The sequence below is a fragment of the Ptychodera flava genome, chromosome 14 (genome assembly GCF_041260155.1).
Source record: "Ptychodera flava strain L36383 chromosome 14, AS_Pfla_20210202, whole genome shotgun sequence".
NCBI classification, from domain to species: domain Eukaryota; kingdom Metazoa; phylum Hemichordata; class Enteropneusta; family Ptychoderidae; genus Ptychodera; species Ptychodera flava.
Window position 1 is genome coordinate 29,119,245 of NC_091941.1, and position 72,089 is coordinate 29,191,333.

Consider the following 72,089-nt stretch of genomic DNA (forward strand, 5'->3'; position numbering starts at 1 on the left):
CCAAGTGGACTATTATGGAAAAAAGGTAATTTCGAGCCTTGGGCAATATTAAACATGAAACATTTAACTTGCAATATTTCCCCTTGTCTTGGCCTGCTGTGTTTAAAAATGTTTAAAGGTATACAGGGACCATGTTCAAATTTAGCCATTGCTACCATGGAAAGGGGAGATCTAGCTAATCATCAGAATCATAGAGTTTATGGGGTCACGCCAGGTCACACAAAAAATAATGCACCACTACATGGCCATAACTTTACTTTAGTTAAACAATCAGAAATAATTTGTCTTCATTATTCTTCCTAGAATTAAGCAAAGAAATAAAAATAAATGTTTATAAAATGAACATTATTATACGTCGTTAATTATAAATCCATAAAATAAATAAGTACCAGTGAATTATGTTTTAAATAAAACAAAAAAGTGTGCGCTACTGTTACTGCTTGTGAAAAATATAATGGTACATTAGGTGATAAGGAGGATTGGGTTCGGATACTAGTAGAATTAATTTCAGCACATAAAATTAATTTGAAGGCATAAACTTAATTCAATAAATGCATAATAAGTTAGTAATATAATATATAACACTTATTTTGGATGACTGAATGAAACACAATTAAAATTGTTTGAAAAACTATTTCTGGTCTATGTAAAATTAACTCTAACACACTAAAATTAACGGAAACCATAATTTTAACCAAAATGGCCCCAATATACATTATCTTTATTATTCTTTCAAGAATGAAGGCAAAGAAATTACAATTATTATTATCATTATTATTATTATTATAGAACAAATGTTAAAAGTTGTTTCTTAGAAATCCATAAAATAAATAAAAAACAGTGAATTATGTTTTAACATAGACCCTCTCGAGGGTCTATGGTTTGAAATAAAAAACTGTGGTTACCGAAATGGTTACTATAGCAACATAAAACAAAAATGAACATGGAGTTCATGCTGTTATAAATACACTTAGGAGAGCATTTGCATAGTAACTGGGATTACTTTCAATGAACTTAGGAAAAACCTTGAAATTTTAAAACGCAAATAGGTTACTATGGAAACACAGGGCAGTAAAAATGGATGTCATATTTTGTCTTTCTAACCCTATGGTATAATATTTCTGTTGATTACTGGATTTTTACACTTGATATTTGGTCTTTCTAACCCAAAATATTCCTTTGATATGACACATTCTGTTGATTCCTGGATTTCAGATGGACTCTTTGAAAAACTGGTAATTTTTGCCCCTGAATGGTTGCCATGGAAACATCTTGTTAGTGTGCTGACAAGAAAAACCCCTTCTTATCAATTTTTACATCAATCAATAGGAATTAGGGGAAAAGTAACATTTTCAATCCGAGAATAGTTACCATGGCAACTCAAAACATTAAAATAAGTCTGGTTTTTGTGTTCTCTGACCCGAACCGCCCCCCCCCCCCCCCGCTAGATAATTTTGATATCAATCAAAGTAACTTTTTATTGGATATTGGAAAAACTGAAATTTTCAACCCCTAAAATGGTTACCATGGAAACATGAGGCAGTGAAATCGATATCATATTTGGTCTTTTCGACCCAAAATACGCTTATGGTGAAATTTTCATGGAAATTGAACCTATTATTATTCGCGTTATTATTTCTATATAACAGTTATATTAATTATTATTAAGACACATTCAGCTGCAACTTCTCCAAATCTGCTGATTTGCTGCCCCTGATTACTTTAATCCTAAATTTGAAATCTTTGACAAAGCGGTCCACTATTCAACGAGAGTACCAGTTAAATGAAGTGATCTCATCAGGTAAACGAACAACAAAGGTGATGTGTTGTAAAATAATAGTGTTATTCGATGACAAGTGTATCAAAATTAATAACAGATACCGTGTCTTCATACTTCGAGACATTTTCATTGTTGTTCCATTATATTGCCGACTTTCAGCCGTTTGATTGCTGGTTGCACACCGTAAACGTGTACCCAAAGGTAATTTGCCGTCCACAAATGAATCAATCAATTTGTCAGTGACCTTTTAAGTTTTAAGTGGCAATCTATCACCGATTTTGTAAATATATTCTGTTGCTGGATATGTTAAATAAACATAAAAACTGCATAAACAATTTATGGGGAAGAAGTTCGCGACTGATCTTTCTACTATTTGAAAAAAGTGTCCTCCCGCTCGCCAGTCTTTTCCCATTCCAAACCCCATGAACTGGTCGTAGTAGAAGCTTATAGCCCTATTTTCCCATCATGTGATTTCGCCCTTCTAGTCTGAAACCTACCGCAAACAACCAAATCAATAATTTATTTGGACACTCTGCTTTTTTCGAAAGTTTTCTGCAAAGTAAAGTAGTCGACTTTGTCCGTGTCCTTGATGGTTAAATGATGTCCACCCGCCTTACCTCTCGCTGAAACAAAAAATGCCTGCCCTTCGACAAAAAATCTGTTCGTCAAACCATTTTTTTCACGAACAGCCACATTGGCTTTCTATGGGTTTGTTTGTTTTGTTTTATTTTTACTTATCAACTCAAGGTTTTGAGTCGTTAAAGCATGATTGAAAGTCCGTTATACCCCGCCCCGATACAATCTTGCATCGAACCGCTGTCCTTAAATCAGACACCATACATTTTACACTCAATAGGTGTAATTGCGAACCACAGGTCAAAGTTAGATATGGCTGCCACGACAAGCTAATAACCTAGACAGGTGACGTCATTCGCTTTCCAAGAATACGCTGATAAGGTAAGGTGAACTCTGCTGCGTGATTAAATTCTGCAACGATGACTTGCCTTTCCAAGTCGCAGTATCCTTTAATGCTTGTAGCTCATGATGTGCGATCAAGTGACACAAAAAGTCTTTCTAAAACTACTTACTTACACTTTGCCATTTCTAATGAAGAAAATCTCTCCCGAAACCATCGAATTCAACTATCGACCTTGCGGTGGTTTGGCGATTTTGAGTCAGTATCAATACCTCAGGGTACACGTTAATTTCATATTTATGATACAGCCGTCTGCAGAATGACCCTTCTCTCTCCTGATGCATTGTGTTACTGTGCTTGAGAACTTGAACGTGATAAGTTGGACACATCATTAATGAAAATGGCATGCCATGACTACTTCTTCATGTAGGAATAAAATATCACGCCTGACATTAAGTATGATTTTTCCGCTAAACTGAAATCCGTGCTGAAGTATCTCATGTAATACCTCAACATTGTTTTCTTTTAGTGCATGCTTCTTTGATTTCCCAAGACATATTTCACAGTTAGTCAGCCTTTGTAAAATCTGTTTGCTTGTGATTACAAGATAAGACGTTCCACGATATAATACACGACGCCTACTTGACATATCAACTTAAGCAACGTTTCTGTCAGTGTAGCCATTTTAAGTCTAGTTCTTTCTTAATAATTACGGTTCTTGCAACTCTATGTTCATCAGTAATCCTAAAGCACTACTCTCTGTTCTAGTTTGTACTATTTGAAGTTACCATGACTCGCCAGATGAGCGACCGACATGACGAAAGTTGAGTCATGATCCTGCTTAAGAGGTCATAAAATACTGATTTTTGACCTGGGATCATGCGCGTTAAAATCGCCATTCGTCCCCTAGCCGTTCCATCTCCTCTCATGTCAACTTTAAAATAAGGTTTTTCTAGATAAAAGAAAAATAAATCAAGAGAGTCTGCTAGGAGTACCTCGACCTGGTGTAGCTATAGGGTCGAAAATCTTTTATCCAATTTTAGTGGAACATGCGCCAATGTGACATGACATAACAGTGTGCACACACGGATTGACAGTTACGTCTCAATGTCTACAGTCAGATTGAAAATCCAGTATAGTCGGTTTATACGCTTACGCTAGAAAGGTGCAAGGCTTTAATTTCGAGCAGACCAATTTCATAAATTGCAAATTTTGTTCAGGCTTACAGAGCCATAGAGAAAGGGCAAAGGTTCTCAGTTTATCGTGTCGGGTACATCAAGATGTCTGACGGGTAAGCGACGCCACTAGGTGTAGTGGACTGGATAGTGTTCGTCTTAGTGCTGGATGTATCGGCTTTCACTGGTGTGTATTTTTGTTTAGCCAAAGGAGGTCAGAAGACAACCTCAAAGTGAGTGTTTTCAAAGCATGATTTTTCAATTGAAGCGTTTTTACCTTAGTTTCAAATATTATACAACTCACGTTATGGCATTTAGAAAGAAACAATAATTTTTCCTCCAGTGCACCCTAAAAATAGTATCTTTGAAATGTGTAAGCAAATTAGTACCTATCTGCAAGATGAAATGACATACACATGTATTGTAATACACAATCGTTAATTTGCGCTCCTTATCTCACGCATGTTGACATGTCTCAAATATCAATTCCGCTCAATCATGTACTATATCTACTATGTACTATGTACTGCGGTGCAAGCTTGTCCGCAATGCTAAAGCATCCTGCGGATGTCTGGAAGTAGTTTGCCTTCTAACAATCATCATATGTAGTCATAACAACAAAATAGGATCTTTCGTATCACTTTTTCTCTGCGGCTTTTCAAAAATTTCGAAAAAAATTGTGGCAATTGCAAGAATGATTTCAAGAAAGTTTTTGATATTGTCTGATCTAAGACCAGATGTAGTCTACAAGATTACACCTCTGTCTAAAGCGCATTTAATGTATTAATGTATCTTGGGAAATTTTCAAGTTTATCGATCATATAATTCGTCTATGCTGTCTGATTTGCACATAATGCCACAGTGATCTTGGGTGAACATTGATGAATATAATCATTGCCTCTGATATTTTACATCTATCCAGATATCTTTTGGCCAATTGTGAGCTCGGATGTGTAGTGCTGGCGACGTCATATTTTGTGACCTTCACATCTAGCATGTCAATCCTCGGGATGCCTGCTGAAGTGTACGTCAACGGTATAGCATTTGTGTTTGTTGTGATTGGAGTGACCATTTCTGGTTTATTGATCGTGTTCACCTTTGTACCTGTTATCCGAGGGCTGGACATAATAAGTGTTTACGAGGTATGTTGGCTGTGATCGACTGTCTGGATCACGTGCATCGCGAGTTGTTGTCTTTTTTTTAATTTTTTAGAAGTTCTCCCAGGGTTCATTGGGCCAATTCAAACATAACTAAACATTAGTTGCTTTGCGAGAGTATTGGAATAAATCTGTGGTTTGGACAAATGTGGTTCAAGTTGGAACAGTCGGTCATGAAAGAAGTGCGAAGCTTTGGATTGTTCGGCCTACACGAGGTCTCCGAGGGCTGAAAGTAGCCCGATCGATAGTGATTCATACAATGCTGGCGAGACTGCAGTGACTGTAATCTTGTCAATGACGTAATCGGCCGCTGATTTGCAAATGGTGGGAAAATATTATTGTATAGCGTCGTCAATTTCGAAAATGACCCACTTTGATTGTTTAAACTGAAGATGGAAAAGCGGGCTGGCAACGTTTTGTCATCGGCAGGTGGGAAAATCTCACTCTTATGCTCAGCTGGCGCTCAGGGAGTGGGACTCGGAGATGTGGTTAGGGGGAGCCAATGGGGAGAGCAAATCACTTGAAGCTGAGAGGGCAGATGGAAGTTTTTGTTGTTGCAGTAGCAGTGAAGAACTTTTCAAATAGGGAGAGGGGGATATTATTTGGCGGCAGGAATATTTTGTCAAATATTAGCAAGAGGACTGTAGCGAGAAGCTTTCATTTCCCTCTCGAGATATATTATTCTGGGGTAATAAGAACAGAATTAATGCTTACTGGGGAAGTGTAAGCTGTTCGAAATACCACCTTCAGTCTAAGTACTCTACGGATCATTTATTAATGAATAATAACATATTCAACAGCAAATACCCAAAATCTGCTGATTTCACTATTTAACGAGAATACCAGTTGAACGAAACGTTCGCTCCAGCAAAAGTTGATGTGTGGTAAAATAAAAGTGCAACTCGATGACAAGTGTATCAAAATTTACTGGGAGACATTTTCATTGTTGTGCCATTATATTGCCCACTTTCAGCCGTTTGCTTGCGTTTTGCACACGGTAAAATTGTTCCCAAAGGTAATTTGTCGTCCATAAATGAATCAGTCAATTTGTCAGTGACCTTTTAACTTTAAGGAGCAATCTATCAACCGATTTTGTTGAAATTGTCGCAAGAAATGTTTTTCATGTAAATATATTCTGTTGCTGGATATGTTAAACAAACTTATAAATCGCATACACAATTTACGGGGAAAGCAGTTCGCGACTGATCTTTCTACTATTTGAAAAAGTTGTCCCCCCAAACGCAAATCTTTCCAAACAGTAACTAAACATTTGTTGCTTGGCGAGAGTATTTGAATAATCCTGTGGTTTGGACAAATATGGTTCAAGTTGGAACAGTTGGCAACAGATACCAGCCATCAGTACCATCTTTCTTGAATAAATGTTGCGTTTCCCCAGCAGAGTTTTCGAAATCAGATAAATTTATCAACATGGATAGGTACATTATATAACAACATGGATAGGTACATTATGCAGAGTGTAAATAAAAAGATTGTGAACGCATTGTCGGGTGATCGTAAAAAACAAATATAGGACTTTCTGAGAAAAATCGATTAAAAAATCTGAAAATGGTCAAAGCATAGCTCTGCAAAATCTACGACTTCAGGTGTAATGTACTGTGTGCAGTTAGAGTGGCTTCGACTTTTATCTCATCACATTTTACAAACAACGTTATGGAACTTGTTTTTAATTGCCAATGACTGTTATGGAACTTATCTTTATTTGGTCCAAAGCGAATAAAATAATCATCTTGAATTGCACCAACATCCTTGTTAACGACTCCGTCAGCCGTATTAATACTCATTTTCTTTAAATTTACAGTCCATGACATTGAGGTTCCACCCTACCGTACAAATCACTTGCGCTGGTTGCTTTGCTTTTCTTGTGTTGCTTTACATGGGAAGTACGATGATTGGACCAGGGATCGCTTTTGAAGCACGTAAGAACGAAAAGAAATTTCAAACGAGGGTAGCATAAAAGCAATAAGCCCCCCCCCCTCTCACCGCAAGCGACGATTGCGTAACGAGATTTTGACCGGTTCACGACGTATGAGGGAACGTTAAGTTATTACCGCCGGGATGGGCCGGCAAAATCCAGGGGGTCACCTTAAATTTGAAAACTGCAAAAGGGGGGGGGTCATGTATTTTTCAAATAGCTAAGATGGGCGGAGGTCACTTAATTTTCATAAGTATCCCGTATGAAAAAGTAGTTTCAGTGTTTCCGTATTCAGAAATATTCTGGGAGAAAAAACTGAATCGCTGCATGATTTTATTCTCTGAAGTCATTTAACTTTACATCTGAACAAAAGTATAATTATCTGTCATATGAACATCTTGCTTTGGTTGTGTTGAGTTGTGGGACAGTAATTTTGACTCATATTACTGATTACAAAAAGGTCATTTAATTTGAGAACCAGTCGTTGATTGACACTGCTAAGCACTTCATTAAGATGTCTGTCAGGTCAATGTCTGTGGCGGTTTCCATCGAGTTTTGTAATGTTTGGTCTCAGTCAGGAAAACGTAACAACTTCATGCTGGTGGACAGAATTGTCCCCGAGGTTATCGTTCGCCCAATTAAAGCGATGAAATTCGTTTCTTTGCTTCGATAAAGTGTGTATGTGGGATGTATGATAGTGAGCATGCGTGCGTGAGTACTTCACGAACTCTACAAGGTGTGGAGCGGTCTCAGTCAGAAAAATGTAACAACTTAGCCGGCTATTGAACCACTCTTTCTTTTGGAGTGGAGATTTAGCCGAGCGGTTCCTTCTGTGGCCTCTCCGCTAGGCGACTGATGCCGTATGTTGTGGGTTCGAACCCGATCGAAAACTAGCCGTATTTGACTCAAAGTAGTTTTACAAAATTCATGACATGTGCAAATGAGACATTTCCGAACGTGCCCAATGCTTCATAATACAATCAGACATCTACCAGATCAATATCTGTAGAACCTTTTATCAAACTTGGTGTTGTAATGCCGTATAGGTATAGGACATGCAAAGGAACCATAAAATTAAGTTGACAGTGATCAATGCTTAACAGAAGAGTCAATATCTGTAGTAGGTTTCATCAAATTTAGTGCTGAAATTTCGGAGGTATATGATATATCGCAAAGAGCCATTAATGAATTTGACACTGCAAATTGCTTTACAGAAGAATCAGATATGTCTCAGATCGATATCTGTAGCACTTTTTATCAAATTTTGCACGGTACTTTCGGAGTTAGATTACTAATCACAAAAATTCTTTTAATATGCAAATAAGCTGTTTACAGACTTGACACTGCTCAATACTTCATTGGACAATTAGATATCTATCAGATCAACGACTGTAGCATGTTTTAATCACTTATTACCCAATTTATTAAATACGCAAATGAACCCTTATTGAACTTGATAGTGCACAGTGGTTCACGTGACGATTAGATATTTATCTGATCAATATCTGTACCTGGTTTCACAAAATTTGGTACCATAATTTCAGAGTTGTATCATTAATTCCAAAGTACATTAAACATGCAAATGAACCCTCGACTAACTTCACACTACTTATTGCTTCACAACACAGTCAGACATCTTCGGATCAGTATCTGCAGATCTGCAGATTTCATCAAATTTGGTGCTGCTATTTCGGAGTTATATAACTAATTACAAAACTTCATAAAATATGCAAATGAGCTGTTTATTAACTTTACACTGCTCAAAGCTTCTTATTACAATAAGGTATCTATCAAATCAATATTTGCAGCAGGTATCACCAATTTTTTTGGGAATTTCGGAGTTTTATCACTAAATACAAAAGTTCATTGGATATGGAAAAAGCAAATAGTTGCCATGACACTCACAGTATCATCACAATGTTCTGAGATTTTCATCAGTAAAAAGCTTCATGAAATTTTGTGCAGTATTTCTTAATATGTGTCAACACTGTTATAACTGTCTCTATGGGAAACAATTTTATGAAAAAATGATGTTTCATAACTTGCCAGTAGCATATGGTACCTGTCTACTAAATCTTACTTTTAATCCCTTCAGGTGTTCTTGGGTTTAATATAAACAGGCAGACACATATACTCACACAAACACACAAAGAGACAGACATCGGTACGAGATAAGGTCTCGTGTGTGAACACGTGAGCTAAACAAGTACATGTGCTGTTTGTATTATTTATTTTACAGACTTAACCGTTGACTGAGAACTACTGTACGAAGAGTTGGATTCAGTTAACTACGCACCTCGGTTTAAAAGACCGGATCAGATAGAATACATACATGAATACATAAATAAATACAAAGATACATACATGAATACAAAGATATATACATGAATACATACATGAATACATACATACACGAATACATACATGAATACATGAATACATACATACATACATGAATACATACATACATACATACATACATACATACATACATACATATACATACATATATACATACATACGAAAACGAATATATATATATATGTATATATACATATATATACATATATACATACATATATATATATATATATATATATATATATATATATATATATATATATAATAAAAGTACAGCCATAACACCAACGGACTTCTATAGCATCCACGGTTAATGTCTTGTTTTAAACTTACGTCCTTCCCCAGATATTTGTTTATTTCGTGAGTGGCACGCTTGGTCATATCCCGGGAATACAGGGACTCTTCATTTCATCTTTATTCGCTTGATCACTAAGGTATGGGATTTTTCCTACCAACACATGATAGCTGCGACTCACAGCGCAGACTAAGACCGTTTTCAAAACAACGTACACATACAGGTACATAGCACCAGTTCATCTGGTCCATGAAATGTCTCTTTACGTTTTGCTCTTTTAATTTCCGTGAATAAGAAAGATGTGTTTGAGTTTATAATTTGATATATATATATATATATATATATATATATATATATATATATATATATATATATATATATATATATATATATATATATATATATATATATATATATATATATATATATATATATATATACGGCTAGTTTTCAATCAGGTTCGAACTGACAAAATACTGCATCAGTCGCCTAGCGGAGGGGTCACAGAGATAACCGCTTAGTTAAATCTCCACTCCCAAAAACGGGTGGTTCAATAGCCGGCTTAGTTGTTACATTTTTCTGACTGAGACCGCTCCACACGTTGTAGAGTCCGTGAAGCACTGACGCACGCATGCCCACTATCACACATCGCACATACAAACTTTATCGAAGCGAAGCAACGAATACATCGCTTTAATTTGGCGAATGAGAGAGAGAGATAAATAGATAGATTGATAGATAGATATGAAATAAACTGGAACAAAGTTCATCTAAGCTCAGAAGAATCGTGTTTCGCCGACTAGTCGTGGTATTTTGGTTTTATCCCTTAATATTACTGTCCGTGGAACTTTAGAACAGTTAGAATAACCCCATCCTCTTAGCCATGCAAAAATATTTCAGAGAAATAAAACTTTGTGCAAAAAGAGTTTTATTGACCTGAATGAGATATAGTCCATAGAAACGTTGTTAACATTTTGCCTGGAAAATAATCATTTGACCTTCAAGTTGAAATGTTGTGAGCCCGAACATGGCAGCACATAATGTTTGTTCATGGTCGATATGTAATGTGCAAAAATCATTTTGCAATTGATCATTCTACTATGATTTGCCTGAGAAGCTAAATTTAAACGTATCTGTGTTTTCACCCTATATTTTCAGTTCAATTTCATCTGGTCTGAATGCAATGGTAGCTGTGGCTCACAGGGATATTGTTAAACCCTGGCGGCGATGGCGATCAAGGCGCTCAAAATGTCCGCTCCAAGAATGTGACGCAAGGGATATTGTGTTGTCCAAAATAATATTATATAGGGCTCAGCCCTTGGTGTCGCGCCAGGGGCTATTAAAGATTGGCAATGTTATTTGTATTGATTCATGATAAACTGTAATTGTTACTTCATAAACGTTTATATGACAACTATGCCCAGTTTCCCTCTGATGAAAGCAGTTCACGTACGTACACGACGTCAAACCCTGCAGCAGGGCAGGTATAGATTCTCTGTAGCGTGTAAAAAATTTGGACAAAAATTGGCAATTTTTACAATGATAACAGCCTATTGCGATAAACAAGGGACGTATTATGCAATCTTTATCATTGCAATGGTAACCGCACTGCCCACCTTCCACTTGCAAGCTGAAAACTATAGCGTTCCGTCTAAAAACTGGCAATTTTTGAATCTAATTATTGACACAGGGGGCGCTCTTCTATAATTCAATCCCAGCATTCTTTGCGTATGCCCCCGTTCATATGCACGACAGTTTTCTCCTTTTATCTATATTAACGATATTTTGTATCAGCGACAAGGTGCATAATAACATTTACTGGCTAATAAAAGAGGTATATTTTATAAAAGGCATGTTATATAATGGTAATTTGTTTCGTTTTTGTTTATTTACGAGTACTCAAAAAAAACATGGCGGCGCCCATGAAAGAAGGGTACACTTCCGGTTACTCGCATAGTATATTATGAATAAGCGCATGCGTAGTCAGTAAGCCGCTGGCGCGACTATTAAGTAAGTAGACCGTAATAACCGAAGAAAGATTATATCACTGATAAATCATTCTCAGTCTTTTCGATATCACAATATTTGAAGTAAACATTTATAATGACTGTGTGGAACAATATCGAAGAACTTTCGATACAAACAAATCTAAATGCAGATCATGTGAGGTTGCTTTCCTCCAAATTTCAAATTTGGTATAATTTATTTATGTTGTCTGCAGATCCATGAAATCACCACCTATCCTAATAATGTAACATCCAAAGGTACATTGTAAACGGGATAACCGACTATCTATTATTCTCTGCAGCTCTGGTCTTCGGTTTAATCAGCACGGCTCTGGCGCTCGGCTTACCTTACCTTGGCAGTTTGATGAGTATCGCCATGATAACATTTGGCGCCATTGGATGACCCATCTCAGGTGCCTTCACATTAGGTGTGGCCTATCCAAGAGCGAACTCATGGTAAGACATTGAAAAGTTGATATTCAAACTATATCCTTGTTGTTGTACATCTCAGTGGCATATGCATGAACTTCTGCTTCCTATTATTATTATTATTATTATTATTATTATTATTATTATTATTGTTGTTGTTGTTGTTTGTTGTTTGTTTGTTTGTTTGTTTGTTTATGTAAAGTTGTCCGGATTAGAAATATGCATTGCAATACAAATAGAGGCCTCAGAAGACTAATATGGAACAACAAAACGTACAATCACTACAGGAAAAAATATTTCATGCGCGACACTTAATATAATAAGGTATATGTAGCGAAAACTCGTAATCGAGGGAAGACCCGCATTCTTTAATTGGGTATGGAGAAAAGCATACAACTTAATTATAAATCTTTGCAAGGTAACAATGATACTTTTAAAGAGGGAAATTAATTTGTAACTTTGAAGGGCTGCACCGTTGCCGATTAAAGTTCTGTCCAGTAGTCTTAAATAGGAACATACTCACAGAAGCACCTGTATAGGTATTGACAGAAGTAATTTCAATTTCTGGGTGTCTTACTGCTAAGGATTTCAAACGTCCGTACAGCGGTAAAACAATTAATCTAAAAGCCGATTGGCGATCAGTGAAGCAGTAAGAATGTGTATCGAAAGGAAATATGTCATCTGCTCAGACCACCAATCTTTCATAATTTTTGAAACCTTGTAAATTAGCTGTAGTTGTATTATCACTTAAAGTATAGCAATAACCAAACTGGAAAAGGTTTCCAGTTCGGCCTTTGGTAATTTCGTGTTTCTCATGGGCCGTTAAATTATCATTGAGTTACCACAGCAATGCCTGTATGGTTAATAATGTTTAGTCTCCTTTGGACAAGGAATCCCTCAGAACGGGACAAGGTCTCCAACATGCGTTCATATCTACATCTATATTGCAATCATAGTTCAAAGGTGCGGTCAACAAAAAAGTACATGAACCAAAGTAGCTGTCTCGTCCCAAATCGCCTGGTACACCCCGAGGGTACACTTCACAAAATACGGCAGCAACTTGGGAGCTTTCAGAAAATTGGTTGACTGAAGCTCGTTGTTTCTGTTGAATTATTTCCAATTAGGCTAATTAGGTAGAAAATGGCCGCGGTTACATACTTCTTAAGATGCTAACAAAGAAAATCTAGTAATTGGACAGATTGGATCTAACCTTTCATTCCACAACCTATTTAGACATTAATTTTTGACTGTTGTTTCTGCACACTTGTACAGTATCCCGGCGATGCGTTCGCAATTGAAAGCTCATTCGACATGAGATACTCAGAAACTGTAAGAGAGCCTTTGGTACTTGCCTTCACAAACACATAATATACACAGGAATAGAAATACCAATAATTTACTAAGGTTATATATTCTCTACAACATGTGTACTTTAGCGAGTTGTACGATCACCAATTATGTTTGTTTGTTTGTTTGTTTGTTTGTTTGTTTGTTTGTTTGTTTGTTCGCCCTATGTACCTGAGCAATTCTCCTGCTAGCAATACGAATGTAAATACATAAGTAATTTGTGGGGGAAAACATGGAAAACCAGTATTAAAAGCTGGTACTGTTTATCTTCTATACCAATGCAACCATAGTAAAGTTCGCTAAGTTTATGCCTCAGGGACGGATCTAAGAAAGAGTCTCTTATCAGCCATGACTACAGTGCTTCCCTGCTTCAGTAAAATTCAAATAAATTTACACCATTCACTTCTGTACAGTTTTAACACAGTGATTTTTCTACTCTCAGGGGCACGCTTGATGGTCTTGGTATCGGAATATTGCAGGGTATGTGGATCGGTATAGGGACGATACTCGCACGGATGGGCACAGCAACGATGTTACCAGTTTACAAAGTAAGTTCGAAAAACAAGTAGATTAGACTTCTTGGATAGATAGAATTGATCTCTCCTCTCAACAACAATAGAGCTATGCGTAGATGCCCATCAATAGTCGATATTTTTATATTATCCTGTGAAAGAAAGACAAGCAAGCCGTTTGTTGTAAATCTCAATATCTCGAATTACGCCTTCGTCGGTGACCGACATTTTTACGATTATCAGGTTTCCATCAACAACTCTATTGGTACTTCTATAGATGAAAAATTTGTTTCTCTGAAAATTATCTATGTGCTTTGGATAATTACAGTCTTCAAGCTACTTCCATAGGCTAATGCATTTTCTTGTGTCAATAAAAGTTACAAAAGATAGGCTGCTGGGATGATGATTTTGGATTGCTTGCACAGTGACCAAATACACCAGCCTCTTTTGTTTGAGGATAATGTGTATCATTTTTGATAACCATAACGTTTGTTTTTCGCTCACTCTGAATTCTCAAACTGCACAAGGTGATACAATTTTATGACTCACTGACATTTGTTTACTCCCATTTTTACAAGTTAGCTAAACCTTGGTATGTCATGGTGAGTTTCGTTCTGACTGTATCTGTTGGGATACTTGTCAGTGAAATTGTAAGGTGTATCAAACCGTCAGAAAGGCGTAAGAATGTGGACCCAAAGCTTCTGATACCGTGCTTCAGGTGAGCATGAAAGTTTAATGCACGTTGGAACAATTTTATTTCGCTACTTGATCACTCAGTTCATTAGCTGTGACCTATCAAGAAATTGCAGCTACAAACCAGATCGTGTACCTTTTTCTACAGGCCTAAAGAATTCAAAGCAGACAATATGGATATTCCGAGTGAATTCGTTCCCTTGAACGGTGACAGCGACACACCTGACACGTCTTGGAGACACTCGGAACAAGCAACAACAGAGAAACGATTCGGACGAATACAATGCAAAGAGACATTTCTATAACAGGTCATATGGTGATTTTGTAGAGAGACATGGCCATCTCTCTTACAAACTGTTAAATCAAAGTTACACCAGAGGAAGTCTTGTCTCTACATACAAACGCTTTTTGGCAGGTATCGCAAGCTGGTAGATAAATAGGATATCTCTCTTCGACAAATGATCGCTGATGGCATCGGTGACATTGGGCCTTAGTTAATGATCACTAGCTATCTAACTTACAGATTTTCGAAACACCTGACATCACTTCTTGGTCTTTTGGCCAGAGGTCCATATATCTTTCTTTCATGAATTCGACTTTGTTTGTGTACCGTCTATTAGCTGTCTGTTCTGTGCTGTTTTGTGTCTATGTTTACAACTGTTGTCTTACGGGTTCTGACCTAGTGTTATTGGATTACGGATTGGTATGATTGCGATTATTGATATACGGCGGGTGCCACATGTGGGGCAGGATGGGCTTACTATTTTCGAAACATCTGACATCACTTCTTTGTCCTTTGGTCAGAGGTCCATATATCTTTCTTTCATGAATTTTACTTTGTTTATGTACCGTCTATTTACTGTCTGTTCTATGCTGTTTTGTGTCTATGTTTACAACTATTGTCTTACGAATTCTGACCTAGTGTTATTGGATAATGGATTGGTATGATTGCGATTATGTTAACGAATATTATAAAAATTATGAAATAAATAATGGCGATTCGGGATTTGTAGTCTAAGAGTCTGTCTATCTCTGCATTGAAAAGCGAGTCATTTTTGCAATTAAGGGTTCTAACTTTTACGTTCTGCCAGTAAACAGATAATATAATTTCGACCTCAACCTCGTTCGGTTTACAATGCGATAATTACACAACAAACTGTTTACTGGTCTCATCGTTCCAATACTAATACATCATCATAATTTGCTTGCAATAAAAATTGTCAACACTTCATGCTACCTTGTCATCTTGTGTTTATTACTCTCCAACGATGTTGATACAATCCTAGGACACAGGATGATTTACCACAATGTGTTTACTGGTGAAAAAATATAAATTGTACCGAGTTCTGATGTCAATACGTTCCAGTTACTCAAAATTTTTGTGTTCCATTTGCGAGTTTTGTGTAGACCAGCCTTTCGAACCCTTCGTCAATGTGTATGAGCGATTTTTCTTTCTAATTGTCACAGAATTTCGTATATCAAAGTGTTCCCACACGTTCATTTAATCTGCGATTGTGTGTAACAGGTACAATTTTTTGAGTTACGTATTTATCACACATAACGTTTGGTTGAAAATATAATGGGTCGTCTACTATCAAGACTGTTTCCGAAAAAAAACCAGAATTTCGTCGAAATCAGTTTGAAATTCAGCATTGTCAACAAAAGAAAACAGATGCGTGGATTCGAAAGTTATCGCACGGCAAGTCCGATTTGTTCATACTTTATATCCTAAAATAGCATTGCCATGCCGAGAATGAACATTTTATTGGCACAACGATATAGCGGCTTTAGAAGTCATTCAATTTACACGAAAAATGATGCGAGCTTGTTTCATCTTGACCAGATCAGCTGTAGACAGTTTATGGCTCTGATAGAGTATCCCCCACCCCCAGGACATAAGGGACATCAGTAGATGTGGAAGTACGGCTCCTGCTATGACAATGTAGTCATTTACCATGGAGCCATTGAGGAAAAAATTAACATTATGTCGAAAGGTTACATAACCCATCCATGTTCGCCTCGCCTCAGGTAGCTCTCGCCTCTCTCTTCCGAAGAGTGCCGACCATGCATCCTTCGGTAATTTTCGGAATTTTGCCAATAGTTAAGCGAAACTATGTTCGCCAAAGTTTGTGTTGTTGTTGTCGTGTGGTGCTGAGCTGAATTGGCGTGCTGGCGAAAACGGGAGTGTTTTGAGCTTCAGGAAAGTGAGTTTTACCACTTTAAAAATTCCTCTCATATTTTTATGAATATATAATGAGTGTGTTTGAACCAAATTTGAAAGTCTTTTATCGATACTGTCTGGTTTTACTCAATGGTTTACGGTCAGTCATACCGTCTTTTACACGTTCGTCAAGGAACGACATGTTTATGAAACTGCTGATGTGTTATGTTTTGATTGGCGTGAAGCAGTTTTCTGCCCTGAGAGCTCACACAGTAACTATGGTTGCTACGCGACTGGCAGCACGATCCCATCTCGTCGTATTTTTCGCATAATCTCGTGCAATTATCAACCACAAACAAAGTCTCCGAAACGTTTAACACCTTTGAGGCTCATTTTAATATGAAAAGGCCTTAGTCTACCAAGACGACCATAGAACAAAAGGTATGCCGCGTTGCTAGTCTGTCTTTCTATTTGTCTCTGGTGTAAACTATAATGTTGATGCCATAAAATGGGGTATTGATTAACATAGCAATGAGAATGGTGATCGCCAATTTTGTTGTTCATAAACTCTTCATTTGTTAATTCGTAAATGGAATAGGAAACATTGCTCTAGTTATCGGCGACCTGGCGGTATCAGGCCCCAAACGATCCGCTATTGTCGAAATGTGAAGACTACACCCCGTGCAAGGTCAAGCGACAGGTCACTTTTTGTTTAAGATCAGCAAGCTGACCGAAGGGACCGGTAGAATTCTCATTGATATTGGTCGGGAGACCATCTATTAGCGAATGGATTCGCTCGTCTCTGCTAGCATCTCGTAGGTTAGGTTGTAAAAATTGTTGGATCTGGGGTACATAGTTTAAATTGTTCAACAATTCACCTTGACTGCTTTTTATGAATGTTCGCACGATTACAAATTAAACATGAGTAGTCTTTCAGCAGTTCTCGCATCGGCGGGATGCATGCCTTCCCTGTTCATTCAAAAGTATCAAATCTCGGGTACAATTGTATATCGTTACCCTCAAGGATCGCATGGGTTGTCCCTGTCCATAATACTGAAACGCCGCACAAAACTGTTTTATAGGTTTTGGTGAATCATGCCCCAGTGTCAGAGAAAAGTAGTACATTTACCTGGCCATGGCGAGTTCAGACGTGGACAAAATACAAACATTGCTGCCAATGATGAATTATACATAAACAACAAGCTGACTGGACTTTACGCTCTTCTATCCGACTGCCCATATCTTTGAACATCTGGCCAGTCCTTGACACGATTTGTTTTTACTTCTCATACAAGTCACCCCACTCCCGTCATACCCATCTTTGACCCACAGCCGATAAATTTCACGCGAAAATGAAGGCCGTTTCGATAGTGAGGTCAGTTAATCAATGAAACTGTCTCCATAACCGACATCATTTGGATAAACGACAAATAAATTTGACATGCAAGGACTGAAAAAGTATATAACGCATTTGCACTTTGGTAAGCAACACGTAATAAATTATACCAACACAATATTGTCTCACACTTGCAGATGCTTTCAGATTATTTGGTTCACTTTACAATAAGGTGAAAGTGCAAAGTGGCTCTTGCACCGCATTTATGGAGCGTTCAGTTATTATGGCCGGGAGTTGGCCGGCAAATTCTTCTTGCGCATCAGTCAAAATAAGTGAATTCCCCCTACCAATTGCACCAAAAGGTTGATGAGCCCCTTTTAAGATGACAAAAATTTCATGACCCTCCCCCTCCCCCCCCCCCCACACACACACATTACTTGAGTAAAGCAACACAGACAAACAACTCGCGGGGGGATAGAATCCAAAAAAAGATTGTCAAATTGTTCCAAATGACCCCTTTACAAAGGTGCCAATGTTCAAGTTTCACCTTCTGGTTTGCTATGATTTTGAAATTACTCCTACAAAGGATTGGACAGAAATTACAGGTGGATGGCAATATTTTTACGTAAGCGTGTGTGTACAAAATTTTGACATTTGGATTTAATTGACAATCACCTATTGATCATGTTGATTAACCATACATGGCAGTCTATGAGAAAAAACTTTGTAATACTTTTTCAATACAAAATGGCAATATCTATGCATTTATAGACATTTGATAATTGAGATAAATGTCCTTAATTTGACTAGGGTTGTTACAACTAGTATGTATACAAAAAATTTGTCTTTAGAATTTCGCCAAAAATGTTTATCCACTATACATGGGTGTCTATGATAAAATTGTGAATACTTTTTTTCCAATAAAAAACTTGCTATACTTGGACATATACAGACGTTGGATAATTAACATAGTTGTACTCGATTAGATAATAATGGTTAAAGGTTCATATTATGGTTACAAGTAATCTGATTTTGGAATTTCACTGAAAATGTTCATCCACTTTACATGGGAGTCTATGAGGAAACTAATTTTTTCCCTACACAAAACAAGCTTAATCTGTGTATTTATAGACGTTTGATAATTTATTTTAATGTACTTGATTAGGCTAGGGTGGTTTCAAGTGGATTTGTGCGCCAGGAATTGGATTTTGGAATTTCACCGAAATGTAGATTCATGGTACATGGTAGTCTATTTAGAATTTATGAAAAAAAATTTCCAATACAAAATTAGCTAAATCTGTGTATTTATAGACATTTTGATAATTTATCTTAATGTACTTGTTAGACTGAGGGTGGTAAAAAATGGATTTGTGCTCCAGAAATTGGATTTTGGAATTTCACCGAAATGTAGATTCACTGCAAATGGGATCTATGAGTAAACTATGAATATTTTCTTCCAATTCAAAACCAGCTAAATCTGTGTATTTATAGACGTTTGATAATTCATTTTAAAGTACTTAGTTAGACTAGGATGGTTAAGGGTTGATATTTGTGCAAGAAATTGGATTTTGGAAATCATCGAAATGTTGATTCACTGTACATTGCAGTCTATGAGAAAACTATGAATAACTATTTTTACAATGCTAAAGTAGCTTAATCTGTGCTATTATAGGTGTTTCACAACTGATATAAAAGTACTTGATTCAAATAGGGTATTTGAATGTTTAGATGTGGACAACAATTATGATATTGGAATTTCACCTAAAAGTATAATTTCATTTTTATGGTACTAGTAGTCTACAGGTAACTGTTCAATATTTTCCCGACAAAACTTGCTAAATCTCTAATATGTAAGTAAAAGGAATTGTTCATTGCCCTCAGTGAGCTCGATTTACAATGAGAAAAGCCTCAGAGTTGCCAAGTAAAGATGTTCATGTGACAGATAATTATACTTTTGTTCAGATTTACAGTTAAATGACTCCAGAGAATGAAATCTTGCAGCAAATCATCTTTATCTTTAGGAATATTTCTGAACACTAAAACTAATTTTCGACGAGACAGATAATTATGAAAATTAGGGGACCCCCCTTTCAAGTTTTCAAACTTAAGGTGATCCTCCTGGATTATGCCGGCCCACCCTGGCGGTAATAACTGAACGCTCCCTTAAAGTTATATTTACATTCCACAGAATGAATAACTCAAGTGACGCTCGTTTCCGAAAAGTTGTCCGCACTTTTCAGCTCAAGAGGCACTGGTGCTTTGACAATCCTGGCGCAGAGGCCCTCATGGCCTTGGTTTGATAAAATCTCGCATTGCTACATAGCTACATAACTAGTAGAAGCTACTTATCAGCTTCCACACTTCTACAGTTAGTGAGTGCGACCACTGTTCGGACTGTATATCGCCTCAACTGCAGGAGAAGAGGCAGATACATATAAGTCACATTGGGAGGTGACGTCACTATAGTGTTTGCAAAACGCACATCTATCAGGTAAGTCAACCTCGACCATAACATGCCTCATATATTAGCTTTCTATCAAGTATCCGTTCAATGCTTGTAGTTCCTGAAGTACGTTGCATGACAAGAAACAAAATTCCTCTCGAAAACCTCTCTTCGTTTGTCTTTACTAGTGATAGAGGGCTCTCCTAAAACCTTCGACGATTTGCAACACAAGGAAGACATGTGAAAATAGTAAAGACAGGTGGCCACAGCCATTGGCTGTGATTTTGGCGTTTTAATGTCACCCCTAAATGAAGTTTTGTGATGTTTGACGCTGACATGACTTCACCAAAGGATAGGGTTTACCTTTCGACTTCATGATATTTTGAGTTTTGATAGATATCTGTCGGCCATGTGTACATAATAATTTGTCATATCGTAAATGATCCCAATGTGTTTGTTTACTTCAACTGATCACACATAATACTTCCATGTTGTCATGGCCTCTACGTGTAGCAAAGCAACCCCACAATATTATGTTCTTCCTTGGGTTCGAGTTTAGTTTTGGTAATTTGAGGATTTAATAGTGCTTAACAGTTACTGTGTGTAATCATGTATAATAGCTGTAGTGATACATATAATCGTTCGCCGATATACATAATTACTCGGCGTAATCGCAAAATACCAGGCTGAGCAATCCATGCGTCCGTAACCTACTAAAAGGTTGTATCTAGCCTGACGCACACGAGAGTAAATTAGCTGACCAAACAGCCTCGAATGAAATTTTGCTCAGCTGATTACTCTCGTGTGCGGCGGGCTTAACTCATCAACGCGATTTTTGCTTAATGTTACCATAAGTTTGTCATTCGTCCCTTTGGCTTGTGTAAATGCTAATCTGCGTATGTTACAAGTTTAAAAAGTGGTGTCAATGAGAGTGTGCTCCCGTTCGATCAAATATGGTTGTAGTTTTACGTACAAAATTTGAAAGCTATCAAACGACCAGTTTCAGTGAAGATGGTGCAAGTTTTACGCTATAAGCTTATATGGTAAAATTGGCCCAAAGTATACATCAAACCAGACCCAGAAACCTATATATAAGAAATGTAAAACTATCGGACAATTATCTTTACAAAAAGTTGCTTTGACCAAAATTAAAAAATTGGTCCACCATCTTTAAAAAATCCGACTGAAGTTATACCAATGCACCTACAGACAAACTTTGAAAGCTATCAGTCAAGTAATTAGAGAGAAATAGATACTTTGACCAAAAATTGGAAAACTGGCACTAAGGATTACATAATTATACAAATTCCCTTTCCCTTTTATAAAATCTGCATTAATCCATCCCTCGATAGCTACATGGTAAAAATTGAAAGCTATATAACAGACACTTATGATTAACAACTTGCTTAACATAGAAATCGGGTTAATTGGCCTAAAAAACTTCATATATGCAAATTTCTTCACCATTGAAAAATAGCAAAATGCAGTCCCATCATTGACAAACATCCCTCTGAGAAGAAGATTTTTGAATTTTATTTTAAGTATAAATGCATGCATGCCCATATACAGACAGGTAAACACGCATATTCTGACTGATCTAAATATATATCCCTGTACTATTGCGTACAGTAAATGGGGTTTAAAAGGGTCTTTAGCTTTAACCGACTTTAACCGTGGATCATTAATATCAAAGATTAGGGTAATGTAGGGTTAAAATTTAAGTAAAAGGGTTCCACGATTAAAGTGAAATTGATCAAAAGCGTTTGAAAGTAGAATTAAGTAAGTAGAAGGTATCTGGCTATTTTGACGCTTATTCATCATGTACTTTGCCACATTGGGTAAGTGGATTGCAAGCTGGATATAACATATAAAGTCATATTCCAAAGTACAAAATCCTTCGTTATCACACTGTCTCCATACGGTGTTTCAGCTCATCAATTGTAAACATTTGTAAGCGATAAAGAGGCAAACAGAAGAAGTAAAGAACACGTGTTTATCTCGTTACGTATCGCAAGATGTCTGGCGGGCAAGCGACGCCACTGAGCGTAGTGGACTGGATAGTGTTTGTCGCAGTGCTAGCTGTATCGGCTTTCACTGGTGTGTATTCAGCAAAAGGAGGTCAGAAGACAACTTCAAAGTGAGTGCTTACAAAACAAGAATATTCCACTCTATTTATTTTTTCATTTGTCATTTCTCTCTGAACAGTTTGGAGAATGGGAGAAACATATGGTTTCTTGCCATCTTCAAGACCTTTACCTCGCATCATAAGTGTGTCTTTGCCTTTGACTGCAAAATCGTACGATATAAACTTTGTTCAATTTACGGGTTTTTTTAATTTCGCAGAACTTTCGAGCATACCGACTTTTGTTAAATATCAACATTCGCAACACCCATCTATATATGAAACCTTATCAACATATATATTTTCGGAAGGGTTTCTGAATAAATTTTACGATATAAATAGCCACATGACGTTAATTTACCATATACACATCTCAGATACAGATAGGGCCATTAGACGCATCAAGTAAGTTGCACAAATCATATATGTACACTAGAAGGCCAAAGAACTCTCTAATGTCTGCCAAAGATGTGTTCTTTCAAAACATGGATTAATTTCATACTTCAAATTGTACATCTTTGCGATTTACTCCATATTAACAAATGAACATTCTTCTTTCTTGGATATTTCGGCTATCGGATTGATCTGACACTTCGTAGGTGCCTTCACGTTGGGTGTGGCCTATCCAAGAGCGAATTCATGGTATGGTTTCAAATCATTTATTTCTTAGGCTTCATTCACAAACTCCTTGGGGAAGGCCGGAAGAATTGAAGGGGGACTTAAAAATATCAAGGGTATGTCGGGGTCTTAAAGGGGAAACACGAAACAAAATTCTCTTTGATTTATATGAAATATGTGTTAGGTTGTCAATTTTAAGCTATAACGTTTGGTTAAATTTTGGGTGGTTTTGTTTTTTGTGTCCACGGTAGTTTCTTGTTCTACTCCGTGGAGCGTGATGAAAAGTCAAGCACAGCTATATGTGTACAGTCAGCATTATCATTATTTAAAACTGACTTCAAATCCTGACTAGACTTCATTTGTTATCAATAACAATGATTACGGTCTTTACACATGCATATAGAGAGTATTTACCACACAGATTTTGTTATTCTAGCATGCTGCGGAAGTAGAACAAGTCGATACACAGAACTCCAATACTTAACTCCAATGTATTTGATTGGCCAAAAGGTATTCCTAATGTCCTTTTCATACAAATATATAAAAATATATTCATTGCGTCCACTCTTTCAGACAGATGAGTTCAGACAGATGAGGGAAGTCGTCCTGTTTCTAAACCTTTTTTATGTGATCGCAAAAGGGGCAATACCTGTAATGATTACCTTCATTTGTAGTTTAGCATGTAATTGTACAGAAAGCACTATTATTGTTTATCAAGAACCTTATTACAGCCTAAAAGTCAATATTTTAACAACCTTCATGCATACTTACATATTACAGATATGGCACGTTTTGTCAGGAAAACTATTTAACAGTTTACCTGTAGATTACCATGAGAAGTAAAATAACAATTTTCGGTGAAATCCCAATATCACATTTGTTGTCCACATCCTATTTCAATCAAGTACAATTGTCTCTTGAAATCGTCAAACATTTATAACAGCATAGATCTAGTTAGTTAAGTATTGTAAAAAATATATTTATAGTTTTCTCATAGACTCCAATGTACGGTGAAACAACATTTTCGTGAAATTCCAAAATCAAATTTCTAGTACACTACGCACTTGTACCCATCCTATTCTTATCAAATACAGTTATGTAAATTATCCAAGGTCTATATATGCACAAATATTGCAAGTTTTACATTGGGAAAAATTGTTCACAATTTGTAAAAGACTCCCATGTACTCTTTTTACCTGCCGCTTCAATCAAAGTACATTTCTCATTAATTATCAACTAGAATCTTTTATAAAGTACAGATATAACTTATTTTTATGGGGAAAATATTGATAGTTTGCCCAATAGACTCCCATGCATGTATTATGATTTTATATTTTTGGACGAAGCTCTATATCGGCTACATTTTGATTCTAATAGTTGAGCAAAACAATTGTGACCCTCTCCAAAAGGCATGAGTGAAATTTCATGATCTTTAAAAATACTTGTTCATAAAAATGCAACCACCTGTAATTTCTGTCACATCCCTTTGCAAGTCAGAAGGGATATTTGAAGGCACTGTGAGTTTGTGAATGCAGCCTTATACATATATCTCACATGAAGAGACATCTTCTTTCGTTTTCGACTCTACCAATTTAACAGAAGCCAGTGAAAATTATCATGGCGCTATATGCCTACGTTTTGGTGGCTTTCACAATATAAAGTGCGTCGAGTCGGCCATCAAGTAAATGTTGTCAGTTATGTTGCTACACTAATCCCCATATCGTAATTAGTCTAGAGTTGGTCTCCTGCGTAAGTTATCATCAGGTAGGCCTTTTGTTTCAACGACATTAACAGATGAATGAAAATTTTCAAAATATCGCAGAGCGAAGTTCGTTTCTCAGTATGCTCAGACCACAATTCCAATCTAGTTGTATCGAAAGTTGATATAGACAATCTTGCAAGCTGGGCAGTACTCTGCACTTCCGACTTAACTTCTACAGACATTGATTGATTGACATTGATTGTATGTGTTCATGTATTGTTACCACCCACTATTTCTGCTCGTTTCTGTTTTTCCTGTGACATGTAGGATATATTTACAGTGTGACGAAATGATGTCGAGCCATACAAGTTGATGTAATTTTTGAAGAAAACATGAAAAACTGTCAAAACTGGGCCATGAGCCGTAACCTTTGTCATTTTCATAATTTGACTCTCACCTTTAAACGAGTTCCTGTGAATAGTACATAGGTAAGGATGTTTATTCGAGTCTGATTAACCGCCAACATAACTTCATGTGTAAGTTTGAAGAGATAAATAATAAACGTCGGTTTCCCAACTGAAACATGGCGCATGGCCGCCCAAATGCAGGTCGCAATAAGAAATTCAAAGAACGGTTGACATAGAGTACGAATGATCAGAAACCTTGCAAAGAGGACATTTTGCCATCCATCGGAAAACATAGATGATATTTTTCTTTTCTTTTCAATATGGCCAGTTTCTGAAAACTGTACAACGCACTTGCCCATTCTGTTACTAATGAATTTTGTCATATCACGCTGTAGCAAAACGCTATTTTATTTACTGAAAACATGATCGGAACTAATTTTGGATAATTGGATGGTGAAGTGATGTCGATTTAATCTACAAATGTAGTATCATCTGATTTTCTTTTTACATTACACATTTGTTTTCATGAGTAGTTTGCAATATTGCAAAATTCAGCTACAGGGCACCTCACACTTTTGAGAAATTTGCAAAATATAAAAATCCAATTGTCCCAAATTAGTTCCAATCGTGTTTGAATATATAAAGACTGTCTGGGCGAATTACAAGAAACTTTGTCGTGACCTAATTACATGGAGATGTAGCTCACCGGCCTTAAACTAATCGTGACTACAGTGCCTAGCTTACTTCGAAAAAATAAAGTGACGCCCTTCTCTTTCCAAGGCATCATAAACACGGTTGATTCTCTACTTTCAGGGGAGCTGTTGTAGGTGTTTTTACAGGAATATCGTGGGGTTTGTGGATGGGAACAGCAACGATGTTATCAGTCTACAAAGTAAGTTCGAAAATCAAGAAGGGCCACGCGAGGTTACCAAGTACGGTAGCAACGGTTTATTCTCCTTTAACGAGCTATTGTGATAGGTGATGTATGAATTGATTGTGTCGCAAACGTGTATCTCAGAAAAAAATGAACAAACGGAGCCGTGTGATATACACATCAAGATCTCCAGTTGCAATGTTGTCGAAGAGCGACATGACCTTATATTGGTTCCACTGATCAGCGACACAAACAATGCTGCTAATGGCAAAAGCTTGCTTCCTTGAAATGGGTTTTATTTGTATGCTCAAACGCAGTGTCTATTGTGATATCATAATGACTTGTTTGTCTATGTACACTATTTACTTGCATCCTGTCTGCGACATTTACTTGAATTCGAAAATATTTGGTTTGAAGCAATTTTTTATAGGTTACGCCTTTGCATAATCCATGATCCCTGTGTCCCCAAATGCATGCAACGGACGTCTGAGAGATCTAACGTCGAAAATTCAGCGCCAGAGACCGAGGGTCACTTGCTTTAATTTGTTTGTAATATAAACACAATTGGAACTATTTGTGATTATAAGATCTTAAGCATTTTGTTGTAATCTATTTAAAAATCATCAATCTAACAGTGTTTTTGTGTGAAGACGAGGGCAAATTTTATAAATTGTTGATAATTGCACATATCAATCAAATACATCTCAACAAATTTTACATTTTTGTCTAGCCTTTCGCACTCTCAGGAAAGGAGAACCCAGTAAATGTAACTGATTTGTCAATTTTGTTTAGGTATAAGTGAAAATACAAATTCCCTTTCAAGGTTGATTTGTAGGCATTTGCTTTTCTCACCGAACGATGCATGATAAAATTGTAAATTTTCGATGGTAAACGGCTTCTACCTCTACCCAAATCAGTTCTGCTGTAGTGTATGTTTTTTTGGTGATCTCTCTTTCAAATGATTTGGTAGATGTTAAGAAAATGACTTGTACTTTTATTTATTTCATATACAAGGAAATGAGACCTGGTAAATTTGATAAAACTACCCTTTTCTTGTGCGTGTGCTAATTAATGCTGGAAAATTTTTAAAATCACTTAACTATTTCAGCCCTTCTATTAAAAATGAACTCTTTTTGGTAGATGCAAAGAAATGTAATCAATATCATCTGTCTGTTGAAACCTTAAAATATTAACGGCAAAAACCAACAGTTTTTGTCTGGCATTTTTAGGGACTGTGCAGAGATGTCTTTGCAGCTTTCAGGGACCACTCCGAGAAGACCCTATATCTTTCAGAGACCACACTGACATGACCTGGAAAATGGTTTGGTTTATTACCATGAAAAGTAGTAGTACACTTCACAAGTCATAACAAGCAAATACAAAATTTACATTTCAGTGGTAATGTGGAGCCAGAAAATATAGCTGTTCGCTAGTCGAGCCTGGCCCATTTACAAAATTTAAATTAGTTGGGTTAACACGTACGCTGTTATACAAAGAGTTCTACAAGCATTATTTTATATTTATATGATACAAGTTCGATATCAGAGCGAGGTATTCCTGAAAATTCTTACACAGTGATGTGACGACTATTATGATTTAACTAGTTCACTGTAGGTATTCCTGTAACAGATACTCTCTCAGTGCTTTTGTAAAGCTATGCCTGGAAGTATGAACTTTAATTACATTAGGTAACGAGTTCCATAATTGAGCACCCGTATACGAAATTGCCGATTGACCTTTACATGTGTACATTTTCGGCAATGTTAAATTCATCCCTACTTTTTGACGGGTGTCATAACAATGATCCACAACTTTGAAATAGTCTATCATGGGATGTGGTACATTTTGCTGATATAAATCAAATACAAAATTACCAACAAGCAGCTTGTAAAGCTTATAAACATCTAAGATGCGTAATTTAAAGAATAAAGGTAATGACGGCGTTCTTAATCCGGAAAAAGTTATTGTTCGCATACACATTTTCTGCGTGATAAGAATGGAATTTAAATAGGATGAATACGTATTTCCCCATACTTCTAAACCATATGTAATGTATGGTTGTATAAATGATTTATAAAGTAATACTAATACATTTTGTGGTACAAAATTTCTTATTCTAAAAAGAATTCCTGCCTTCATTCTAATTAGTGCGTTGACTCTAGTAATATGTTGTTTCCAAGCTAGGTTCTCATCTATATTTACACCAACAAATGACGCTTGATCAGACTGAATTAAAGGCACACTTTTAACACAAATATTACCATGTAAATACACAGATTTACGTTTCTGGTGAAAAAATACATAGGTGGTTTTCTTAATATTTATAGTGAGCTTGTTTGCATCACACCAATAGGTTACATCTCTCAACTGGTTTTCTACTAGTGAAAGGTCTATACATTTCGTATCACTCGAGTATGTGTGGAAAAGATTCGAATCATCTGCAAACAATCGGAAGTCAAAGTAGTCAGATGAATTAGGTAGGTCATTTATGTAGATCAGAAACAGGGTCGGTCCAAGTATTGATCCCTGAGGCACTCCACACGTAACTGGCAATTTCATAGAACTAATACCATCTGCTGAAACATATTGGAATCGCTGATTTAAATAATCAGTAAACCAACGAATGGGGTTTCCTCTGACACCATAATTATGGAGCTTTGATAAAAGAATAGAGTGGTCAATGGTGTCAAACGCTTTGGCGAAGTCTAGAAAAATTCCTATTGTAGTATTTCCCTTGTCAATTTGTTGCGTCAAATTGTTCACTAAATCAATTAATGACAGTTTTGCACTGTGTTTCTCTCGAAATCCATACTGATGTTTGTAGAGGAGGTTATACTTATTTAAAAACGTAACTAATCGATTATTTACAATCCTCTCCAAGATTTTGCTAAGAAGTGGTAACACAGAGATAGGTCGATAATTTCCAGGAATGTCTCTTGACCCTTTCTTAAAAATTGGGACTACTCGGGCTACTTTTAGGGCATTTGGGAATCGACAACTTGTAAAAGATAGATTGAAAATATAACAAAGAGGTCCAGAAATGTGTTCTGCAGCATTGACTAACAGTTTTGCAGACACATTGTCATAACCAACAGCTTTTTTCATGTCAAGCCTGTTCAGTTGACTAACAATTTCAGCTTCACATGTAGGAAATAGAAAAAAGACTGATTTGAGGGGTGTGAGAGAAACTCCTCATATGAAGAACTAGAGCTACAAATTTTACTCGCCAAGCTTGGACCAATACCCGTAAAAAACTTGTTAAAACCATCTACAATATCTTGAGGGTTATTGTAAGTTAACGGAGTACCCTCATCTGCATTTACAATGAGCTGGTCAGGCAAACAAGTACATGGCTTTCTGTTACGAGAGCCAAGCACTTCATTGATGGTATTCCAAGTTGCTTTTGAATTTCCATGATTTTCCCTGAAAAGAGTAGCGTAGTAATCTCTTTTGCAAACCTTAAAATGTTGTCAGTGCATTTCTATAACGTTTATACTTTGAGACTTTGCTCATTTCATGACCTGATTTAATAACCTCAGCATAATAAAGAGTGTTTTTTGTTAATCGACTTTCTTATTGATTTAGTAATCCATGGTTTACGTTTTAAGACCGATTTAAGTGACCGTGATACTATTGGAGCATGTCTATTACAGCATTCAATAAAAATTGAAAGAAAATTATTATAAGCTTCATTTACATCATTATGCATGTAAACCTTGTTCCAAGTTTGTCTTGACAGCTCTTGTCTGAAATTATCTGGAGAAAAATTCTTATAACTTCTATAAAATACTGTATCGGTCTGAGATACACCACTATTGGTGTGGATATTCTCAAAGATTGTGAACACTGGTAGATGGTCGGAGATATCTCCAACTAAAGTACCAGAGTAGACTGGACAATGGTTTATATTGGTATAAATATGGTCAATAATAGTTTTGGAGGTATTTGTAATTCGTGTTGGCGTTAAAATGAGCTGTTTAAGATCTAAACATGTCAATTTCGTATAAAACTGTTCTACACTATTATCTTGTTTTGAGAAGTCCATATTTAGATCACCAATTAGAATGCAATGTGTTTTGTCAAGTTTGATACTATCCAGTACTTCTAAAATACTATTTTCAAATTCTCTTATGCTTGTATTTGGTTTTCTATATATGATACCTATAATGAAAGAGTAATTTTTATCACAAACTTCTAGCCACAGTGACTCCGAGTGCAACACTCGAAAAGATAATACTTTATATTTTAGAGAACTATGGATGTAAGCAGCAACACCACCTCCCCTTCCCATTTCTCGACAGTTGTATTCCAATGCATAAGAGTTCAGATTGAACATGTCACTGTTAGTCATATTCCAGGTTTCAGAGACTCCTATAATTTTAAACTTCTCATTCAATAAGTCCTCGTACAAAAGTTTGAAATCTTCGAAATTTCTATTCAGTGAGCGTACATTTACATGGGAAATTGCTAAAGACTGATCGAGTTTGGAATTAAAAGTGTCATTGAAATAGGAGGGAGTAATGGGAGCTTCCATACATTCAATTCTCTGGATATTCTCATTTACAAAAGTATCCATACTAAACTTAAATCACTCAAAAATTTTAAATAACTATTTCAAATTTTTTTTTTTTGACAAATTTCAAGTCTAAACTATCTTCATCAGGTCCCTCTCGTTACGAATCACTATTGACCGCATACCTTGATCTTTTTTCACATATATAATACCGTTGTGTGACCATAAGAATTTATATCTCAAAGCTTTCCGCTTTTCATTAGATTGTCTGAGTAAATTGCGTCTATATGTTGTCAAATTCTCATTAACAAAAATATTATTCTTAACTGTGTAACCCAGCATGTCCGTTGTCGTGTTTTTTATCTTCTTTCTGTCCTTATATATCTTGTCACGTTTCTGTCGCCTTGTAAATCGTACAATAATCGGTCTTGGTCTTGGTCTTGGTCTTCGCTGTTCTGTGTCGCCTCTTTCTTGAGCTTGTGCATCTTGTCGTCCAACTCGATGTATTACTTCTATGTCTTCTTGTACAATGTCTCCGTCGATTTTTTTCAGTACTTGCATCGCCACGTTATCGATATTCTCGTCAGGGATTTCAGGGATACCATGTAGTTCCAGATTTCCCCTTCTACTGTACTGATTTTGTTCCTCAACTTCTCTTTCTAGCTCAGTCAATCTTTTCTCCAGGTTTTCATTTCTTTGTAGCAATTGTATATTTTTGGTCTCAAGTGACTCCACCTTGCCTTTCAATTCTTCAACAATGTTGTTGAAGAATTCTAGTGACGTTGATATTGTCTTCTGTGTTTCTTGAACTTCCTGCATTGCAGACTGAAGAGCGGGCAAACATCTCAGCTGAGTATGAATATCTGTTAGCTGGTTGTTGATATGCATTATGGCAGTATCTGGTGGAGGTGTTGCATTGGTAGCGTCTTCTGAACTTTTCTTTCTAGCTGTTGGAAAGCGTCTCTGTTTGCACTCCAGGCACAGATACAAGTCGCCTTGTGTGAATGTCACACCTCTCTTCCTTGGGCAGTCGTGGCACTGAGGCATTTTAGCTTCTGATTTACATACAGATGACAGACTGGAATGTTTGCATACAGATGGAATAAATCTGAATGCAGAACAATAGGTTTTCAAACGTACCTTGACTCAGTTCCCACAGATCACCAGAGGATATCAATATCGAAATCCTCATTTTTCATCATTTTTGGCAAGGAAATTACTGTTCTTTGCACAGTATATGACAAATTTCAAGTCTAAACTATCTTCATCAGGTCCCTCTCGTTACGAATCACTATTGACCGCATACCGCAAATTTCAGGGACCACCCAGATGAGTCCTTGAAACTTTTAGGGACCACCCAGATGTGACCCTGAATCTTTCAAGGACTATCCTGATGTGACATTGAAACTTTCAGGGACCACCCAGATGAGTCCTTAAAACTTTCAGGGACCACCCAGATGAGTCCTTGAAACTTCCAGGGACCACCCAGATGTGACCCTGAATCGTTCAAGGTTTATCCTGGTGTGACCTCGAAACTTTCAGGGACCACCCGGATGAGTCCTTGAAACTTTCAGGGACCACCCAGATGAGACCCTGAACCTTTCAAGGACTATCCTGATGTGACCTTCGCTCGTCAGCTTGTGCATTCACAAGCATTACTTGGTAAAGCTGACAGGCAGACGAATCACTGAAAAGATTTGGTCCAACTTCCTGCACATACAGCGTCAATATTCATGACGGTCGAAGTTAAGATTATGTAATGGCTTAACACAGCGTCCTCATCGCTCCCATGTGTGACTGGTCGGCCGGCTCCAAAACACGTCTTTGCATATTTATCACGCGACGAGATCTACAAGGCATGTTCTTCCCGGCATAAATGTGATAAACTGGGCAGTGGCTGAACCTTCAGTCGACTTAGACGAGCAGTCCTTGACGATTAATGGTAATTTACTGGCTGGTTGAAGTATGCTGTCACTAGCCGACGCGCCGCTGGTCTGAACAATAAACAATTAATTATTCGCAAACAATCAGTTCATGATGGCACATTCCATTTTAACCTACAGGGGCATCTAGGATTGTGCGATTGTGTAAGGTCCCGGGTAAGGTACATGTTGCTCTTTTATGCTGTAAAGTTTTCCCACCATTTAAAATACTATGGTTGTATGTTACAGTCTTCATGATTAATTTGGAGATGTAGTCAATGATACTTTTCTCATTAAGCGAGACACTGAATCGTACACCAGCTAATATGGTCCTTGCTAATTTACATAGTAAAGGTCACGGGTCACATTGTTGTGAGGCTCTGCATTGTTTCAAGTCGAGTGTGCAAACAGCGTGATGTTCGAATGGATTTGACTACTGCACTAATTCCTTCGTTGGGCGCGATAGGTTGCCGATTCTGAATGTAGGACGTCCAGTACCCCAATTATTTAATGACAGGACTACATGGAAAGCAACGGAATACTGGATATCTCTGACGAATTTGATGTCTGTTACCATGGTCCTTGTGGAGTGACACTGACAGTGCTGTTCCCGATCTCGACAATGATGTCAGCAACTGTGATTGTAGCGTGAACATGACTAAGACTATGAGTCCTTGGAACTTTCAGAGGCCAACCTGAGGTGTCCCCGAATCTTTCAAGGACTATCCTGATGTGACCTTGAATCTTTCAAAAACCGCCATTGCAAGACGAGTCCTTGAAACATTCAGGGACCACCCTGATGTGTCCCTGGATCTTTTAGAGACCATTCTGATGTGATCTTGAAACTTCCAGGGACCACCCGGATGAGTCCTTCAAACTTTCAGGGACCACCCGGATGGGTCCTTGAAACTTTCAGGGACCAACCTGAGGTGCCCCTGAATTTTTCAAGGACTATCCTAATGTGACCTGGAAACTTTCAGGGACCACCCAGATGAGTCCTTGAAACTTTCGGGGACCACCCTGATGTGTCCCTTAATCTTTTCAAGGGACCACTTAGATATGACCCCTAAACATTTTTTTAAGGACTGGCCTAGAGAGGCACTTTGAAATAGTAAAGAACCAATCAGATATGATCCCGAAACCTTCAAATACATCCAGGTCCTCTAAACAATATAGCAATCATCAAGTTTTGACCTCTAATCTTGACATTTCAAGAATGTATATCAATGAGATGAATTATCCTTAAGAAATTGTAAAAAAGGATAAATTTACAATTTTTGAAAAGCAGATGGCTTTAAATACTACAATTTTTTTAATACTACTTTAACATTTAATTCAATAATTACAGTTTTGATGTTTTCACTAAAAAAATTGATAATTACTAAATGCTTTGAGTAAACCCTCTCTTAGAGAGCACATTCTGTGACTTTTACTGTTCATCTTATAATCACAAATAGTTCAATTGTGTTTATATTGAAGTCTCTAAAATCAGCCTAAACGTTCTTCACAAAATACAGTATATTTATGAAGTATTCTAACACATTCAAGTGCCCCTCAAACCTATTAAAATAGACTTTCAGTGTTAGATGGTTCGATGTTATGAAAAGGTCTATAGCATAATAAATGTCTAAGGACTTCGGTTTCTTTTTGATAAATTACTAGTGCTAAGACTATACGAGAACCTAATTCATTTTAAAAACTAGAAAGCCATGGGGCTTTAATTTGGCAGCCATGTTGGATTTATGCGAATTATCATTGTGCTTTTGTAAAATATTGAACCTCAAAAAATTGTTCCTTTATGAGCAAGAAATATATTTGAACTTTAAAATCACTTGGGAGGGCAAATCATTCGAAGGGGAGAGGGAAGATGGAAGTTTTGTTCTTGAAGTAACAATGCAGAACTTTTGAAATATCGAAACGGCCATCACGGAATTTTTCCGAGGGAAGAGGGGAATATTATTCTGCGGGGGAGTATTTTGTTAAAAATTAGCAAGAGGACAGTTGCGACAAGATTTTATTTTCCTTTCGAAATATATTATTCTGGGCTATTCAGAACAGAATTAATACTTGAAGGGGAAGTGGAAACTACTCGAAATACTAAATGTAGTCTACGTACCCCTAAGATCATTTATTAACGAATGATAACACATTCAGCTGCAAATTCTCGACATCTGCTAATTTGCTCCCGTGATTACTTTAATCCTAAATTTGACATCTTTGACAACGCGGTCCACTATTCACCAAAAGAACAGTTGACACTGAACGATCTGATGGCATCAGATAAACTACAGACATATAGAAAGACAGACTAGCAGCGGGTACTGTTTAAGATGTGGAACGATAACGTAGCCCAACCATGTACGCCTCACCTAAAGTAGCTCTCGACTCTCTTTTCGCCGATTTTTAAGTGAAAGTATGTTCGGCAAAGTTCGTGTTGTTGTTGTGTGTGGTGCTGAGCGGAATTGGCGGGCTGGCGAAAACGGTAAAGATTTGAGCTTTGGGGAGGTTAGTTTTACCATTTCAAAAATTCCTCACATTTTAATGAATATATAATGAGTGTGTTTGAACCAAATTTAAAAGTCTTTTATCGATACTGTCAGATTTTACTCAATGGTTTACGATGAGTCATATGGTCGTTTACAAGTTCGTCATGGGAAGAAGTGTTTATGAAATTGGTGGCGTGTTATGTTTTCATTGGCGTGAAGCAGTGTGTCTGCCCTGAGAGCACACAAAGTAAGTATAGTTGCTCCGCGACAGGCAGTTGGATGCCATCTCGTCCTACTTTTCACACAATCTCGTCCAATTATCAACCACAAACGAAGTCTCCGAAAAGGCTGACACCTGTGAAGCTATTTTCAACATAAAAATGACATACTTTTATCGAGACGACCATAAAACAAAAGGCGTGCTGCGTTGCTTCTGTCTCTCTATTTGCCTGTTGATAAACGAACTTAGTCTACAAAGTTGATGTGTTGTAAACTAACACTGCAATTCGATGAAAAGTGTATCAAAATTTACAACAGATCCCGTGTCGTCAAATTAGAAGACTTTTCATTTTTGTGCCATTATACTGCCAACTTTCACACGTTTGTACATGGTTTTCACATGTTTGCACACAGTAAAAGGGTACCGAAAGGTAATTTTCCGTCCACAAATGAATCAATTAAAGTTCCATTTGTGACCTCTTAAGTTTTAATTGTAGGGGCAATCGATCAGCCGATTTTGTTAAAATTGGCGCTAGGAATGTTAAGATGTAAATATATAATGTTGCTGGATATGTTAAACAAAATTAAAAACTGTATACACAATTTATGGTGAAAGCAATACGTGACTTATATTTCTACTATTTGAAAAAAAAATTGTCCTTCCCCCCGCCAGGCTTTACCTATTTCAAATCACATGAACTCCCCGTAGCGGAAGCTTTATAGCCTTATTTTCCCGTCACTTGATTATTTCGCCCTTCAAATCTGAAATTTCCCGCAAACAACCAAAAACAACATCTTATCCGGACACTCTGCCTTTTAAAAAGTTTTCTGCAAAGTAAACTCATTGAATTTGTCCGTATCCATGATGGTAATATGCTGTCCATCCGCTTGTGAACCCCTTTTTCACGAACAGCCTCGTTAGCTACCTTTGGGTTTGTTTGGTTTGTTTGTTTTCAGTTATATTTTACTCACCAACTCAAGAGCTTTTGAGTCGTTAAATCTTGGTTGATTCCTGTATACCCCGCCCCTGATACAATCTCGTATTGAACCGCTGTCCATAAATCAGACCCCATAAATTTTCACTCAATGAGTGTAATTGCTCACCACAGGTCCAAGTTCTATATCGTTTTCACAAGCTAATAACCTAGATAGGTGACGTTATTCGCTTTCCGAGCAAGAACACACTAATAAGGTAAGGTGAACTCTGCTGGTTGATGAAATTGTACAACGACGACTTGCCTTTCCAAGTCGCAGTATCCTTTTAATGTTTGCAGCTTCTGATGTGCGATCACGTGACACGAGTCTTTCAAAAACTATTATACTTTGTCATCTGTAATGAAGAAAAAATATCCCCAAACCATCGAATTCAACTATCGACCTTGCGTTGGCATGACAATTTTTAGTCAGATCAGTACTTCAGGGTAGATGTTCATTTCAGAGTCACGATACTGCCGTCTGCGAAATGACCCTTCGGTCTCCTGGTGCATTGTGTTATTGTTGTGTTTGAGTACATGAACGTGATAAGTTGGAGATATCAAAAATGAAAATTTCATGATCACTTCTTAATTTAGGAATAAAATATCACGCCTTGCATTACGTATGATTTCTCCACTGCTGAAATATGTGCTGAAGTATCTCATGTAATAGCTCTACAATGATTTTATTCCTTTTAGTGCATGCTTCTTTAATGACCTAAGACATATTTTACAGTCAGTCAGCCTTTGTAAAATCTGTTCGCTTGTGATTATACAGATAAGACGTTTAGCGATATAAACTCTAAGCATACTTGACATATCGACTCAAGTAACGTTTCTGTCAGTGGGGCCATTTTAAGTCTAGTTCTTTCATGACTATTACCGTTCTTACAACTCTAAGCTCATCAGTAATCCTGAAGCAATACTTTCCATTCTAGATTGTACCTTTTACCATGACGCGCCAGACGAACGACAGACATGACGAAAGTTGAGTTATGATCATAAAATACTGAATGTTCACCTCTGATCATGCATGTTGAAGTCGCCATTCGTGCCCTAGCTGTCCCATCTCCTCTCATGTCAATTTTAAGATAAGGTTTTCCGAGATAAAAGAGAAATAAATCAAGAGAGACTGCAAGGAGTACCTTGACCTGGTGTAGCTAGGGTCGAAAATCTTTCATCGAATTTTGTGTGGAACATGTGCCAACGTGACATGACATGAAATTGCGCGTACACGGATTGATAGTTACATATTAATGTCTCATTCAGATTTGAAAGTCCAATAATAGTCGGTTTATACGCTTTCCGCTATAAAGGTGAAAGGATTTGATTTCGAACAGATTAATTTCATAAATTGTAAATTTTGTTCAGGCTTAGAGAGCCAAAGAGAAAGGACATATTCTCAGTTTATCGTGTCGCGTATCACAAGATGCCTGACGGACAAGCGACCCCACTAGGTGTAGTGGACTGGATAGTGTTCGTCGCAGTGCTGGCTGTATCGGCTTTCACTGGTGTGTATTTTTGTCTAGCAAAAGGAGGTCAGAAGACAACTTCAAAGTGAGTGTTTTCAAAGCAAGATTTTTCAATTGAAGCACTTTTACCTTAGCTTCAAATGTTATAGAAGTCATTTCATCGAAATAAATTGGGAAATGGAAAGAAACAATCATGTTTCCTCCAGTGCACCCTCAAAACAGTTTCTTTGAAATGCGTAAACAAATTAGTAACTGTCTGCACGATAAATACCATAAACATGTATTGTAATTTACAATCGTTAATTGCGCACCTTGTCTCACGCATGTTAACATGTATCAAATATCGATTCGCTCAATCATGTACTACAGTGCAAGCATGTCCGTAATGCTAAAGTATCCTGCGGAAGTTTGGAAGTACCTTGTCTTCTGACAATAATCATCTGTAGTCATAACAACAAAATAGGATCTCTCGTATCAGTTTTCTCAGCAGCTTTTCAAACTTGTGAAAGATTTGTTGTTAATCGATTGCAAGAATGATATAAAGAAAGTTTTTGATATTGCCTGATATAAGACCGGATGTAGACTACAAGATTACACACCTTGTCAGTTTTACTGTATCTCGTGAAATTTTCAAGTTTATCAATCACAGTTTGTTAATGCTGTCTGATTTGTACATATCGCCACAGTGATCTTTAGTTGACATTGATTAATATAATCATTGGCTCTGACATTTTACACCTATCCAGATATCTTTTGGCTAATCGTAAGCTCGGATGTGTAGTGCTGGCAACGTCATATTTTGTGACCTTCACATCTAGCATGTCAATCCTCGGGCTGCCTGCTGAAGTATACGTCAACGGTATAGCATTTCTGTTTGCTTTGATCGGAGTGGTCCTTTCTGGTTTGTTGGTTACATTCACCTTTGTACCTGTTATCCGAGGGCTGGACATAGTCAGTGTTTACGAGGTATGTTGGCTGTGATGGACTGTCGGGATCATGCATCGCGAGTTATTATTGGTTTTTTGTTTGTTTGTTTGTTTTTTTGGGAGGCTTAAGTTAGAAATTCTCTCAGGGTCCGTAAGGCCTATCGAACCACAACTCAGTGTACATTTGTAGCTTGGCGAGAGTATTGGAGTAATCCTGTACTTTGCACAAATATGGTTGGAACAGTTGGCAACAGATACCAGCCAGCAATTATATTTTTCCTGATTAAATGTTGCATTTCCCCAGCAGAGTTTCCGAAATCAGATAATTGCATTATTCAGACTCTAAATAAAAAGACGGTGAAAGCAATGTCGGGTGATCTTTAAGAACAAATAGGCCTTTCTGAGAAAAATCTAATAAAAAATCTAAAAATATCGAAAGCATAGCTCTGCGAAAGCCACGACTTCTTGTGTAACGTACTGTGTAAACTTAGGACGGCTTTGACTGTTATCTTATCACAATGTACAAACAACATTATGGAACTTGTTTTTAAATGCCAATGACCGCTACGGACGCCTAAAATAATTAGCTTGAATTACATCAACTGCCTTGTTATCCATTCAGTCAGTCGTATTAGCACTTATTTTCTTCACATTTTCAGTACATGGCATTGAGGTTCCACCCTACCGTGCAAATCACTTGCGCTGGTTCCTTTGCTTTTCTCGTGTTGCTTTACATGGGAAGTACGATGATTGGTCCAGGGATCGCTTTGGAAGCAAGTAAGAACGAAAAGAAATTTCTAGCTAGGGTAGCATGAAAGCAATAAGCCTCCCCCTCCCCATGACGATAGTATTACGAGATTTTGCACGAAATATATACACGAGTGATACATACATTAAACGGAGTACACAGGTTAAAACCGAATGGTATACCTGTCGGTGGGATAGTTTGTTGCTATAATATTTAAATATTATATCGGGATTTGGTGTGAAGCATTGTACTTATGATTTCTCTGTACCTACAAATCTCTGATAAGGGTCATGTGCTATATGGGCCCCGAAATATGACTAATTACAGCTGAAAATTTCGAACAGCTTACATGATATTCAGTGAACGCGGATTGGAGACTGACAGATTCGACGATAAAACTAATAATCAAGAATTTGTAAGTGACATTGTGAAAAATGGAGAAAATTTCACTGTCACCATTATGTCTCATTCTAATCATTTGAGTAGATAAATCCGTAGTTCACTACTTTCATAAATCTCACTAAAATTCTGTTATCCAGTATGCACGACGTAGAAAATTAATTTCTGAGCCACTTGAACGGATTCCGAATGAGGTACACTATGAATGCAGCGCTTTTTTTTCACCAGTCGACCGATCAAATCGCTCTGTTTTCGCCATCAGTATTCGAGCATAATTATAATATAAGTTACTATATATGTGCAAGCCAATTTTCTTTCCCGAAAAATCATACGGGGTTCTACTCGTGCTGTTCTACACCAGGACATCCTGCCTCTACGTTATCAATTTTGTTGCGACAGAATCAGTTGAAGTCGATATTCGACATCCTTGTCTATGTAAACAAACAACGAGGCAGCCGGCATTGCTTCCGCGATCGAAAATCAAGTCAAACGTGAAAATTTCATAAAATCAGGTGTTAGTATTAAAATCTTGCAGGGTATATCCAATCAGCAATTTTTGAGTGTTTGTGGTGTAGTTTAGTCGCCAATGCGGATATTTCTATTCGTATGCATAGACACAATATGACTGAAAATAAGATGAAAAGATGGCGACGTCCATCTTTACTTATCCTTTACAGTCTCGTCAGCAAAGAACTAACACAGGTGGAGATGTCACCATCTGAATATTTGATTTTAATCAGATTGGCCTAGACCCGAACGCCTTAACCATGAACGTATATTGATGCCTGAATCTACAAATATTGAGTTGGGGGGGGGGGGGTTCTCGCACGTTGAGCCCCCGAAGTCGTGATAGACTACTTGTTTAATCACCTTATTTGAATTTATTAATTGTTATTTGTACAGCCGATAATGCAGCTTACTGGATCACAGTCGTGGTTACTGGTTCTATTTGTACGTTCTACACAACCCTTGTGAGTAAACTATAGGCTTTCTTTAGAGTCGATTATGTTTACTTGTATGTATGTATGTATGTATGTATGTATGTATGTATGTATGTACTCTGTGTCTATGTATGTATCTAGGTATATATTCTTAATAGTAAAAATTTATATCTTCTGCATTTCATTTTTATTGCAGAGAATATGGATGTTTACGTTTGAAAAGTAAATATCTACTACATACAGAAATCGCAGTTATCTTTGTTGACTCGAGGCATCTCACTCCAAACTCATGTACATGTTTAATGGTCGTCAGTCCGAGTTAATTTTCCTCCTGTTAAGAAAATGCGTCATTATTTCACCCGAAATCGGGTAACTGCTTTGTCCAAAGAAAAATGCATCATTATCTTACCCGAAAATGCGCTACTTCTTTTATCAAAACAGGGTGGCCTGAGTGCTGTTGTTTGGTCTGACGTGTTTCAATTCTTGGTGATGTTTGCGTCAATCGTCGCTGTGTTAGTAATTGGAACGATCGATTCTGGCGGGGTTGCAGAAGTTCTTCGGCACAACTATCAAGAAGGAAATTTGCAAATTGAGTAAGTTAACTGCGTGTTACAACATCAACAACCAGATATGGGCTGAAATGCTCACGTATTTCAGAATATGTTGCAGTTGTCTGTACATTGCAACTTTTGCCAAAAGTTTGCAACTTCATGGAAACTGCTATGATCAACATCATGAATGATATTCATGACAGATGAATCCAAAGGTCATTAAGTACACAACTATGTCATTAGCTGAAATAAAAATACTAAATGCCTTGGACTGCTGTCATTGTATCACCATTTTATACAGCAAATCTATCGCCTTTGGTCAAGTTCTTCAAGCTTTGCAAAACTGTGAAAGCTCATAGGATATGCATATTGTAAATTAGCCGACATGAAAATGCAAAATAATTTTCAATGATACAATATAACTCTCTAATCAATATAAATAGTAAGTTTCATAAAGTATGGTTGTATCTTTCCAGTCGTATATCCCCAATTTGGAAAGGAAGTTCAATATTCAAATTAGTAACAGGCTGGTGTGAAAATGCTTATAACAGTTCATTAGATATTCAAATGAGTTATCAGTCTATCTAAAATGCTGATACATCTTTCAAGAATAGTATCCCAAATGTAAATAGCAAGTTTCGTCACTTTTAATCAAGTCAATCCAAATACATATCACTAATTAAAACAGTTCATTAAATATGCAAATAAGTAATAGCTGAAGTAAAAATTTGTCATGACTTTCAGTAATGTTATATCACAGTATCTCCAATGTACAAAGTAAGTTTCGTAAACTTTGATCAGGTCAATTCAGATATATAACTAATTATGAAAGTCCGTAAAACATACAAATTAGTAATTAGCTTTTCTCAAAATGCTGAACAACGTTTATTATTGTTAAATCATTGTATCTCCAATGAACCTAGCAATTTTCATAAACTTTTGTTAAGTCAATCTAGATATATAAATAATCGTAATCATACCAATCCATAATCCAATAACACTAGGTCCCTAATGAGGAAAATTCATTAAATATGCAAATTATCTATTAACTTACATGTTAATTTCAGTATCTTTCATTGTTGATATATTCTAGTGCAATCAACATTTGTAGCAATTCTCATCTGATTGTCAATGTAGATGTTTTTTCTACAATCGTTAAATATGCAAATGAGCTCAAAATATGCAAGCCATACCCTCATAAAACTAACACCTTTTTGCAATTTGCAAACTCAATCAATGTACCAGAGTGTATTCTGATCAAATAAACCGTACTTGAGATATAGCGCCAACAGACAGACAGAAAAACAGACATACAAAAAGAAAGACAGACAGACAGGTAGGCAGGCTGACATGACTGCGACATGAGCTCACGTGTGTTAACATTAGAGTGATACTGTATCAGACAATTTCTGACACGCACCAGAACATGTTCATTAACTTACAAGTCCATTTGCTTTATTTTAGATATAATACAAGTAATATAATTAATTATAAAAATCAAGAAATTAATGACTTAAAATGTTTTTTTTTATAAGTGCAGCATGTGCTTACTCCTTTTGAAGTACATAACAACAATTTTAGTCATTTAGTCCTAGTATATTTCTCTCGTTACATACTGTCCCGTGTTCTGTGCACTCTATATAAGATAATGCACAAATATAAGAATTTTGTACCGTGTAGCCGAGGGGGACGATAGCAAATCGTACGATGTACGAGGAAGTTAATCCCGGTATTGCGCGAACGACTTCATCATTATACACCTTTTGAAGTCGAATTTACAAGAAAAGTCGAAAGTATGGCGTTTTCACAATGGCCTATGATACGCTTGATACGCATTCAGCACATAGAGAACGAACAAGATATCAACTGATATGCTCACGTGTTCCATTATTATTGCAGTTGACTGTAAATTTGAACTTATGTCACATGTTTTGAACTGCATTTAAAGTGTTATGATCAACATCATAAACAATATTTACCACAGATGAATTCTGAAGGTCATTAAGTATGAAATATGCAATAAGCTGAAATAAAAATACTAAATTTCTTTGACTGCTGTCACAGTATCACCACTTTATATAGCAAGAGCAATTGCCTTTGGTCAAGTCCTTCAAGCTATATGCAAAATTAAAAGCTAATTAGATATGCAAATTATGAATAAACTGACATGAAAGTGCGAAATGATTTTCAATATTGTTTAAGCCTGGTATTGTCAATGTACACAGCATATTTTGCCCGGTTTTAGACATGATACATGGAACCATCGCGAAAATGAATAAATGGTCATGACCAATAATTCATTTTCGAGATGGTTTCATTTAATTGGCCTTAAACCGGGGTCGAATATATGCATGGTCACCCATTCATTCAGTATCTTTCAACATGTCAAACAAGATAAGTAGTATCTCGTATCAAACAAAATTAATGAAAAAATGGGCGACTTTGTCCCTTTAATGACTATCAAGAATGTTGTATAATAGTATCTTCAATGGTTGATGTCAATTTAGATATATATGTCATTAATTAGAAAAGTTCATTAGATATGCAAATAAGAAATTGGCTGAAGTAAAAATGCTAAATGATTTTCAATAATGTCATATTATAGTATCTTGTGATTCTGATATGTGATTCTGATCTGATGAGCCGTTTTTGAGATGTCGGGCAAACAGAACAACAGACAGACAGACAGACAGATGCCACTGCGACTTTAGCTTACTGTTTTTACACGTGAGCTAAAAATGAACGCGCCCAGGTCATGTAGCGTTATTGTAGTTCTGTAGGATTATTTCACATAAATTCAAAACTTTTGGATTGGCCATCGCTCACTGCTTGAGTCATTGATGGTTTTATGTATATCGATGGTTTTATGTATATTGCTTGTAAAACAGTGGATATTGTCTTGTTTTACAAGTGTTTACATTATATGATAAAATTGTTGTCAGCCCAAAGTCACATAGCGTCCTGAAGTGTGTACGATGAAACTCCACAGGTTAGCGACATAGGTGTGTAACAATTTCATATATTGACTGGTCATGAGGGCAACAGCATATGTCTGTACCCTGAGGGACTGTGAATCACATCCTAAAACAGACTGCTTCCAAAGGCCGAAGGCCGACTTAAACAGTCTGTTTTTGCGGGTGACTCACAGGCCCGATGGGGTTAAAGACGTATGCTGTTGCCCTCATGGCCAGTCCATATGTGTTTTATAACACATCTCATCCGCAGTCATGCATAAGAATGTACCACACACTTGTCGCATGTAATATGTTGGAGTTGTTCGGCAAGAAAAAGTTTATCCCGACAGCGGCGCAATACTTTTTCAAAACGTTCAATGCACGTTTGATTATCGTTTTCGTCCCTGTTAGAAACAGGAATATTCAGTTCTTCTTCAGAAAGTAGGATAAACAGAGAAATTTCTCGACTATCGTTACGCTTAGCCGCAGACGACATCTTTGGTTACGTTCTAGCTCATGCAAGTCCAAATGTCGTTTTTAGCTCACGTGTTCACACACGTGGGCTAATGTCGCAGCGATGTCTGTCTGTCTGTTTGCGTGTCTGTCTGTGTGTCCATCTGTCTGTATGCCTAATATCTCAAAAACGGCTCATCAGACCAGAATCAAATCTGGTACATCGATTTAGTTTGCAAATGACAAGAACTGATTGGTATTTCGTGGGTGTGGCTGAGTGACCTTCTGCTAATTTGCATAATAATTTAAGAAAAAGTTATATACATATTTAATGAACTTCCCTATTTAGGGACATATATCTGAATTGACTTGATAAAAGTTGACGAAACTTGCTACACATAATGAAGATACTACGATACAACATTCTTGAAAGATATTAAACATTTTTACTTCAGCCTCTAATTTGCATATTTAACGAATTTTACTCATTGGGGATATTTATCTTAATTGACTTAATCAAAGTTTTCACACACGTGAGCTAATGTCAAAGCGATGTCCGTCTGTCTGTCTGTCCCAACTGTCTGTCTGTCTGTATTTCTGTTTGCCTGTCTGTTGGCCCGAAATCTCATTTTAGAGAAAACTGACATACATTGAGAATGACTGCACACAATTTGATGAGATTTTCTCCAAATGTTGATCATACCGAGATATATTAGCCTTGAAAGGCATTAAGAGGTGACATGAAGATTACTTGCATATTAGTGAACTTTTCACTGAATTCTCATGATCAAAATTGATGAATCTTGCTATGTACATTAAAAATACTGCGATATAACATTATTTAAAGTCACTAAGTATTTTCACTTTCGCCAATTCCTAATTTGCATATTTAATGAACTTTTGTCGTTAAGGATATATAACTGAAATGGCTCAATCAAAATTGACATAACTTGGCATGTATACTGAAGATTCTATGGTTTAACATTATTTCAAATCATTAAGCATTTTTGCCAAAGTTAATCCCTAATTTGCATATGTAATGAACTTTCCTATTCAGGGAGATATATCTGAATTGACTTGACCAAAATTGATGAAACTCGGCATGTACTTTGGAGATGATATGATATAAAATTATTGAAAGTAAATAAGCAATTTTACTTAAGCAAACTCCCAATTTGCATATTTAATGAACTTTCCTATTGAGGGATACATACCGAGATTAACTCGATCAACATTGGCAAAACATGGCATGTGCATTGATGATACCAGGTTAAAACAATATTGACAGTCATTTCACATTTTCATGTAAGCTAATTTTTAAGTTACACATCAAATGAGCTTTCACAGTTTGGCAATTGCACGTGCTATATAAAGTGGTGGTACAATGACAGCAGTCAAAGAACTTTTATATTTTTATTCAGCTAATTACATATTCATATTCATGTCGGTCGGTCTGTCTGTCTGTTGACGTGATATCTCATAAACGGATTGGTTGATCGGAATCAAATCGGGTACATAGATTAAATGTGCAAATGACAAGAACTGATTGATTTTTGGTGAGAGTGGCTTGGAAAATGTTTGTCCATTTGCATAATTAATGATTTTTGAAAAAAGGATATACATTGAGAACGACTACACACCATTCGATAAGATTTGCTACAAATGTTGACCATACCAGGATATATATCCCGTGACAGATAATTCCTAATATGCATATTTAATAAACTTTCCTAATTAGTGATGTATATCTTGATTATGTCCACCAAAGTTGACGAAAATTGCTATGAAGATTACAGATACTATGATGCAACATTATTGAAAGTCATTATTGCTTCAGCCAATTCCTAAATTGTATATTTAATTGATTTTCATACACATCAGCAAATTCGCAGTGATGTCTGTGTATCTGCCTGCCTGTCTGTCTGTCTGTTGGCGCGATATCTAAACAACGGCTTGTCAGATCAAAATCAAATCTAGAAGATAGATTTTGATTGAGAATGGCAAAAACTGATAAGTTTATGGTGGTTCTTGCATATTTCATACAAATCTGCATAATTAATGATTAATGCATAGTAAAATTAATGCATAATAAAAACAGAGGATTTATTCACCATGAAAGACATAAAGGGTGACACGAAAGTGGATTGCTAATTTGCATATTTGATGAACATTCCTAATTAGGGATATATATCTGGGATATATATCTGAGCTGACTCATCATGCTAACGGGAATCAGTGTAAGATCTTTCAATTGATATGCGAAACAAAAAAACAGTGGAGTTACGTATACTGCTACTGGGTCTTTAATTCCAAACTTCACAGGGGGAGTTTAAAATGCCGCGGCTTTGGTCTTCCCAAATCTTCACATTACTGCATATCAAAGGCAAATATTTATAATCTTTATAACTGGATTTACTTTATAAGAACGATTAATCTGCTTCCTTTCAGCACTAGATTTGATCTCACAGTACGCTCTTCGATGTGGTCGATGCTTGCTAATGGAATGATGACAGCGTTAGCTAACGTCGTTAACCAAGGCGCTGTTCAACGTATCATGGCCGCCAAGTCTGTACGAAGGGCGCAGGGGTGAGTTCAGTTTCTCAACTCATGAGTTTCATCTTGAATGCAAATAACGCGTCATATTCAGCAGTGTGAAAGCCGTGTAAATGAAAGTTATGCATGTTCTGCATCCAGAAATGGGTATACAGTTAACTGCAAGAAATTCCATGGATGTTGACAGTCATTTACAAACAGACAAGAGCCAAATAGGCCTATGAATACTGTTGTGGTGTTCTCCATATTGCAGACTCAGGGACAGAGGTTACTACACATGGAATTTATGTTCCTGTCTTCAAATTAGAGATAACTCAAAAGATCTTGGAAGGGTTGGTGCCACTGTGCAATTGTTTTTGTAACGAACATTCGGCAACGTACACTTTTTCGTTGGTGAAACATTCATATCTTTTAGTAAGGTCAATATTTCTGCAAACTACGGTAGATCTATTCCTGTTTTTTAATTTTCTCATTTTATTGTTTTTTTGTTGTTTTACAATTTCCTTTCAAAATGCAATGACAGTTCTCACTACCTGAAATAGCCTTTGTCACATCGAAACGCATTGTGGGTGAAAAGTCGACTTCTCACTACAGCAAGAGTTTAAGATAGTCAGATAAAAACTTTTACCGAAAATGTAACCGTTTTCATGGAAAAAGAAAGTAGCTCAACTTTTGAATCTTTCATCTCTTTTTAGGCATTTCTTGAATAAAATGTTTGTATAACCTAAAATTCCACTTTGGCTTTTGTAATCTTACGTGTTTTACCTGTAGAAATCCGCCACCGTGACGTTGAAAATATGGTCGACCGCCTGAGACTTAAATGACTCAGTCAGGTGCCAAAATCGAAATTAAGGTACCAGGTCAAAGGTGATCGGTTGTGGCGATAATTTCCCTCTCGTGACAAATGAACATCCTACAGTTTATGACCCCATGGTTGGATTTTAATGTTAGGCATGCATAAAGCGCATGAGTTGCTTTTTTGTCACATCGGTTTCTTGAAGGAAAAGCCTATTCGAACCGTATGAATGAGTTATTGCTTTCTTTCCTTCCAGGACAATGCTTTTGACCTTACCGCTCAAACTAGCTGTATATTCAATGATGCTTTTCACTGGTCTTGCGCTCGTCGCCTTTTATAACAGTAAGTTGCCTTTTCCCGCACTCTGCAAACATCACATTCCTGACTATATCATCCGCTGGTGTATTTGAACTACCATGAGAGCAACAGTACAAGTTCCCCGGTGGATTGTCTTACCTTTTCCAAAGACTGTCTGGGCAACGGACAGTCCCGATTAGAAATAAATGTATGCTGAATAGTCGAATATGACCAGTACATATTTCTGATGGATCTCACCTAATTTCCTTTAATACTGAAGAATCGACACTTTTTCTGCCATCACTCGTCTCAGTAGTAGAACACCGCCAACTTTGTGCACATTTCCGGAATGCGAACATGTGTAGAGTAGATAGCGCTTTCAAACTTATTAGGTAGCAGTTACCATGAGTCTTTCAAGGTCGGGTAAAATTTACGAAACTATTAACTACTAAGGCAGTAGTCATTATTTACGGCCCTGGGGGATCAGGGGAATCTGAGGGGGGACACTCAGAAAATTGAAAGGCACAGTAGGGGATGTTCAAAATATGGGGAGAAAGAAGGGTGGTTACTTAAGTTTTGTGCAAAATGAATTGAAACTCTTTACAGATTGTGCCATTTCATACATCCATTTCTAAAAATTTTCAATGCGAGAGGCGAGGGGCGTTACTCGAATTTTCAGAGTTTTCGATGAAATTCCTCAGACGTCAAGGCAGTAAATAATGACCGCTCCCTAGGTGATTCTTGCGCCAGATGTCATATACCAATTGACCATACAATAACAAGTCACAATAGAAATTTTGGATGCGGTGTGTTGCAATAGATATCACGATATTGAATAGTTGGGCAAAATCAAGGACTGATTACCTAAAAATAATATCAAGAGAGTTTTCTCTTTTGTTTGTTTGTGTTTGTGTTTGTGGGTTTGTTTGGGAGAGTGGTCGTTTGCAAATGTACCATTACAGTGACTGTTTTATTTTTATGTCTGATTGCGGTTGTGTTAGTTAGCTTTGTCGATCAGTTTCTGTCACACATTGCTCATCCAGGTCTGAACCCCTTACTGTGTGCACGTGCGCTTCGTCGCGAGGCGTGGCGGCGTGAGTGATTCGGATAAAGGAGGCTTTAGTGATTACGGGGGGTGGGCCGGGGGAATTCCATGTACACCAGTAGCGTAAAAATGTTACCCTCCCCTATCCTCCTGTCTGAAATGTGACCCTTCCCCTGTCCGACATTCTAAAATTTTACCCTCCCCCAATCATTGCACTATTCCATTACACTTGGTTTGTTTGTTTTGTAAGTACGGGACAGAAATAATAGGGGCAGAGCCGACGTTTTTTGTGGATACGTCGCAATTTATCAAGCAAGCATTTTTGAAGAAACATGACATTTCACACATTTGCACGAGGGTCACCAAATTTTGTGCAACTATAAGAAGGCAAGATGTGACTGATATAGTGCTTCACTATCAAATCATTATACATGGAGTCTATCAGGCAAACTATTGACAATTTTCCCCACAAAACAAGCTATATCTGTACATTTATATATGTTTGATAATATATTAAAATGCACTTTACTTGAAATTGGAAGTTAAATGTGTATTTGAATATAAGAAATTAGATTTTGGTATTTCATCGAAAGTGTTGTTTCACTATACATGGTAGTCTATGAGAGAACTATGTAATGTTTTCAAACATAAAACTAGCGATATCTGTTCATTTGTGAATTTATACAAATGTCCTTGATTAGACTAAGGTGGTCACAATTCCATGAGTGTGTGTGAGACATTTGATTTTGGAATTTCCCCAACATGCTGATTCACTTTACACAGTAGTCTATGAGGAAACTATAAATATTTTTTTCCAAAGCAAAACTCTGGAAATTTATGTATCTATGTACGCTTGATAATTGATATTATTGTACTAGATTAGATTAGGGTGATTCCAAGTCAATGTGTGTTCAAGAAATTTTTAGTTTCGAATTTCGCCGAAATATTGATTCACTATACATGGTAGTCTATGAGGAAATTATGAACCATTTTTTAATATAAAACTAACAATATTTGAGCATTTACAGACGTTTGATGATTGATTTACACTTTGTCACCTATTCCATATGTTTTTGTCCTCTGTCTTTCATCAACTTTGACTCTTCAATGTGTTTAATGTTGGATGACATTGCATCTTCTTTGCTTGTGAAACTTGTTGATAATGTGTGTATATAAAAGAATCTGTGTATTCGTCTGTGATTTCTTATTCAGGAAATATCACATGGACAATCGAAGGTTTGGCCGTAAAATCAACTTCTATCAAAAGTGACCCTCCCCCTTAGACGCTCCCAAATGCCCCCGGCGAATCCCTTGCAATTGCCGACGGTTCCCTAATAACATAATTTCGTGGATATACAGTATTGATTAGCGTTTGTTCTGCAGCTGGGACCACTTTTTTCTGTTCGATAGAATTCTAATTGTCAGATATAGATTTACTTCGACCGGCTTTTATAGGTTTGTATTGCGCAAGTTTAAAACCTTCTCGGTGCACATTTCTTTGATACATGCATTGCTATGTACCTATATTTCTTTAGTCATTTCTATAGTGTTGTCGTAGATGAAGATTTGTATTTTGCAGCCGATTGGGTAGTCTTTCACATGCAATTTTTTTTTGCTCGTCCATTCTTTATCAAAGTCAAAGGGTGAACACAAACTCAAGAGCAAAACCTGCACATCTTTAACGTTCAAGATATGCTCTGGCATTCAGTATGTCACTCATTTCTTTACAGTATTGTTTATATTTCTTACTGATCTCAGGGTTGTTAGGTTACCCTTGACCCGTTGACGTGACCTCACCAACCGGTAACAGAGAATTGATACACAAAATATAAGATAAGACTTCATTGTATATAAAAGGTGTTCGTATCCTAACAGTCATTTTACTGAACCAACATTTTTTTGTCACAAGGTTGAACCTTCTTGGGTTTGTATAGAACTATATCGTTTTTTGTCGGACCAATCTATATTTAACCGGCCTTAGGATTTGAAACAAACGAACAACACCAACGATCCATTTGCCTAAATGGTAATAAACGGTAAATTTATGTTAACTCGAGCAACACAGATATTTTCTGTGTTTTTGTTGTTGTGTTTGTTACCATTTGCATTACTGATGTCTTTTGATTTTTCAATTTGTAGATAAGCTTACACCTCTGTTTCCGCCGATTAATGGAACATTCTCGCCGTTTGAAAGTAAGTATACTTGAAAATACCGAGCGAAAACAGCGCAGTGAGATTTTGGCTTCATCATCAAAATATTGTAAAAGACAGAAAACAATAAACACACAACTCTTAGTGACTGTCTCACTCTGCGATTACTCTGCGATACAATATTTCATACTCCATAAATTCAGTCCTCTCATTGATCCAATACCATTAAGAAATCATACTCCAGAGAACATATTAAAAACACAGCCATAAACTATACCATTAAACACAGATACGAACTGAAAATCCTCACGTTTTTCCAGTATATTGCAGTTGTTTGTAAATTTAAACTTTTGCTTCATGTTTGTCACATGACAGTGTTATGATCAACAATATGAACATTATTCACCACAAATTACTTCCAAAGGTCATTAGAATATACAAATATGTTATTAGCTGAAATAAAGATGCTGAATTCCTTAGACTGCTGTCATTTGAATTTAATACGAGCAAGGAAGAAACATTACGTACATTTTAATCATGTAAAATACCTTCAGCTACTCTCAGTAAAATTACTGTAGTTTAGCAATCTATTGACAGGATACTTGTCAATAATTCCCAGTATCGGCCAGATATCTGTCACTTTCTTATATGTAGCAAGTGTAATAAGATGTGGTACAATAATTTTGACTCATATTTCTAATTACATAAGGTCATTGAATATGCAAATAAGCCGTTCATTGACACTGATAAACGCCTCATGGAAAGAGCAAGATATGTCAGATCAGTATATGTTGTAGCTTGCATCGAGTTTGGTAATTTTGGAGTCAAATTACTAATTACAAAAATTCATGACATATGCAAATGAGACGTTTCTTAATGTGCTCAATGGTTCACAATACAATCAGACATCTATACCACATCAATATCTGAAGCGACTTTCATCAAATTTGGTGTTTTAATTTCGAAGGTAAATTACTAATTACAAAGTTTATAATATATGCAAAGAGCAATTATTGAACTTGACACTGCTAATTGCTTCACAGGACAATCATATATCTGCCAGATCAATATCTGTAGCAGGTTTCATCAACTTTCTTGCAGTACTTTCGGGGTTAAATCACTAATTACAAAACTTCTTACATATGCAAATGATCTGGTCATAGCTTGACAATCCTCAATGCTTCATTAGACAAATAGATATATATGAGATCAATATCTGTACTTGTAATTGTTTATTATCGGGACTTGCAACTCTATGAATTGCCAAGCCCTGTAGCATGTTTCATCAAATTTAATGCTGTATTTTCGGAGTCATATTACTAATTGCAAAGTTAATAAAACATGCAAGTGAACCCTTAATTAGCTTGATACTGCTCAGTGCTACACGCAACGATTACATATTTATCAAACCAAAATCTGTAGCAGGTTTCACAAAATTTGGTACCAGAGTTATTTTATTAATTCTTAAGTTTATTAAATATACAAATGAACCCTTAATTAAGTTCACACAACTAAATGCCTCACAACACAGTCAGATATCTGTCAGATCAGTATCTGCAGCAGATTTCATCAGATTTGGTGCAGTTTATTTCGGAGTTATATGACTAATCACAAAACTTCATAATATATGTAAATGAGCTGTTGATTACTTTGCTCAATGCATCTCAGTACAATTAGATATCTAGAAGATCAATATTTGTAGAAGATGTCATCAAATTTGGTGTAGGAACTTCGGAGTTGTATTACTAAACACATAAGTAAATTTAAAATACAAATTAACAAATTGTTGCCATGACCCCACAATATCATCATAATGTTCTGACATTGTCATCAGTGAAAAGTTTCATGAGATTTTGTGCAGTATTTCTTGATGTATTTCGACACTGTCATAAATGTCTCCAGAGAAAATCATTATATGAAAAAAAACTTATATTTCATAACTTGCCATTTGCGTATGGTACCTGTCTACCAAAGCTGACTTGAATCCATACAGAGGTTCTTGAGTTATCGTGTAAACAGACAGACAGACAGACACACAGACACACAGACAGACAGACAGACACACACACACACACACACACATACACACACATCGGTACGTCATTAGGTCACGTTTGTGAACACGTAAGCTAAACATTTACAAATGCTGTTGGTATAATTTACTTTACAGACTTCACTGTTGACTTAGAGCTACTGTACGAAGAGTTGGATACAGTTAACTACGAACCTCGGTTTAAAAGACCGGATCAGGTAGAATACATACATACATACATACATACATACATACATACATACATACATACATACATACATACATATATACACACTTTAAAGCACACACACAAATCAAACCGCTTAATCTCTCTCTCTCTCTCTCTCTCTCTCTCTCTCTCTCTCTCTCTCTCTCTCTCTCTCTCTCATAAAGTACACACATAACATAGGGACTTTAATTGCATCCACGTTTAGCTTAAACAAATGACTGCTTGTTTCCTTCCCCAGATACTTGTTTATTTCGTGAGTGGCACGCTTGGTCATATCCCGGGAATACAGGGACTCTTCATTTCATCTTTATTCGCTGGGTCACTCAGGTAGGGAATTTTTCCAACCGGCACATGATAGCTGTGACCCACACCGCAGACTATCTTCAAAAGCACGTGGACATACATGTTCACAGCACCAGTCCATCCAATCCTTGAAATCTCTTTTTCAATTATAAATAGTAAAATAAATTACTTCAAGTATAAAGTAATAATTTCCGTTATGCAAGTTTCATGCTTAAGTTTCATGCCTCCTGCATTCTTCTCATTGGAAAAAAAAGATATATATATATATATATATATATATATATATATATATATATATATATATATATATATATATATATATATATATATATATATATATCAACGAGAATATATATAGATATAGATATATATATATATATCAACGAGAATATATATATATATATATATATATATATATATATATATATATATATATATATATATATATATATATATATATATATATATATATATATAACTGCTCAGCAAGGGTAATGTATGTTTATTCTAAAATTCTATTCATCTAAGCTCAGATGAATCGTGTTTCGCCGACTAATAATTGCATTTTGGTTTGATCCCTAAATATTACAGTGTTCCTCGAATTTTAGCCCTCACAGTCGGAATTACCTCATCCTCTTTGCCAACCATAAAAAAATGGATGAGAGAAATAAATATATGTGCAAAAACTTTTTTATTACGCTGAATGAGGTTTTATTGATAGAAACGTTAACATCTTGTCTGGAAAATAATCATTTTGACGCTCTAGTTCAAACGTTGCTAGCCCTAACATAACAGCTCAGAGTTTGTGTTTATGGTCGATATGTAATTCGCAAAATTCGTTTTGCAATTTATCATTCTGTAATGTTTTGCCTGAGGAGTTAAATTCAAAATATCTCTGTTTTTACCCTATCTTTCCAGTTCAATTTCATCTGGTCTGAATGCGATCGTAGCTGTGGCTCTCAGGGATATTGTTAAACCTTGGCGGCGATGGCGATCAAGGCGCTCAAAAAGTCCCTTCCAAGAAAGTGACAAAAGGGATATTGTAATATCTAAAATATTAAGTAAGTAGACCGTAATAATCGAAGAAGATAATATCATTTGGTACATCATCTTCAGTCTTTTCGATATCACAATATTTGAAGTACGAATTTATAACGATTGCGCGGAACAATTTCGAAGAAATTTAGATACAAACAAATCTAAATGCAGATCATGTGAGGTTGTTTTGCTCCAAATTTCAAATTTGGTATAATTTCTTTCATGTTGTCTGAAGATTCATAAATCACCACACATTGTAATAATGTGACATCCCAAGGTAGATTGTAAACGGGATGACGACTGTCTTATTCTCCACAGCTCTGGTCTTCGGTTTAATCAGCACTGCTCTGGCGCTCGGCTTACCTTACTTTGGCAGTCTGTTAAGCATCGCCATGATAACATTTGGCGCCATTGGAGGACCCATCGCAGGTGCCTTCACATTAGGCATGGCCTATCCAAGAGCGAACTCATGGTAAGAGATTGAAAAGTTGACATGAAGATAATAACATTATTGTAGTACGTCTCAGTGGTTATCACTGTATTGTTGTTGTTGTTGTTGTTGTTGTTGTTGTTGTTGTTGTTGTTGCTGCTGCTGCTGCTGCTGTTGCTGCAGTTGTTTGTGTATGTAAGGTTGTCCGAATTACAAATTTGCATTGCAATTTCGAATAGAGGTCTCAGAAGACTGACACGCAACAATAAACGAACAAAAGATACTGCTTATGAGAAACTTAATAGAGGTCTCAGAAGACTGACACGCAACAATAAACGAACAAAAGATACTGCTTATGAGAAACTTACTATAGGTATATGTAGTGCAAACAAGAGAAGAGAAGACAAGAGAAGACCCGTCTTGTTAAATTGGGTATGACAAAAGCATATAACTTAGTCATGAACCCAGACAAGGTAACAATGTTTCTTTTACAGAGGGAAATTTATTTATAACTTTGAAGGGCTGCAACGTTGTCGATTAAATTTCTGTCCAGTAGTCTTAAAAAGGAATATACCTTTACAGAAGCATCTGTATAGGTATTGACAAAAGTAATTTCAGTTTCGAGGTGGCTGACCACTAAGGGTTTCAAACGTCTGTACAGCAGTAAAACAATTAATTTAAAAGCCAATTGGCGATCAGTGAAGCAGTAAGAATGTGTACGAAAAGAAATATGACATCTATTCAGACCACCAATATTTTATAATTTTGGAAACCTTGTAAATTAGCTTTAGTGGTAATATCACTTGAAGTATAGCAATAACCAAAACGGAAAAAAAATTGCAGTTTAGTATAACAATCAAAATGTTTAACAGAAATGTGCCTTATATTGCGGCCTTTTGTAATTTCGTGTTTCTCATGGGCCGTTCAATTAGCATTGAGTTACCACAGCAATGCCGGTACGGTAAATAATGTCCACTCTCCTTTGGACGAAGAATCCCTCAGAACGGGTCTGACGTGGAAACAAGGTCTCCAAAATACGTCCATATTTACATGTATATTGCAATTATAGTTCAAAGGAGCAGTCAACAAAAAAGCATATATTAACCAAAGTAGCTGTCTCGTCTCATATCGCCTGGTACACTCCCGAGGGCACACTTTACAAAATGCAGAGGCGACTCGGAAGCTTGCAGCAAGCTTGCAAGTGGTTTACTGAAGCTCATTGTTCTTACTGAATGATTTCCAATTAAGCTAATTTCATAGAGAATGGCCCCGGATTCACATTTTTTAGGTTGCTTTGAATAATGGCAATGTACTAATTAGATTTAATCTTTCTAACCGCTGCATATTGCGAGTTACTTATCACAAGTACTGTATTTCAACCTATTTAGGCACTATTTTTCGACAGATACTTATGAACACTTGTAAAGTATCCTGGCGGTGCGTTCGCAATTGAGAGCTCAATCGACATGAGATACTCAGAAACTGGAAGAGAGGAGACTTAACCCGAGTTTTAAAGACCGTGCCTCTTTGGGGTTCGTACCTCAAAATCACATGCAATGAATTAACACCTTCACTTCTGTACAGTTTTAACGTAGTGAATTTTCTACTCTCAGGGGAACGCTTGTTGGTATGTGTATCGGAATATTGCAGGGTATGTGGATCGGTATAGGAACGATGCTTGCACGGATGGGCACAGCAAAGATGTTACCAGTTTACAAAGTAAGTTCGAAAAACAAGTAGATTAGACTTCTAGGCTGGATAGCATTCACCTCTCCTCACAACAACAATAGAGCTATGCGTAGATAGATTAACTTGAGTGCCGTTGTTCATCAATACTCGACATTTGTATTATTGTGCACGTTTATCCTGTGAAAGAAAGACAAGCAAGCCGTCTGCTTTAAACCTCAATATCTCGAACTACGCCTTCGTCGGTGACCGACATTTTTACGATAATCAGGTCTCCATCAACAACTCCATTGGTACTGCTATAGATGAAACACTTGTTTCTCTGAAAATTCACTCTGTGCTTTGGATTTTGCAATCTTCAAGCTATCTTAATACGCCAATGCATTTTCTGTGTTCAGACAAGTTACTAAAGGTTTACTTCCTGGATAACGATTTGGATTGCATACACTGTGACCAAATAAACCAGCCTCTTTGTTTGTCAGGATTATGTGTATCATTTTTGATAATCTTAACGTTTGTTTCGTCCACTCTGAATTCTCAGACTGCTCAAGATGATAGGATTTTATGATTGACATGTGTTTTCCCCCAATTCTACAAGATAGCTCAACCTTGGTATGGCATGGTGAGTTTCGTTGTGACTATATCCGTTGGGATACTTGTCAGTGAAATTGTAAGGTGTATCAAACCGTCAGAAAGGCGTAAGAATGTCGACCCAAAACTTCTGCTACCGTGCTTAAGGTGAGTATGGAAGTTTAATGCATTTTATTTGGCTACTTGATCGGTCAGTTCATTAGCCATGACCTATATCAAGAAAATTTCAGTTTCAAAACAGAGCGTTCATCTTGTTCTACAGGCCTAAAGAAGTCAAACCAGACAATGAGGATATTCCAAGTGAATTTGTTCCCTTGAACGATGACCGCGACACACCTGACAAGTCTTGGAGATACTGGGAACCAGCAACAACAGAGAAACGATTCGGAAGAATACAATCAAAAGAGACATACCTGTAACGTAGATGAAATTTAACGAATATTACAACAATTGTGAAATAAATAATGGAGACGATTAAGGATTTGTAGTCTAAGAGCCTGTCCATCTCTGGATTGAAAAGCGAGTCATTTTTGCAATTAAAGATTCTAATTGTTACGTTGTCAGTAATATAATTTCGGCCTCAACCTCGTTCGGTTTACAATGCGATAATTATACCACAAGCTGTTGATCGGTCTCATCGTTCCCCCACTAATACATCATAATTTGCTTGCAATAAAAATTGTCAACACTTCATGCTACCTTGTCATGTTGTGTTTATTACGCCCCAACGATGTTGATACAACCCCAGGACACAGGATGATTTCCACAATGTGTTTACTGGTGAAAAAATATAAATTGTACCGAGTTCTGATGTCAATACGTTCCAGTTACTCAAACTTTCTGTGTTCCATTGAGTTTTGTGTAGACCAGCCTTTCGAATCCTGTCTCGAATTAACCGTCCGTAAATGTGTATGAGCGATTTTTCTTTCTAATCGTCACAGAATTTAGTATATCACAGTGTTCCCACATAATGTTTGGTTGAAAATATAATGGGTCGTCTACCATGGGTCGTCACATTATGTCGAAAGGTGGTTTTCAACAGGTAAAATTATTGAAAAATCTTTCATCCTCAAAAGATAATAAGGTGATGGCCGATGGAGTAAGTCGGCCAATCTCTGCGATCTCAAGCACATTTCTGATCCAAAATTAGACGCTGCAGCTTGAGTTCAATAGGAAGGTATTTATTCAGCTGTCAGTAGCTAAATTTGGTGAGTTTAGAAAAACTCAATATGTCAATACATTTGAGCCATCTATTAAAATTCAATCCAATGGTCTCTCTCATTTCCAATAATGGGATATTCTGTAAGGCGTTCTTAGGCCAAAAAATAAATCAATTGTGCTGTTCCGATAACATGGTTTTCAAAAATAGGGTAGGTAGGTCGGCAGGAATTTTTTTAAATATTTTATTTTTTAATATGCATTTTGCAGGGGTTCAGGGCGGTCAAACACTGGTCACAGCATTTCCAGTAAAATGTATCATACATATAAAAGGAAAAAACATAAAAGACATCCTCGTTCAAGCAAAAATCAAATGCGAAGTAACGAACTGGTCATTTTTTTTTACTTCGTAGCTATAAAAAGTTTAGGGTCGGCAGGTAAAAATAGGGTAGGTCGGGTTATCGGAACAGCATATTTTGTTTTGTTCGGCCTTAGGTCGAATCCAGGTCTTTAGGCCTGTTCAACGCCCTACAAAAGCCAGGACAGAATTATCAAGGGATTTGTACTTTAATTGACCTCCCTAATCCCACATAATAACGGATTTCAATAGGGGATCTGGTACATTTTACAAATTTCCAATAGAACTGTCAATTTATCAATATTTACCCTCTTAACATAGATTCTGTACATTTATGTGTAGCAAAAAGCATATTCTCGACAACGCAATGTCCATCAGCATTATGTTGAGTGTAAACTATAATGTTGAAGCCATAAAAATGGGGTATTGATTTGCATAGCAATGACAATGATGATAGTCCATTTTGTTGTTCATGAACTCTTCAAGTCCCTTCGTCAATGGAATAGGAAACATTGCTCTAGTTATCAGCGACCTGGCGGCCATTATGCCCAAACGATCCGCTATTGTGGCAAAGCTGCAGACTACACCCCATACAAGGTCAAGCGACAGATCACTTTTTGTGTAGAATTCGCATTGATATTGGTCAGGAGACCACCTATCAGCGAATGGAGTCGCTCGTCTATGCTATTACATCTTAGGATAGGTTGTCAAAATTGGGGGATTGAGGTACATAATTGAAATTGTTCAACAATTCACCTCAGCTGTTTTTTATAAATGTTCGCCCGATTACAAATTAAACATGAGTAGTCGTTCAGCAGTTCTGGGGTCTGAGGGATGCATGCCTTCCCTGTTCATTCAAAAGTATCAAATCTTGGGTATAATTGTATATCGTTACCCTGAAGGGTCGCATGGTGTGTCTCTGTCAAAAATAATGAAACACCGCACAAAACTGTTTTATAGGTTGTGGTAAATCATGCCCCAGTGTAAGAGAAAAGTAGTACATTTACCTGGCCATGGCGAGTTCAGACGTGGACAAAATACAAACATTGCTGCCAATGATGAATTATACTGAAACAAAATGTTGACTGGACTTTACTCTTTTCCATTCTACCGTTCATATCTTTGAACATTTGGCCCGTCCTTGGCACGATTTGTGTTTACTTCTCGTACAAGTCACCCCACTCCCGTCATACCCATCTTTGACCCACAGCCGATAAATTTCACCCAAAAATGAAGGGCCGTTTCGATGGCGAGGTCAGTTAATCAATGAAACTGTCTGCATAACCGACCGTCGGCGTCATTTGGCTAAACGACAAATAAAATTGACATTCAATAACTAAAAACGCCTTTGTACTTTGGTAAGCAACATATAATAAATTATACCAAGACAGTATTGTCTCACGCTTGCAGATGCTTTCAGATTGTTTGGCTCACTTTAAAATAAGGTGCAAGTGCTAAGTGACTCTTGCACCGCATTTAAAGTTATATTTACAGTCCACAAAATGAATAAATCAAGTCATGCTCGTTTCCGAAAAGTTGACCGCACTTTTCAGCTCAAGAGGGAGTGGTGCTTAGACAATCCTAGCGCAGAACCCCTCATGGCCTTGGTTTGATAAAATCTCGCATTGAACCGCTGTGGTTAACCATAGCTAGTAGAAGCTACTTATCAGCTTCTACACTTCTACAGTCAGTGAGTGCGACCACTGTTTTGACTGTATATCGTTTCAACTGCAGGGGAGGAGGCAGATACATTGAGGTCACATTGGGAGGTGACGTCACTATAGCGTTTGCAAAACGCATATCAGGTAAGTCAACTTTGTACCATAACATGCCTCATATGTTAGCTTTCTATCAAGCATCCGTTCAATGTTTGTAGTTCCTGAAGTACGTTGCATGACAAGAAACACAGTTTCTCACGAAAACCTTTCTTCGTTTGTCCTTACCAATGATAGCGGGCTCTCCTAAAACTCTTCAACGATTTGCAACACAAGGAAGACATGTGAGAAATAGTTCGTAGACAGGTGGCCACAGCCACTGGCTGTGGTGTTGGCGTTTTAATGTCACCCTTTGACAAACCGTACACAGGGACGAGTTCCCTGAATAAAGTTTTGTGATGTTTGACGCTGACATGACTTCACCAAAGGATAGGGTATACCTGTCGACTTCATGATATTTTCATAGAGATCTGTCGGCCATATGTACTTAAGGGAAAGAGCACAATTAACGGCAGGGGGGGCTGGAAGAGAAAATATGTGGTGCATATATTTTTTACAGCCCCCCCCCCCTAACACCAGCAAAAATTTTTAGTGCCCCCCCCCCCCCGTCAACGGCAACAAAATTTTTGTGGCCCACCTCCCCAAAAAAGAAAGATTACATAGGTACAAAGTTGTACACATATATAATCCTTATAACTTTTAATATATGCTTTAGTGAAAACAACATTCTTGCATTCTTGAAATAAATAATAAACAAATAAATATATAAATAATAAACAAAAAAAAAACGTATGTTCAAGCTTTAATACTTGTAACACCTACAGCTACTTTTCAGTATTGTGTTGTGCTATTTTAATCTCAAAGAATGATGAAATTACCAAATACCTTATAAACAATCTACAAGTTCATTCAGTGCTGTTATAACCAGTTTCAATAATAACCAGTTTCAACCTAGCCTCTGTATCATTACCAACCATTATTATTATTGTTGACAAATGAAGTCAATTTTCAATAATAATATTGCTCATTTTACACATAACAACTGCATTGTGAGGTTTAAGACTTGGTATTTCATCATGCTACAAGAAGTTTAACAAGGAACGAAAATGCTGAAAAATATTCTCTGTCTGTCATGGTGTAAAAAATTTTGGTGGCCCACCCCTTACCTTCCCTGTAATTTTCATGGCCCACCCCAAGAACACTCATTTTTTTTCGTGGCGCCCCCCCCCCATTTTCTCTTCCGGCCCCCCTGCCGTTAATTGTGCTCGTTCCATAATAAGTTGTTGTATCGTAAATGATCACAATGATTTTGTTTACTTCACCTGATCACACATAATACTTCCATGTTGTTATGGCCTCTACGTGTAGCACAGCAACCCCACAATAATGTGTTCTTCCTTGGGTTCGTGTCTAGTTTTGGTAATATGAGGATTTAATAGTGCTTAACAGTTACTGTGTGTAATCACGTCTCACAGCTGTAGTGATACATATAAACGTTCACCGATATACAGAAATACTCGGCACATTTGCAAAATGCCAGTAAGAGTCCACGTGTTCGTAACCTACTGAAAGGTTGCCGCACACGAGAGTATACTAGCTGGGCAAACAGCCTCGAATGAAATTTTGCTCAGCTAATTACTCTCGTGTGCGGTGGGCTTAATTCATCAAAGTGATTTTTGCTTCACGTTACCATAAGTGTGCCATTTGTCCCTTTGGCTGGTGCAAATGCGAATCTGCGAATGTTACAAGTATAAAAAGTGGTGTCAATAAGAGTGTGCTCCTGTTTGATCGAATATGGCTCTAGTTTACGTACAAAATTTGAAAGCTATCAAACGACGTTTCAGTGAAGATGGTGCACGCTTTATGCAATAAGCTTATAATATGTTAAAAATAGCCCAAAATATACAGTCATACCTAGACACCTACAGACAAACTTTGAAAGTTATCAGCCAAGTAATTATGGAGAAAAGATACTTTGATCAAAAATGGGAAAAACTGGCAATAAAGGATTACATAATTAAACAAAATGCCCTTTCCCTGTTATATAATCGTCATTAATCCATCCCTCGATAGCTACATGGTAAAAATTGAAAGCTATCCAACAGGTACTTTTGGTTAACAACTTGCTTAACCTTGAAATCGGGTTAATTAGCCTAAAAACACTTCATATATGCAAATTTCATCACCATTGAAAAATAGCAAAATGCAATGTCATCTTTGACAAACATCCCTCTGAGAAGAAGATTTTTGAAGTTTATTTTAAGTATGAATGCGTGCATGCACATATACAGACAGGTAAACACACATATCCTGACTGATCTGAATATCTGCCTGTTCTATTGCATACGTATAGTAAAAGGGGGTTTAAAAGGGTTAATGCAGGCTTAAAAATCTAAGTAAAAGGGTTCCACGATTAAATGGAAATAGATCAAAAGCGTCTGAAAGTAGAATTAAGTTGAAGGTACGCCATTTTGGCGCTAATTCATCATGTACTTTGCCACATTGGGTCAGTAGATTTCAAGTTGGATATAACGTATAAAGTCACATTCGAAAGTACAAAATCCATCGTTATCACACTGTCTTCATACGGTGTTTCAGCTCATCAATCGTAAACATTGTGAGCGATAAAGAGGAAAACAGAAGAAGTAAAGAACACGTGTTTATCTCGTCGCGTACCACAAGATGTCTGACGGGCAAGCGACGCCACTGGGTGTAGTGGACTGGATAGTGTTCGTCGCAGTGCTGGCTGTATCTGCTTTCACTGGTGTGTATTTTTGTTTAGCAAAAGGAGGTCAGAAGACAACCTCAAAGTGAGTGCTTAAAAACAAAAATATTTCACTCTATTTATTGTTCCATTTGTCGTTTCTCTCTGAACAGTTTGGAGGTTTGGAGAGACATATGGTTTCTTGCCCTCTTCAAGACCTTTACCTCGCATCATAAGTGTGTCTTTGCCTTTGCCTGCAAAATTGAACGATATAAACTTTATTCAATTTACGGGTTTTTTTGGAATTTCGCTGAATTATCGTGCATACTTACTTTTCTAAAACATCAACATTCGCAACACCCCTTCATATATAAACCTGAGTAACATATATGTCTTCACTTTGTAATTGAAGCAATTATATATAATCATAGCTTTCATAATGCTCGATTAGATAAAGAGATCCTGTAATACATTTTCTTCTCCGAGAGCTTTGACATCTTTGTGGTGTGATCTCCAAACTGTCAATATTTGAGTGACCATGTAGAGAAAGTTCAAAAAAGTTTTCTGATATATATATGTGTCTGAAGTTTATTGGGTATTATAACAGTGATTGCAAACAGTCCTGTATGCATTTTAATCTCCCTCTCACTTCGGCGGAAGGTTTCAGATCGGACTTTTTTAAACGGAATAGTTTCAGGGAGATTTTCTTGTCCCTACCTTGTATGTCAATTGCCATATTATGCACCACTCGGACGCCTCAGGGTCCCGTCTTTATTTCACGTTCCGCGTTGCAAGTTGAATCGTAGAAAATTTGCTTTTATACCCAGGTCTATTACACTATGTAATGACATTTCTGCATCTAGACATATTTATTCTTAGAGTCAATTCTCTGTTTTCATTCTGTACATATTGTATTTTTAATTTGTATTATGTTTGTCGATATTGTACTGTTTGCTTGTTTGTTTGTTTTCTCGGGGTCTGTTATTGGGCCTTTGGGCCTGTTGACCCGTCGAAGAGAGAGAGAGAGAGAGAGAGAGAGAGAGAGAGAGAGAGAGAGAGAGAGAGAGAGAATCTAGGAACATGTAGTTGTCACTCTACAGACTTTTTCATGCTTAGCGCATGAAACAACCTGTATAGTGACAACTACGAGTTCCTAGATTCTCAGTATTACCGACCTGCAGAAATGCATTGAGCACTATACTTTGCCTGCATGGACAATGAAGCAAATCGCTCTTCGTGTGTGTGTATATACATACATACATACATACATATATACATACATACATACATACATACATACATACATACATACACACACACACACACACATATATGTATATACATATATGTGTGTATACACACACACACACACACACACACACATATATATTATGTGTGTGTGTGTGTGTGTGTGTGTGTGTGTGTGTGTGTGTGTGTGTGTGTGTATTACAATTTACTCGATAGTGGGAGTCCTGTTCGTATTTTAGATAAATTAATTGATGATGTGTTCGTTGTAAATCATAAATCAACAGCGTAGTGTCATCTGTAGTCTGCTTGCCCTTACTCATGCAAGGATGTGTGTTGTATTGACTGTGATTTTGAAGTTCTTTAATCATGAATTGTTCCGACTTTGTCTACAAAGCACTATCTTTCGAATGTGGTAATTGTTTCTGAGAATTTACATATATCAGGTATCTTTTGGCCAATCGTAAGCTCGGATGTGTGGTGCTGGCGACGTCATATTTTGTAACCTTCACATCCGGTATGTCTCTTCTTGGACTCCCTACTGAAGTTTACATCCATGGTATTGCTGTTGCATTTTCTATGGTTGGAACGATCATCGGTACTCTATTGATCACGTTCACCTTTGTGCCCGTTATTCGTGGTCTGGAAATTATCAGTGTTTACGAGGTAGGTAGATTAAGACGGCTCAACTGGACTCTCCAGGATACGTGCGCCAGTTACAGAGTATATTGGGTTTTAAGTTTCTGCCGGAGTGAAAGGGCCTGTGCATCCACGGTTAAAGACTTTGCACTTGACGGGAGTATATGCGTACTCCATTTCCTTAAAGAATGATCACGACGTAGAAATTTCCTAAATCCGGTAAACCAGTTCACAGAAATATGATACGGTACATCTTGGGAATAAACAAAGAGTACCGGTAAACGTATAGCTGAATAATCCTTTAGAAGAAAGGGACTTTCTAAAACAGACCAAGTTTAAGGTAGAATCTGCCTTGGGAACAGATATTTTTGCTCTCAAATTTTCACATCACGTTCTTGATCTTCGACTTGAAACTCATTGACCTCATAAAGTTTTGACTGACTTTATGTGTGAAAATCGAAAATTTCGGGGTTTTTTCCAATACAATTCTCTCACCAGTATGGCGGCCATTATGAATTTCAAGAGTAGATAAATATTGAGTCATACGGTTCTCCAGAACCAAATTTTGCTCGATGATCCCCGATTTTTATTCTTGATTTCAAAGGGAATGGTTTAAACGTTCCTTCCGGAAAGTTTTAGTAAACATTAAGTCTTTCATTGCCGAGGCGCAACAACAAAACCAGAAAGCTGTAAGAATCATGACTTCTGATAACACGTAGTGTGTGATAACCTAACATCACTGAGTTATACATATCATACAAAAACTTTACAACAATGAATCGGTATTCATTGCCGATTGTGTCTAAACGAGGCTAAATGGCAACAGCTAGCTTCAGTGCTATCAATTCCGTCAACCGTACAAAGAAAGAAAACTCACATAATTTCTGTCCTGTACATTAGGGGAAGGCTCCATTAACTTTGATGGTACCTGAAACCCGAGTTGCTGCCTGCCAACTCGGGTGACAAACAGAAGACTTTTAATCCCCAAAGGTGTTAATTTTCCATTGTTGCGATTATCTTATCGAGCTGGTGTCATGATAGGAACGTCAGGGCTGTAACGACTCACTCAATACCACGGGCACACACATATGCTTGCACATGGAACTATGTTGACAGGAAAAAGTGAACTGCTCTTTTTTCAATGCAAGTAATCTAGTTTCTTCTTTAATTTAGGCTCTAAACTAAGTTTTAGAAATATGGTGAAACAAAATATCGTTCTTCGTTCATTTTCATTCAAGTTTCCTATTTTCGGACGCTTCACTTCAGTAACGCGCATTGATCATATATGCAAATGTGATCAGAACAGCATGGAACGTTCTTTCCACATGGCGAGATTTTTCTTGCACTTGCAAACAACGTAACTAGTGAGTAAGAACTCCAAGAGCTGCGCGTATCCTGTGACATTACATCTCCTATAGAGCGAATTTAAGTCAATGAATTGCTAGCCGAATCCGTCTGTAAACAGTATGGCCATTCGTACATATTATAAGAAAGGAGAAATAGCAGTTGACGAGGCCGGTTGGTGGACGGCACAATTTTCAGTGATTTAATTCACGGTATGAATTTCACAATAAAACTAATTCGCGAGCTTACTATAGATTTTTGGTGATGTTGAATATAATTGAAAAAGAGAGCTAAATTGCAGTGTTCATGTTTGATAACATTCCAAATTGACGACACCCAACGTCAACCTGTACGACACCGTATGTGTACAACACACCTGCAGTCGACTAGTCGATTGTGACACAGTAAGCTTACACACAATGCAATATCGGTCGACCCACAGTCCCTCTATCCATGAATTTCTGCAGTTGTCTTTCCTATTCTGCTTAGTTAACAGACATGATTTCATAGAATATTACACGGAAAACATAATTGGAGGCACTGAATACTAGCTTTGCAAGAGAAAGGGACGAAAAATTTTCCGTTGTGATTCCAGCCGTTGCTTGTGCTACGTCAACACACTCGCAGCGATCACCCCAGAAATTATCGCACACTATCATCATTTACGATGGGAGAAGGATCACGAAAAGCAAACACCGGTTTCAGGATATGATAATTTCTGTCTTCTTGTCGTCGATAGACGCAGAGAACACTTAAAAGAGCCAAAAACAGCGAAAATTCGAGAAAAGCGTACACACAATGGGGACTGTGGCATGCAGGACAAACCCAAGCTACGCATTATCACGTGACTGCCCCTCGTATCGCGGTTTGGCTGTGTGGTCTAGGTGATTGACACCTTTTACAATAGGCGTTTCCAGACCGGTGGATAGAGGGACTGTGGTCGACCTGAAATTTGACACTGTGATCGACGTAGCGTTTCAAAAGTACGAAAAATGAGACCAAGTAATTGTTTGTTTATTTAGATTCGATCTAAAACCTCCGGCAACCAACAGACAAAATCCCACTCTTACGCAGAAAATCAAAGTTTTCAAGCGTAGACTCCCGCGTAGACTGTCCCTTCCGCTTAACCACGGCCCCTCCACAAAACGCGATGTCGATCTATGATCGACATCGCATGGATTGACGTGGCGTTTCAAAAGTATGAAAAATGAGACTCAGTAACTTTTGGTCGCTTTACATTTGATCAAAAACCTACCCATCAGACAAGGCCCTACTCTTACGCAGAAAACAAAAGCTCTGAAGCGTCGACTCTTTTCCGCGTTTGAGACTTTCTTCTCTTTCGCATTTGAGAGAAACAAACGTCGGCTATATTCGGAAATGGCCGGCTATTGGTGGGCGTAACGTCAGTCCAATGGTAAGCTGCACGCGATGTGAACGTCGGAATAATTCGGGCTGTAGTCGGGAAAGCAAGGATGACCTCGAGAGCGATTCCCAGTACAGTACACGTTCGCAAATCGCGGTACTACAGGCTGATACTAGATAGCAACAAGTTCACCGCGTAAATTGCTAGACTACATATAGCCACATAGGCAGTTCTGAAATGTTATCTCCGGCTTGCAAGACAACAAATATCAAACTATTATTATCAAAACCAGAATTTCGGGGCTAGAGAGCGAAACATTGCTGAAAACTAGCCGGCCAAAACACGCGGATTCAAACAGAGAGGCTTGTTGCGATGGACAAGTAGCCTTTGGCTTTTGACCAGAAAAATAAGTGAGTGTTCATTGATAATTCAAAGACTGGATCCGTTGACACCAAAGGTTGCTCGTGACTTTCATTGCATTGCATGCACCTTTCCGCAATGTGAGTCTGAACTGAAATAGAAAGAGTGCGTTTTTGTAAAAGCCCTGTTTTGTTGTGCTGATTTTCGCTACCGTACTTTCTTTTATAGGGGTATAAACATTCATACAAAAATAGCTTTTCGTATGCAAAATCAGCGTACGTTAATTAACTGCTAGTATTGTTTAAACAGCATTTTATTTGAAAGGGATTCTATAGTACCATCGTTTTTGTAAACTCTTCATGCAATTTTATGAACTAAATGATGACCTCAAAGTAACAGCAAGTGCTGGACGGCACTTTTAACGCTGGTCGGAAATCACGAGTGCCGGACAAGAGCCGTCACGGCGTGGGCCATGCTAAAAGTAGTTCCGGCAGTGCTAATGTTTTGTTTACACTAATCTGTTCGCATATGTTGACATAGAGATTAATCCTCTGATAACCAACTCAGGTTACTCGGGTACGTCCAAGTTAATGGAGCGTTCCCCTCATGAAGATTGATTATTGTTTTCTTTTCGAATTTTTAGTACATGGCATTGAGGTTCCATCCCTTCGTACAAATCACTTGCGCTGGTTCGTTTGCTTTGCTTATAAATCTATATATGGGAAGTACGATGATCGCACCAGGGATCGCTCTGGAAGCAAGTAAGAACAAAAGTAATTTTTAAACAAGGGTACTTCATCTACCCCAGTACAAGTTTTTTTTCCCCATAGACTTTACATTTGGGTGGCAGCCATTATGTATTTCAAATATCGGTAATTATCAATGTTTCACGTTTCATGTAGGGAGGACTAAGGGAGTGGTCAGTTTCTTCAGCCTGGGGGGGCGGTGGATTCATGGGGGTCACCCTGTTTTTGACTTTGGTGATAGGGGGGGTCACCATGTTTTTGAAATGCCCAATTGGGGGGGTCAGTGTGTTTTTGAATTTTGACACAGGCTCATCATTGCCTAAAATGCTAGTGTCAGCCACAAATTTCATCATTCAGTTGTATTTTTCGGCGCGCCCTTCGGGCGCGTAACTTTAATAATCAGTCATATTTTTCAGCACGCCAACTTTACCATATCAAGCATACATACATCAGAGATATCTGTATGTTCAATATTTTTTTAACACCCATCAAAGTTTTTGATTCACTGTTTTTTCCTCTTTGATATTAATGATTGACATCCATTTCTGTACAACAGTTCAGGACATCTTGTTAAGCATAGAAAGTGTGAAATACATTCACTTATCATTCAAAATGTACTGTATTCAAACTTTAAGATTGACACTTTGAAATTCCTATCTTACAACTGACATGTCAACAATTTCATTAAATCATAGAATGACTATTTAAAATATGAATATGTAAAATGTAAAATATAATATATACGTATATATATATATATATATATATATATATATATATATATATATATATATTATATATATATATATATATATATATATAATTTATGTCCACCTTTTGTTTTACCTATGTCGCGCGCCGGGGGGTCACCCTATTTTCGAAATTTGGAATAGGGGGGTCACCCTGTTTTCAAAATTTGGAATAGGGGTGGTCAGCCACTTTTTGACGTCGGCAAAAAATAATCCATCGTCCCCCCCCCCCTGCCAAAGAAACTGACCAGTCCCTAAATTGGCGATTTGCGACTACATAGAATGACACCGAGACAAAGAAATCAACACAGACAGTAATTCAAACGAGAGTAAAGCAATTGAAAAGCATTTAGTTGTAAATAGCACCGACAAACTTTCCGCAAGACCCCAGTTTGTTCTTGCTCGCCGCGTTCAGTGTGTAGTCTGGTAAACATAGGGCAAAAATAAATTCCTTCAAATGTCATTGTGTCAGAAAGTAATTCTTGATCACGTTTTTCAGAAAGATCCCATATATGAGTCCTGAAAAGTCTTGAAAGGTTATAATATAGGCCTAGTTTGCATGATCCACATCAACCATGTAAGTTACCCAACACACTCTGTCCATTAAAAGCCATGTTACCCATGTTACGCACATCTTCATATTCTTTCGAATTTTTTAACGCCGGTGCCTGACAAGCTGTTTAAAATACTTTGTTGTTATTTGGTTTTATATTCACAGCTAATGGAGCAGCTTACTGGCGAACAGTCGTAGTGACTGGTTCTGTCTGCACGTTCTACACAACTCTGGTGAGTCAGCTATGGTGGTCGTCTTTCATAGGTTGCAAGAAACAAATAAAAAATAAATATTTTATCATTTTGAAATGATACATTTAATTTTCCTGTACATATATTTATGACATTTTCCTCCATGTCAAAATCTCATAGTTGCATGACTACAAACTTTGTTTCCTCAGTAACAAAATAAAGTGTCCCAAGGAAAAGGAAAACTTAAAACCTTGGCAGTGGACTTATATTGCAATCTGGAGAACAGATAATTGCAAAGTATGGTGCCAGAGATACGGACAACTTGCGTATCACTCTGAGAAAAATTGAGTCTATTCGATTCTGCTCGAGCTTTTAATGGATTTATCAATTTGAATTTGCGCTAAAATTCAATCTGTTGAGAAAACTACGGACATTGTTTTACTCCGAAGGGTGGCCTGAGTGCAGTTGTGTGGTCTGACGTATTTCAATTTTTGGTGATGGTTGCATCAGTGATCGCTGTGACAGTCATTGGAACAATCGATGCAGGTGGAGTTACAGAAGTTTTTAACCACAACTATGAAGAAGGACATATGGATGTGGAGTGAGTTTTGCAGAGAAATGTGCCACAACACTGATAAAACTAGATTCAGACATGCCAGCACACGCTTCATATCATGCAGGACAGGATCTAGGACGTGCCCACTCCTTTCGAAACACTTGATGTTGCCTTTTGGTTTTGCGAAAAAGACGTACAAATCTTCATTTCGGGCCTTTGAAATTATTATCTGCCGTTCTTAAATCTGTTCAACCCTTTCATTGAATGCGTGAAATTGTAAATATGACAATATATTACAATGACTTTGAATTTGGCATTTTCGGAAGGGTTTCTAAATATATTTTACGATGTAAATAGGCAGATGAGGTTAATTTACCATGTACACATCTCAGGTACAGATACGGCTTTTAGACGCATCAACTAAGTTGCACA

The 72,089-nt window shown here is 37.1% G+C and overlaps 2 protein-coding genes and 1 long non-coding RNA gene across 6 annotated transcripts in view; all 3 read left to right on the forward strand.

The window, feature by feature from the left end:
* The first annotated feature begins 11,931 nt into the window (after positions 1–11,931).
* Positions 11,932–15,881, forward strand: LOC139150073 (uncharacterized). The gene is made up of 4 exons (XR_011556186.1): positions 11,932–12,079; positions 13,842–13,947; positions 14,494–14,629; positions 14,753–15,881. It is a non-coding gene; the product is annotated as an uncharacterized lncRNA (long non-coding RNA).
* Positions 15,882–20,325: 4,444 nt separating this feature from the next.
* On the forward strand, positions 20,326–58,669 carry LOC139150074 (sodium-dependent multivitamin transporter-like). Of its 2 annotated transcripts, none has more exons than XR_011556187.1 (20): positions 20,326–20,592; positions 22,475–22,681; positions 23,266–23,308; positions 25,314–25,474; positions 26,207–26,285; positions 37,753–37,938; positions 38,600–38,819; positions 39,439–39,556; positions 40,830–40,897; positions 41,309–41,460; positions 47,274–47,411; positions 48,431–48,516; positions 51,656–51,709; positions 53,838–53,917; positions 54,167–54,255; positions 55,150–55,292; positions 55,588–55,741; positions 57,313–57,418; positions 57,988–58,123; positions 58,239–58,669. XR_011556187.1 is itself a non-coding variant. In XM_070722229.1 (20 exons), exons 6-20 carry the CDS (start codon positions 37,811–37,813, stop codon positions 58,393–58,395), a joined length of 1,833 nt encoding a protein of 610 aa, XP_070578330.1. In that variant the 5' UTR covers positions 20,326–20,592; positions 22,475–22,681; positions 23,266–23,308; positions 25,314–25,474; positions 26,207–26,285; positions 37,753–37,810; the 3' UTR covers positions 58,396–58,669. The 2 variants fall into 2 exon arrangements, 1 of the variants encoding a protein (XP_070578330.1); XM_070722229.1 differs by having other exon boundaries at positions 57,984–58,123.
* Positions 58,670–65,363: 6,694 nt separating this feature from the next.
* Positions 65,364–72,089, forward strand: part of LOC139150076 (sodium-dependent multivitamin transporter-like) — a 13,866-nt gene continuing 7,140 nt past the window's right edge. For all 3 annotated transcript variants that reach the window (XM_070722231.1, XM_070722232.1, XM_070722230.1), the window contains exons 1-4: positions 65,364–65,822; positions 69,506–69,623; positions 71,076–71,143; positions 71,551–71,702. In XM_070722231.1, the coding sequence (XP_070578332.1) occupies positions 65,676–65,822; positions 69,506–69,623; positions 71,076–71,143; positions 71,551–71,702 (485 nt within the window). In that variant the 5' untranslated portion in view covers positions 65,364–65,675. The remainder of the gene's footprint in view (positions 65,823–69,505; positions 69,624–71,075; positions 71,144–71,550; positions 71,703–72,089) is intronic.

Bases quoted from the DNA above. Each gene is read 5' to 3' on its own strand.
- LOC139150074 (XM_070722229.1), top strand. From the start codon at position 37,811: ATGCCTGACGGACAAGCGACCCCACTAGGTGTAGTGGACTGGATAGTG. The intron at 41,461-47,273 runs GTAAGTTAACTG...GCTTCCTTTCAG, and splicing joins GAAGGAAATTTGCAAATTGA to CACTAGATTTGATCTCACAG. The intron at 47,412-48,430 runs GTGAGTTCAGTT...CTTTCCTTCCAG, and splicing joins TCTGTACGAAGGGCGCAGGG to GACAATGCTTTTGACCTTAC.